Genomic DNA, 67,573 nt, shown 5'->3' with positions numbered 1-67,573 from the left:
GGGGCCAGAGAGCATCCCTGCTTCATAGACCTTTTGACCTCAAAAGAGCCCACAACTCTATCGTTGAATAGGAGCCCTGACTCGCTTCCAACTCCCAGTACACTTACCAGACGACAAAGGTGCGGCCCAAAGCCCAGAGCTTCCATGATGGCTTCTATATATGTCCATGTTATTCTATCATAAGCCTTATTCAGGTCCAACTGTAGTAGTACACACTCTTGCTTTGTGACAGTTGCGTACTCGATGCCCACCATTGTTGCCAAGATGTTATCGTAAATGGACCTTCCTTTGATGAACCCATATTGATGGGGAGAGATGATCTTGTTTAGTAAGGGGGCTAGTCTGAGGGCTACAACTTTAGCAATAATTTTGTAGGCCACCGACATCATCGTTATAGGGCACCAGTGTTTCAGTTGAGAGCAACAGATCTGTTTGGGGATGGGTTTGATAAGCCCTCTCTTTACACTTCTCTCCAACAACCCTTCGACAATGGCTTTATTGGCCAGCCTTGTGAATGGGACCTTGAGATCGTCCCAAAATTCTCTATAGAATTCCACCGTCATCCCATCCCAACCAGGGGACTTTTCCTTGCCTAGGGCTTGCAATGCCAGTGAACATTCGTCTTTAGAAAATGCCCTTTCCAAGAAATTAGCTTCTGAGTGGGGAATCTTCTTCTTGACACTCTGAAGTAAGGACCCTCTGGCTTCTTCCACTTCTTCGGACTGGATCTCTAGCCGTCCAATGATTTGACTAAGATAGCTCAGCATCAGACGAGCCATCTCATCCTGGTTATGAACTGTTGTCCCTTTCTCATCATCGAGCGAGCGGACGTGGCCTCGGTTCTTCTTGATTTTTAAAGCCCTAAAAAAGTGAGCCAAAAAAAAAGCTCAAAATTTTCAAGATTCGCCAAATTGGTGATTTTTATCAAAAAAAAAATACACTGGTAATCGAGGTGATGCCCCTATGGTAAGCACCATCCATAGAATGACTAACACACACAAACACCCGTTGCATGGCCATCGATCTTGTCCTTGCCGTGTACTATGATACAAGGCATGCACACACACACACACACACACACACACACAAACACATGAGTCGTATGGTCTATTTCTTTGCTACTGTTGCACATTGTGACGTAGAGCATGCTCTCACACGATCCGCTCACTCCCTCCCTCTTCTTGATCTACCTGCGAAGGTTGTCATCTCTCTCTCTCTCTCTCTCTCTCTCTCTCTCTCTCTCTCTCTCTCTGTGTGTGTGTGTGTGTGTGTGTGTGTGTGTGTGTGTGTGTGTGTGTGTGTGTGTGTGTGGAACTGAGTCCCCCCGCGTGCCCATCGAGGTCCCATATTTCATATCGAAGCAGACCCATCAAGCTTTTGTTTTTTTTCCAGTGGACTTGGGGGGTTTTTTATTTTTCTTGACGCGCTCGCCGAAAAAAAAAAGCCCGAAGGGCTTTTGGTGGGTTATCAGCTCACCATTCACCGGCTTAAATGTGATCATGTAAAGTGATATTAACACATTGTAATCAGAGGAAATTTCACATGATCACGTTGTCAGGAGTTTTTTGGAGCAAGGGATTGCGCATATGTACATACACATGCATGGTGCATCGAATAAAGGATTGCCCATTTTCCAGAGCCAGGTGGTTATGTGGGGCCCACATGTGTACAAGTAGGACACCATGTACATAGTGCATCGATTTTCACTATTACCAGTACCATTATATTTTCTCTACAATAATGAGGAGTTGGTAGCGTGTAAAACTTCTCGAGGAAGCTATCCGCGGGCCGACGACATGAGGTAAGCAGGTGCGTCAGATGGCATCTAGTGGCGTCAGGAGGGCGAACGGGGTCAATATTTGCACGTGGATGAATACGGACACAACGTGGGTGTTATCTGGTGAAAGTTATGCAGAAAGGTCATCATTAGGACCACTTTTTGGGGCCACTTCACGTGGTGGCGAGATGCATTATTGGAAAAAAGCTGAGTGTCAGGTGTGCGAATGATGCAAAAAGGTGACAACTATGCACTGCGAGGTCAATTTTTGGCCTGTTCGGGGTCCGTTTGAGGTCATCTAAAAGGCCAAGGGTTCCCAACTAATAAAGCTAAGTGTGGGAACTGAAAAAAGAGAGAGAATACCAGAAAAAACGTGGAGAAGAGAGGAGGAACAGCCGCATCTGTGTTTTTGCTCATTTTGGAGCCTGTTTTGGCCGTAAACTGCTCATCCGAGGTCGGATTTGAACACTTTGACATTGTAGACTGGGGTTTTGGGCCGTTCCGGACGCGATGGTGCTGTCCATTTTGCCAAATTCCTCACTCTTTTCCTGCTGTTTTTCTGTGTAAGTTTCTCCTATGAGCAAAGTTTTTGCTCTAGTTTGTGATTGTATCTGGCTTATTTTACCCATATTGTGTGAGCTGTTTGTCCCATTGGTGTTGGCCCAAGCTCAATTGTATCTAAACATCAGAAATTATCCTCTTTTGAGCTGAGTTTTTTTTTGTGTGTGTGTGTGTGTGTCTGTGTGGAGTGGGCAAGTGGATAGTCTCTCTCCTCTCACTCCAGAGGTGTGTTCCCTGTCTCGGCCAGGTGTGTTGTCTAAGCCGAGTGGTGCCCCATAGTGTGTGTGTGTGTGTGTATCTTCCCAAGAGAGTGTGTCGGGTCGTTATAGAGGCGCTGTGTGTGTTTTCATCCCGCTCACATTCTTTTGGCGCCCCCACGGAGGATCTTCTTCGAGTACCTTCTGCTTCGAGCTTCGAGCTTCGGGATTACAGGTTGCAGGTTGCAGATTATAGATTTCAGGTTACAGGTTACAGGTTACAGGGACAGGTATAGGTACAGGTGATTCACACAGGTACAGGTAGCTGGAGTACAGTGATATACTAGCAGTGATGTCACTTGCAGTTGTTGTGGGAATGCATCACTTGGCGCCTATTTGAGCACATTGTCTGCTGGATTGTACGTTACTTGTGGAAACTGCCATTGTACGCATTTGTGGAGCCAAACTTGGTTGTATTTGGCAGTCCCAGCCATTTCTGAGACTTGGTCTGGAAGATAGTCATTTCTGAGACTTGACTATATGCGATTTGCATTAGCCTTCGTGTGAGGGTCGATAGAGTGAGGTTTTTATTGAGCTGAGGGATTCTCAAATGTAGAGATCCTTTCAGTGATACAGGTAGCTGGAGCACCCTTTTTGTGACCTCGCCATAGGCTATGTACTAGTGAGTCCTATTTGATGCTCGGGTTCTATTGTTGGCAGTTTATGCATACAGTTACACTCTATATTTTGGGTTCCTACTGCTCTACTTCTGGGGAAACTCTGTCGAAATTTTCCCAAGTTATGATGGCTGGTTTTTTGGTATTTTGAGCCATTTATGCTGTTATGCTGCTGAAATTTTGGCAAAATCAGAGGTTGAGTCAGGTGTGCCTTCTTGGGAGCTTCATGGTTGGCTTTAATGGATGATCAAAATGGACCTCAATTCACTCCATTTCATTTAACTCAGAGAGTTTAGATAAATGTTCATGTGTCCAGGAAGATTTTTTTCCAGCAGCGCATAGTCTTTATGTTCGGGCCAAGAAGATTGAGAGAGATCCTGGAATGTCCTTTGCCTGTTGTCATTCCGATGATCAACTATGAAAACTCATTTGATGTGCATGTGTTTGTCCTTATCTAAAGCTGAGCTCCATTGAAGTTTCTGGGGATTGGGAAGTGAAAAGTTTTGGGTTCTTGCACGTGTGTTCAAAGGGGTTCTTAAAGCATTAAACTTGGGTAGCCATGGCTTTCTCTTATTCGGAATTCCATGGAAGAAGTGGTGAAGATGCGGAAGACTTTCTGGAGCAAGTCGAGGTGGCATGCATAAGCAACAATATGTGTGATGAGGACAAGATTTTGAGGCTATTTGGATTGCTTTTGAAAGATGAGGCCCGTGTTTGGTTCATGGATTTGGAAGCTAAAGAAGCAGTGGCTTCTTCTTATGGTTTGAGTCTTGACAAGTTTATAGAAGCTTTTTTAGAGCGTTTCCAGGTTTTTGAAGATGCAAATGCAGTATGGAATGAGCTCAATGCTCTTAAGCAAGGTTCTTGTCAAGGTGTTGATGCCTATGTACAAGTTTTTACAGATTTATGGACTCGTTGGTGTGTTTCTCTTAAGGATGAGACCCCCCCTTATTCGTTGAAGAAAAGTTTTTTTGTTGATGGTTTGTCACCTTGGTTGCGGTTCGAGGTTGAGTTGAAGAGGCCCGAGTCTTTTGAAGATGCGGTATGCATTGCAAAGCACAAGGAATGGAAGTTTAAGCGTCTTGAGGAACATGGTATCAGTATATGTATGCATGTGCAAGATAGATTTGACATGGAAAATGAAGTTAAGCCTAAGCAGGTGACAAGTAGCCTATCCTATGATGTTTCTCGTTTCTTCCCAAGGTCTATTGTGAAGCGTAAAGAGGTCTTGCAGGTTGACAGGTTTATGGAAGAGCCTAAAGAGGTGAGTAATGCTTTGGATACAGGATTGAAAAGTCTTGAAGAGGATGCATTGGCTACTTGTGTACCTTGTGATTCTAGGTGTGAGTGTGAGGTTGAGGTTATTGATGATGAGCACGTATCTTTGGATACTAGTTCCTTGGAAATTAGGGAAGAGGGCAAGGTTGAGAGCCATTTTGTGGATTTGTTGGATGTGGAGCCTGTTTTGAAGCCATATTTTGATGTATGTGCAATGATTGAACCGATTTGTGAGCATGATTATGGTTTAGAGCAGGGATCTGTATTCTTGGAGACTGATGAACCCATGCTAGAAGCTATGGATAGTGGTGCTAGCCATGATTATGATGTGGATAAAGTTATGTGTGATGATGAGTATGCTTATGATGATGAGAAGGGGTTTGGCATATATGAGTCCAATCTCAGCTATGTGGATGCCTATGCTAGGGATATGTGTGCTGCGGGGATACTTTTGTGCTTTGGATATCAACAACATTACCTTCACACAATGATTTTAGCTACTTGGGTGCATGATTTGCAGGTTGTTGCTATGGCTGGTGAAGCCAAGATGCCAGGTGATGAGTCACTTGAGTTGTCTTGATTGGTTGGGTTGAATGTGGCGTGCAATATTTATGCTTTTGGAACTCCAGACAGGGCGGATGTGAAGTGGATAGTCTCTCTCCTCTCACTCCAGAGGTGTGTTCCCTGTCTCGGCCAGGTGTGTTGTCTAAGCCGAGTGGTGCCCCATAGTGTGTGTGTGTGTATCTTCCCAAGAGTGTGTGTCGGGTCGTTATAGAGGGGCTGTGTGTGTTTTCATCCCGCTCACAACGTGATTATTTAATCCACGATTGTCATGTACATTGCTTATGCAAACAATTTGAATGGTTGCTTGAACCATTATATTGTCGATATTGGACATTCATTTCAATGCAACAAGATGGGTAACCCAAAAATTACAGTCAATAACGTGGATTGACCTCTTTATTTGCATGCATGTCCTCAAAGCAAGACATCACCAAGTCAACATGAGGCAAGCTTTTTTTTTTCTCGATCTCTTCAAAAAAGACAAACTTTTAGAAATCTCTAAAAAATATCAATATTGGTCTTGAAAAAAACCCTTTAAAAAGATAAAACCAAATATATATATTCAAAAATTAAATTCTTATTAAATAATAAAATATTCACTAAAATGATCCCTTTTTTGTTATGTACATTTAAACAGAAACATTTATTCTATGCAAAGTAGAAAGTCTATTGATTTTACATTTTGAAAAGCCTGTCACTTCTTACAATGTTACCCTTTTCTTTTGCATTTTAAATTTAACTCTTCACTTTTGTTTTGCAAGGTTTTCTCTTAAGTGAAGCAGTGAGTGACACATGGAGGGTCTCTCCTTCCTTGAAAAATTTAAGTTGCTTCATATATAGTATAGATATGCATGGTTTTGTTAGTTTCAATGATATTACCTATCCATTTGTTCATAAATGTCCACCTAAGGTATTTCATAATAGTGATGTATTTTGTTGGTTTATTGCAATGATACTAACTCCCCATTGTGGGAAATATATGAGGCATTGTGAGTTGTTTGGCCAAGTTTGTTTGACACTAGTAAACCAAATATTATGGAGGATGCTAATATGTCCACTACTAGTGAAATTTGATTATTTGTATGAATGGTAGAGATATCTACACTCCTCGCATTAAATGCATTACTTAAAGCCTCTTAATTTGCTCTATTCTCTTGTAGAATTTTTCTGCGACAATGATTTCCATAGCATGCATAGTGCACCACCATAGTCAAAGTACCAAACATTAAAATTCAAAATAATCCACAATGGGCATACATGCATCATGCAATGATGGATTATACGAGGGCTGTATACTAAACAACAAACTATATTCTATACTATTAGAAAGTGATAACCTATAAGAACCATACCAACCACTTTCTTCTTTGGCTCTCATAACAAGACCGGTCCGTATAAGCTACAACTTTTCTATCGTCCTTTCATCCTTGTCACGTTAATCTTCTTGCTTGAACGATTATTGCAAGCTTGGGCTTACCAATAGTTGAAGAGGCTTCTTTACTTCTGCCTTACAAAAGGTAGGTTTGCAAAAACAAGCATAGTGTCTTGCATCAAAACATATACCAAACCCTTACATGAAAGAACATTTGAATATCCTTCATGATAACTAAAAAAGGAGTTTTCTCTCATAACAGTTAATTGACTTTAGATGTTGAATGTCATAATGCTATGAAAATGCTTGTGAACTCTTTATTTTATCAGTGGTCATTTTGAAGTTGCATGTCACAAAATGATTGAAAAATGCCAAGGGCCACATTTGATTTGGACAAGGCATGTTCAAATCAAACTCACTTTACACTTTCAAACTTGTTTGCATTTTGATGTTTGATTGGTGTTTAAAGAAGCTATGGTTCTAGTAACATAACCCTCAACTCTTGAAGGTGGTAACTTTTGAAGCTATAACCTGTAAATGTGCTTTGCTATGTTTGCAAGTTGAACCGCACTTCACTATTCCACATATCGATGCTCTAAGTCAAACCAATCCCCAAGAGGTGGCGGACAATGTATGTGGCCTCTGTACATGTTCACAATCATATTAAGTAGCAAATGTATTATTCCACAGATGGCTCCATATGCTCATCACATGTCTAAGGCTCCAATTAGATAAGAGGGTGTACATACCAAGATACAAAATAAGTTCCAAGGAAGGGTTCGCTCCGATGCTTGGTCATAGGACAAAGACCATACCCAACAACCCTTCCATGGGTCTTTGCACTATGCCATAAGCGTAGAAGAAATTATTCCATGGCACATCATACATACAATGTGTTGGTCCCATTTTTGGAGTGCATCCTTGTGTTCAACCATGGCCATTGACGGCACCTGGTGCGAAAGGAGTCTGGCTGGAGAGTGGAAGCTTGTTGGTTGACACGGAGTAAAACAATTGGGCTGAGGAAGAGCTCAGGATTGCCAGGCCCGCAAATTTTCTACTGGAGCAAATGCAAAAGGCAATCTAGACTCCTATGAACCAACCCTCATGAGGATCAACATCTTGTCTGGTACGTTCATTCTGTTATCAAAGATGCTTACAATGTCAGAACATACAGCAGCTTGTTTGTTTTGCATTTCAAGAATTCAAGGGGTATGGGCCACCCACTGCCTCTTTCTCCTTAGGAGACAACGGCTCCGTGTGTCAGATTCTATAATGGTGTTGAATATAATACACATTTCATAATGGCACAAGATGTACAGATGTGGAGTAGAGCAAGAATCAAAAGATTTTAGAGGAAGGCTTGCGATGCTTCGTGATTGTCACAGGGCTTGCATCAAGCACAAGAAGATATGGCACTATGACACCCGTGGTCGCCAAGTGATAAATTAGTTGCTACTGCCTGCTAGTTAGTTTATCCATATTCACAAAGGAGAGGAGTCGAAAAGGGAGCCAGTGATGCATTACAACTCCCAAGCCCTGCTCAAGTCCCCTGTTTCATTTTCAGAAGTCTCAAAGATCATGTCTAGCCTTGGAGTGTATCCTTGCTCTTTCAGAAGCCTTGACAAACCTCGTGACAGATCCGTGTCCGAAGTAGATTTCTCTCCTACAATGAACTCTTGTATTGAGTCCCCAATCTCAATGCATGCCTTGCCAGGCTTCTTCCATGCACTGGAGCACTTTTTCAATTCTTGCACTTTGCACGCATCCTGGAATAAGTTAAAATCTGCGTACATGTGTGACAACAAAGCATAGATGGCTGCAGCGTCTGGTTCGAGTTGAGCAACTTCATTGAAACACTTCAAGCCAAGATCCACATAGCCATACATCCGACTAGCGGTCAACAGAGACATCCACGTTGTGATGTCTGGAAGAACAGGCATGGACCGCAGCAACTTTTTAGCCTCCGGCATTTGGCCTGCACGACTGAAAAGATCAATGATACAGTTGTAATGTTCCACACCCGGAATAATACCATAGTATGTTTCCATGGCCTTGAACAACCGATGCCCCTCCTTGACTAAAGCTGCTTCACTGCATGCAGCAAGGATACTGCTAAAAGTCCAGCTGTCGGGTTCTATCCTCTGGCACAGCATGTCTCCAAAACATTCAAGGGCCGACCTGCAATAGCCATGCTGAGCTAATCCTGCAATCATTGCATTCCATGACACAACATTCTTGTTACTCAGCTTGTCAAACACATTTAAGGACTCCTCAAGGCTCCTGCATTTTGTATACATATCCAAAAGTGTATTTCCAACCGCAAGATCAGCATCAAGGTTCTGCCTTATGACCTTATCATGCATAATTTTTCCCATCTCAATAGTCCCTGCACTGCCACATGCTTTCAAGACACACAAAATCAGGACTCTGTCTGGTGTTATGCCTTCCTTCTGTGATTGTGTATATAGATGAAGAGCAGGAATTCCCTGATCATCCTGCACACATCCGGATATAATCGTGCTCCATGAAACTACATCTCTACCTGACAGGCTATCAAAAACTTTGCGGGCATCTTTCAGACTCTCACACTTGATATACATATCAATCAAAGCATTACCAACTGTAAAATCCAGTTTACACTCCTGTCTTACGTGCAAATCGTGTACCTGGTGACCACACTCAAGTGCTCCAATTGTTCCACACGCTTTCAGTACAATAGGTAAAATTGTAACACCAGGTGGTATGCCCTCTTCTAGCATTCTCTCAAAGACTTCCAGAGCAGAGAGACCCAGCCCCTGCAAGGTGTAGCCTGAAATCATGGCACTCCATGAGATCTCAGAGCGACTAGGCAAGTTATCAAAAACTTCTCGAGCATCTGTTATACGTCCACACTTCGCATACATGTCAATGAGCGTATTTCCCACCACAACATCAAACTCGAGACCATGTTTCTTAACCTCACCATGTAACATTTGTCCCCTGTCTATCGCTTTCATGTTACCGCAAGCTTTCAGCATAGATGAGAAGAAAAACTTGTCTGGCTTAATGTCATGCATTCGAACTTCCTCAAATAGCTCGAAAGCCAAGGAGTAGCACCCATTATGGACATACCCTGCAATCAATGAACTCCATGATACATCATCTCGAGTTGTGAGTTCATCAAACACCCTACGTGCTTTTTCTGGGATGCCACACTTTGCGTACATATCAATGAGTGAATTTCCAACAGTCCCATTAATGGTTGTTCCACTTTCTAGAAGCATGATATGGATACGTCTCCCCAAACTGGTGGCTTTTACACTGCCACATGCTTTTATGATGCCAAGGTATGTTGCTTTAGTTAGTCCTAAGGCCTCTTGCTGCACTCTCTCAAACAATTCCAGTGTAGCCAAGCCATTTCCGTGTTGGACATATCCTGCCATTAAAGCATTCCACGGGACAATGTTTCTTATGGGCATTCTGTTGAAAATTTCCTGAGCCTCATCAAGGCTTCCATATTTTGAATACATATCCAGAAGGGTGCTTCCCACAGTAACATCTAGCTCAAGATCGGCTCTAATAATATCATCATGCAACAGTCTGCCTTCTTTGATTGCTTCAACACTGCTGCAGGCTTTCAAGAGGCACAAGAAGATGACCCTATCTGGCTTCAAGCCATGCTGCTGCATATATCTATAGAATTCAAGAGCTTGAAAGCCACAACCATGCTGAATATATCCTGTTATCATAACACTGCAAGTTATGACATTGCTATTTCGAACACAGCTAAAAACCTTGCATGCTTCATTTAGATAGCCACAATTCGCATACATATGGATGAGACTACCATGAATGGCGGTAGAAGTGTGGAAGTCCCTTTCAACAATCTCAGCATGAACTTTCCTACCATAGTGTATGGCTCCAAGATTTCCACATGCTTTTAAGACCCAGCTAAAAGCACCTAAATCTGGTTTTACACCCTCTGTAAGCATCTTTTGGAAGCAATCAAGAGCTGCTGCACATTGCCCATGCCGAGCATACTTTGAAATCAACACTCCCATAGATACGATGGTTCTATCAGGTAAGCACTCAAGGGCTTCAGAGGTCAAGCCCATACTTTAAACAATCACTATGAATCTCTTGACGAGAGGGAGTTTCACTTAGAGAATGCAAGTATCATTGAGGATCCAAACTCAAGTCCTCTCCCACACACTGTTGAAGTTTGGAATCCATTTGCATGTTTCGTATCAATCTAAGATGGCACAAAACCAGCAACCATGTAACAAAAAATACATTCTCTGGCTTAAATCACATCCTTCCCAAAAGCTATGACAAAAGAACACCAGAATAGACATCTTCAATTTCTCAATTCGACATTGAAGATATGGCCTTGCCTTGAAATTAAATGGGCAACACACGAAGTTTCCCTTATCTTCCTTTTCATGGAGTTCAGACAATGGTTCATTATGCTTCCAAGACATCCACAGTATCTTCATGCTCATTCCTTCCATCCAGACTAGCTTTTGCTTCACTTTGCGTGAAGTACCAATGACTGTTATTGCTGCCATCTGAGCTCTTTTCTTGACTTGATCAATGGTAGAAATCAGTTCCATTTGCCACCACCAGCTGCATACGACCCAAACACGTTAGCTATGAAAAGTACATTGAAAATATGCTATTAAAACTTTACCTCCAGCAATTCTTGGATACAGTACAATTAAAAATACAGTTATTCAATAAAACTCTCACAACTATTTCAAAAACAAATGAGACAAGACTTTCTTAGAGGACCAAACAACAAATTAACTCATGACTACAAAACGGTGGCACATTTTTAAAAAAAAACAAAAGGGACCACGTGCGCAACCCTCTGGGCACAAATGCCAAATGAAAATAAGAGAGTACGGGGGCTAGCTGCAGAGTATCCAGCATGTATCCAAATTCACCCACAAGAAAAGGGTGTTTCAATAGTGCTGATCTCCCACTTTTATGTAATTCTGTGCACTCTAAGACCTGTATTTCTCTTCAAGTGCTTGAAGTACTTCTTTTGCAAAATTGACTGAATCTGTCTTTGTTGTTATCGAATCTTCATTGTCATGTCCTGCAGGAAGCCGAAGCATTTGGCATGGGTCTTCTTTCCTTACTCTTGTCATTTCCATTGCTTGCAGTTAATTTCTAGTTCTTGAATTTTTTCTTCTTTGACACTGCCCAACTCAGTCTCATCACCAAGTGCCAGCAGACAGAGCTGACCAAGCCGATGATCCCCACATGTAAGTCATGTTTCGAAGGATAGATACCATCAGGCAAGCACAAAAAACTTGACAGAGTTCGATAGTGGATAGACAATATCTTGACCAAAAATTTCGAGAGAAACGCATAAAGCAATAGTCAAAACTATGGCAAGAAAATATGACAGAAATCAAGCAGAGTTTCAACTTAAACACACATTATGTCAGCCAAAAACTATGATAAGAGAGATGCATAAACTTAAATAGAAGAGCAGATAAATTGCAAACAAGCGTCAAGTAGAGCAAGCAACTAGAAAATTGCCAAATGGACTGAAGTAAGCTCCCACAACTTCAATCCACGTCGATCACTGTATGACAGGCATCGACTCACAAGAGAGCAAAAAACTGCCAACAATGCATCAAATCTGCCACAAACTGATCTATGCATAGACAACTCAAACTGGCATCAAGAGAGGTGCATAAAACTGAATTAGATGACCCGTAAGCACACATAGATCGGCACAAACAACTCACAGCCAAAATCGTGCAATGGCATATCTAGGCTCGGCTCGGCCAAACATCATCAAGAGACCATAAATGATAAACCATTCATAATCGCACAAGAAGTCAATGTGCGTAAACCATGTACAAATCAGCTCCAACTGGCTCCAAAGTATGTATCTGATAAGCCGGAAAAATGGCTATGTATCCTGTAATCAATGTGCAATGAGAAATGGCATCACAACTTTTCAAGCACCTTTTATGCTTCCGTGAGAAACACTTTACATACGGCATGCAATCAATTCAACCTACTCTCTATACAAGATCAATGCACAAGTCGCATCAACTGCCATGGCAAATCTTGTGCATATCCCAGCTTACATCTCTGACATCAAATAACACGTATATCACCATCAACAGAGCAATATATGTATTCAAATCCGCAGCCAAGAGAGTCACTACTCTCAAAATGTGCAAATTGTATGCATTCACTGTGTATATTTGAGAGCAATCTGCAGTCTATTAAAAAATCCATCAAGAATTTGTAAAAACTTTGTTCTACAAAATTCTAGACCACATTTGAAACCGGTGCTGGGAAAACAAGCTTCTCACAAAGAGATATTCAGCTGCAGAAAACGAATCTGCAACCTGAAATATGCAAGCAGTTTGTGTAGAATGACTCCAAATCTTTGGAGAACGTTTCTTCTGCGAAAATGTAAGCCACGTCGAAAAGAATCTGCAAAAGAATACACCTGAAATTTTTGCGGCTGAATGCTATCGATGCCGAAACCACTCTCCTCTTTTTGCAATGCTTAAGCTACTACAGTGGCGAAACAGCTCTCCTCCTTTTGCAATGCTTGGCTCTCATACCCGTGCATGGAGAGCAAGAACGAAAAGTCCTGTTCAGGTGGAAGTTGTGCACCCATCTGCTAACATCTACTAACATATTATCTACTAAATAACCTTTTACACGTGTCTCTCTCTGGGAGATGAAGGCTAAATGCCAAGTGAGATGAAGGGGAGCGGAAGAGAAAGAGAGAGAGGCCGCCAAAGGCAGCCGGCAGTACTCGTATCTTCTATTTTGTCTTCCGTTTCAAGGGGGGCAATTTTTCTATTTTTACTTGGTGAGCCCACAGCAGAAGCCACCACATGGCAATAGATTTAAATTTATAAAAAAACATCTTCTATTTTGTCTTCCGTTTCAAGGGGGGCAATTTTTCTATTTTTACTTGGTGAGCCCACAACAGAAGCCACCACGTGGCAGTAGATTAAAATTTTAAAAAAAACATCGCTGCAATGAAAAGCTCTACATTAAAAAAAAACTGCGCGTGAAAAGCTACCAAGTGAGTAAAATATGCGTTGCTCGATTTCTCTCAGAGACACTTTGATTTTCTCCACAAGAGTTCCCCGAAGCAGCTCGGAGCTTTGTCGGCAGGTTTGTCTCTGGCCACTCTTTGAGAGAGAGAGAGAGAGAGAGAGAGAGTAGGCTATGATGAATAGTACGTAGGCGATGATGGCTTTGCTCGCACATGAGCTTAAATGGAACCATCAAACGCAGACCCTACTGCCTTCTCATCCTCTGATCTATGGTGTTGGAAGTGGCAACATCCATCTATGGTGTTGGAGCAACTCCCATCTTTGGTGTTGGAAGTGGAATCGATGGTACTGGCACCTTATACCTGTTCACATGAAAGCGAAGAGCCATGAAGAAAAGCCTACCTCGTTGACATGACGAGAGCATTCTTCAGTAACATAGAGTCTATAGGCCAAGCTCCTCTCAATTCATTCCAGCAGTACAAGGTCGACAATGTCACTGTTTGCCCCATTGGCATATTGGAATCGGCCTTCTTTTGTAGTGAAGCATTAATACCTAATTATAAGCCTACATGCGCCTTCCCCGCATAGCGATCATAGCAGCTTCATGTGCAACAAGACCCAGTGGCCAAGTGAATAGTATGTCCAGCTTATCTCGTTTTTGCAGGTGCAACTAGTTATGGCCAGCATTATGCCACTTCAAGTATAGCTCATGCAGATTCAACAATCCTGTGCCCTCGGCCATCCTTCAATGTTCATGGAAAAGATATGCAGCAGGTCTCCATGCCTAATTCTGATCAAGATTCACACCAATTCTTTTTCACGCAGTTTGCCCATGTAGCAGCAAGCCGGGCAGAACCGGAAAAGAGACCCGGAGACCTTTTCAAACCTTGCTTATATTTCGCAGATCATCAAGTTGGAAGGTACTTCGGATGCTTGCCGACGTGATGAGCACTCTCAAAGGTCAGATATTTTGTAGCGTCAACCCATGGTAGAGGTCTGTTCTAGTGCTACTGAAACAAAAGATATCATATTTCAATCAATGATTAGTTGGCCTAATCTGGAGTCGAATCACCAAAACTCATTGCCTTCACAGGCCCGTTCATCACATTTTTCTGCTGATGCTATGAGATTGTTGGCAATGCAAATGGCAGAAGTTCCTATCCTAATCGAGCCTGAAGAAAATTTCAATGTTGTTGTCCTTGGACCCTGTTACCATATACATGTGGTAGTGATGTGTGTGAACACACTAGGACCGCCGGGGCATTTTTTCCCTCTTTAGGAGGTTTTTTCCCCCATGCATTATATATACGCCCATCACTCTAGGGCTATCTATCTTTCCATTGCACACTAAGTAACACACTCTCTATTGTGTGCCTTGAGCTTCCTTTGTCTTCTCCAGGCTGTGTGCATTTCTCTGCAACCCTAATTCCAACAATTGGTATTAGAGCAGGTTACGTCCTATGATCGGGCTTAGTCGCCAACTGCTCCAGCACACGCCTGCTCACTTTCTCCGATTCCAGTGAGGTTTGGCAAGCGTTCGCAAGTCGACAAAAATTTCGGGTAAGCTTGTAGAGCTTAGTCTGCTCAGATTTTAGATTCGGGCTCATTTCGGCCTTCGTTTCCACTACAGACAGGTTTGCACAGGCTATTTCGTCATTTTGTGCAAAATTTCTGTCAATGTCATTTTCTGCATAATAGGTGTCTTACAAGCTTCTATGGTTTGTGCTATATAGCACGTATTGTTCCCGCTTCATTTCTCCTCTTTTCGAGCAGTTTTCACATCAGGTGCAGCATTTACCATGGCTGACAACAACACAGATGTGTTCAAGATGTTTGCTCCTGAGGACAGGTTGGATGGGGACAATTACCCTATGTGGGCTTACATGATGCAACATGTTCTTGCGGATCAAAGGGCGTTTGGAATATTGTGCAGGACATTGATGTACGTCCTGGTTCTGAGGATGCAGGCGATGTTAAGGATGTTGCAGGTCTTGCTGCAAGGATTGCTGCTATTAGAGTTGTTTTGCCTACGGCAGAACAATCTCGTTGGGATGTAAAGGATACGCAGGTTCATGCATTGATTGCGTTGTCTGTGAAGCGCGCCATTGTTCCTCACATTCGTTCAGCAAAATCTGCAAAACAGGCTTGGGATATATTGGCTGGTCTTTATCCAAGTCGCAATGAAGCTAAAATTGCTTTGCTGCGTAAAGAGCTGGAGTCGAAGATTATGCATGAGGAAGATGATGTGGACACTTTCCTTGCTGGTGTCAAGGATATCAATGAGCAACTTATTTGTGCAGGTGAAGTCATTTCAAACAGTTCCCTTGTGCAGACTATTCTTGATGCCTTACCAGATTCCTACCAAACTTTTGCTAGTACTTGGAGACTGATGACGCAAGGAAATCCTGAAGTTGTCAAGTTTGATGCATTATGCACATTGCTGTTGCAAGAGTCACTTTCAAGAAAAAACAGGAGTAGACAGCGTGCAGTTGAGCAGGCTTTTATTGCTTCTCAAAGAAAGGGTGGTAACAACAATGCAACCACTTCTTATGGTTCTGTTGCAAGTGGCAAAACTTCCGTTCCTAATGCTCCTGCTGGGCAGCAATTCGTCTAGAAATTCCGGTGACAAGGGCAAAAAGAAGATGCGTTGCCATTATTGTAAAGCTAATGATCACTTGATCGAGCAGTGTCCTAAGTAGAAGGCCAAAGAGGCTAAGAAGAAAGAGGGTGGTGAGTCCACTGCAAATGCTGGTTCCACTACAAATGCAACCATTGTTGAGTCTTCTGTGAAAGGAGACTGTAATGCTGGTGTTGATGCAGAATGGGTTTTTAGCGCAGAGTGCACTTACAATCTTGTTGTCCATGATGAATGCTTGTCAATTGCTGCAGATTCACATGTGTGGTATTTTGATAGTGGTGCTACAAAGCACATTACCTCACATATTGAATTGTTCACCTCTATCGAGTCTACCCCTCATAGGAATTCAGTCACTTGTGCCAACAATGCCTCTTATCCGGTCCAGGGAGTTGGAAAGATTGTGCTTACTGTTGCAAATGGCAATTCTTTCACGCTTGTTGATGCACTTTATGTACCTGGGATCAAGAAGAATCTTTTGTCTGTATCTGCACTTGCTAGACTTGGACTTGTAGTCAAATTTGTGGATGACAGATGTACAGTGCATGATCTTAGTTTTGGTGATGAAATTGTTGCATCTAGGCTTTTGTGCCGTGGGCTGTATAAGCTCACTTTGTATGACAAGTGTGGACAAAATTTTGCAAATGCAGTTGCAGATTCAAGGGCTATTTCAGATGCAAACCTTTGGCATGAACGTTCTGGTCATCTGAATTTTGCCAGTTTGCTACGTTTGCAAAAATCTGATATGGTTGCTTCTTTGCCGCCTCTTGAAGCACCTGTCAAACATGTTTGTGAAGGCTGTATTTTGGCTAAGATGCAACATTCTAAGTTTCCAAAGGATGGTTCAGTTCGGGCCACATGCAGGTTGCAGCTTGTGCATAGTGATGTTTGTGGGCCCATGCAAACTCCGTCCTTGGGAAATTACCTTTACTTCATGACTTTCATTGATGATTACTCCAGGCATTCATGAGTATTTCCGCTTAAAGCGAAGTCCCAAGTTTTTATGTGCTTCAAACAATTTCTGGCTATGGCTGAAAATGTCTCGAAATATACTATGGGCACCCTCCGTTTCGATCGAGGGGGGAGCATACGTCTCATGAATTCAATGCATTTCTGGCTAGTGGGATAAAACACCAATGTACAATGCCTTGTACACCTCAGCAAAATGGTGTTGCTGAGAGGAAAAACAGGTCACTTACGGAAATGGCACGATGTATGGTCAAAAGTCAAGCTTTGCCGCATTCTTTTTGGCTTGAGGCCATCATGTGTGCCACTTATGTACTAAGCAGGTGTCCTACGAGAGCTTTGCAGTTTATTACTCCATGTGAAGCATGGCATGATAGAAAGCCTTCTATTGAGCACATGCGTGTTTTTGGCCGTTTGGCATATGCTTTGGTGTCACAAACACATTGTAGAAAATTAGATGATAAGGCTGTCAAATGTATTTTTGTTGGTTATAGTGCTGAAAGCAAAGGTTACATGTTGTATCATCCGCAAACAAAACGAATTCGGGTTTCACGGGATGTAGTGTTTCTGGAAGATTCTGTTCAGCCCTTGTTGTCATGTACTAGAGACAATAATGTAAGCTCACAGGACATTTATGACACATTGTTGCCTCTTTTCAGTGGTGGAAATACGAATGTAAGTTCCAATGAGGCAAATGTACAACCTATGGGGGTTTCTGAAAATGTTACAGATCAACCTATTACTAATGCAGATGTACTTGATGAGGAAAGGGTTGAAAATGAGCAGGCTAGAGGTATGCCAAAATGGCTGGTGCACACTTTGCGTGACAGTAAATTGGATGCACCTTTGTCTAGTTGTACTCGTTCAGGCTCTCACCATGCATCTTATGCATCAGATTGTTATGCTTTGGCTGCATCTAGCTTACATGATGTTGAGGAGCCTTTGTCTTTTGATGAAGCACAGAATTCAAAAAATTGGATAGCTGCCATGTAATCAAAATATGATGAACTTATAGAAAATGACACATGGACTTTATGTGATTTGCCTCCTGGCAAAAAGGCCATTGGTACGAAGTGGGTTTACAAGTTGAAACGCAAGCCGGATGGTGAGATCGATCGCCATAAGGCTCGACTTGTTGCAAAGGGTTATGCACAGCAAAAAGGCATAGATTATGAAGAGACCTTTGCTCCCACTTGTCGTATGACTACTGTGCGTTTTCTATGTGCATTGGCAGCTCATTTTGGTTGGGATGTACATCAATCAAACATTGTTATTGCTTTCTTGAATGGTGACATATTCGAGGAAGTTTATGTAACACAACCTCGCGGTTTTGTCAAGAAAGGACAAGAGGACAAAGTGTGCAAATGTAACAAGGCTTTGTATGGGTTGAAGCAATCTCCTCGTGCTTGGTATAAGAAAGCTGACACTCATTTGGTCAAACAAGGCTTTCGTAACAGTCCAACAGAAAGCACATTGTATGTAAAGCGTGAGGGTGATGTACTTCTCATTGTGGTTCTTTATGTAGATGATTTGCTGATCACTGGACCAAATGAGAGACATATTGCTGAATTTAAGCCTAATTTGAATGCTACTTTCAAGATGAAAGATTTGGGGTTGTTGCATCATTATTTGGGCATACAGTTTAAGCAGTGTGATGGTGGTATTGCCTTATGTCAAAAAAGTTACATAGAGACATTGCTATGTAAGTTTGGACTTGAGGATTGCAAACCTATTGCCACTCCCATGGAAACAGTTTTGAAGTTGAGTCTACATGATGCTGGCGATCCTGCTGATGTCACTCTTTACCAAACTGCTGTTGGGTATCTCATTTATGTATGCAGCACGAGGCCAGATATTCAGTTTGCAGTCTCACAGGTTAGCAGATTTATGCATAGCCCAGGGTCTAAGCATTGGCAGGCTGTCAAGAGGATTTTCCGCTTCCTTAGTGGCACTCTACATCTTGGCTTGTTTCATCCCAAGGAGGGATCATTGCCACCAGATTTACATGCTTTTTTGGATTCAGATTGGGCTGGTTGTTTTGACACGCGAGTGTCCACAAGTGGTTTTTGTTTCATGCTTGGCAATTCATGTATATCATGGTTGAGCAATAAGCAACCTATTGTGGCCACTTCGAGTTGTGAGGTTGAGTACAGGGCAGTCTTCACAGCCATGGATGAGTGTGTATTGCTCAGACGCCTTATGGTTGATTTAGGTGTTGAACAGGACACTACCAACACTATCTACACTAACAGACAGAGGGCATTGGCAGTTGCGAGAAACCCAGTTTTTCATGCTCGCACAAAGCACATTGAGGTGCATTACCACTATGTCAGGGAGAGGCTCTCAACAGGAGAGATTAGCTTGGCTTATGTGCCAACACAGGACAACCTTGCAGATCTTTTCACAAAGGCATTGTGTCGTGAGAAGCTCAAAGCTTTCCGCAAAGCTTTGGGCTTACTCCCCTTTGTGAACTGATCATGTCCTCAGGGCATGTCACTTCCCTTTACTCATGTGCCAGCTCTCATTCACTGCATCACTCCAAGGGGGAATTGTTACCATATACATGTGGTAGTGATGTGTGTGAACACACTAGGACTGCCGGGGCATTTTTTCCCTCTTTAGGAGGTTTTTTCCCCCGTGCATGTTATATACGCCCATCACTCTAAGGCTATCTATCTTTCCATTGCACACTAAGTAACACACTCTCTATTGTGTGCCTTGAGCTTCCTTTTTCTTCTCCAAGTTGTGTGCGTTTCTCTGCAACCCTAATTCCAACAGACCCTACAGAAATGTTGAAGGAGTTGTAGCATTCACGCGTTCTGCTGCTACGCTTCTATTGAAAGATCACAACTCTCCCTTCACTATTGTATGTCAAGGTGATGCCCGTGCAACGAGAAGGGTAGTGGAGAGAGGCGACTATCATGTTGTTCTCGTCTATGGATGAGAAGCCCACCACCTTGTAAGACAAGGGACTAGTGTGGAGGCATACATGATGATGCCCCCTTGCTCCATCACCACTGCGAATTCGCCATAGGAGACCTTGCTGAAGGAAACACTGCCGTTCTCTTGAAGGCTGTCTATGTACTCCAGTCAAAAGCCAACCAAGCACATTGTTGGTCCCACAGTACGAGGAGGTCACGTTCTACCACCCTAACACACATACATGGAAAAATTAAACACAGGGAGATTTCTAGTCGGGGGCTCGAGGGAAAGGCCTCGTTAATCTTCGTTGTGCTTTGGCCGTATGTCAAATCCCCTTGAAGGCATATTGCACTGCCTTGGTTGACATGTATGTCTGAAATGTCATCTCTTGAAATGCATCAATTGCGGGATATGTCCAGCAAGGACTAGGCCACGAAGCTCTGGATCATTGGTTTTAGGATGCAAAGCGAGGGCAATTCTCGCACTACATAGGAGTCCAATACGTCTATGATGTAGAACATAAAGTTAGCCCTGCTTCTCTTTAAGTTTAATCTATATTCTGCATCTTTTCTATTTGTCTTAACGTCTATTTTGTGTCTGGTAGGGAGGACATATATTCACAATAGTGGACATTTCAATTGCACAAGCACGATGTCGACTCGACAACACTAGAAGGTTCGTTATCAGTATCCAGCACCCCATGACTATGCGTTTGCTTGGCGCAACACATAAACGCTACAAAGCAGGGCACGGCTTTCGTTTCTTATAATTTTTGGAGAGACCACAGTGCCAGCTCTCCACCATACTTTTGTATGGCACCTCTACATGGCGTGCACTGTATACTTTGTAGTTTCAGTCTGTGACGTTTCATTGCAAGACGACATGTTTTAACTATTCACATTGCTTTTTTGTAGCTTGACTCAAATATTGTCCGCCGGCTAGCACAATTGGATGACATTCGTACACGATTATCAAGTTGGTAGTGTAGTTCATTTTTTATAGTCTATTAATTGACTATGCTTGATTGAGAATAAGATGGGTGTCTCAAAGATGGTTCCACGATTTAGAGGCTAAATGGTCGATATTACTAGGTTGAATGGTGCAATCTGCAAATAACTACCAAAGTAGGTTAAGTTGCAACCCCTTTTGCTCGATTCAATTACCCTCTTTAGTAGCTCTTTGTCGTATATGGAGCACTATGGAACACAACTTGCTTCTTCCCAATGCTCATTAAGTCACAAGCTGAGCTATTATTGGTGCCTATCAATAGGTTCTACTCATTTTCTTGTGTCACCACAACAAAACCCAAGGTGACAACAATCACAACCACCTAACCAAGTAACCAGCTGCGCTCCAAAATCTATCAGATTATGTACGGCAAAGGCCCACCAAGCAAAACTAGTTATTTGTATGGAATGCTTTGACTTTCCCTTCCTTCGAATTGTCTCCAGATGTTGTGTGAGCATATAGCACACATACCTCCTCTCTCTTCCTCCCCTCTATCTCTCTCTCCAAAGTGCACAGCTCCTTCGTGCAGAGAGTTTTCTGTGTGTGTGCAACCGTAGAGTGCCATCTTCTTGAAACTTCCGTCATTCTCTTTCTTAGGAGGGTGACGCCGTCTCCTCCCTACAAGCCCTTCCCTTTCCTGCCAAATGCAGCTTGCATATTGCAAGGATGGATCACATGAGTCCTCTTGACACTTACAATATCAAAAAATTTGATAGCACGAATTTCTCTATATGGGAAACAACAAATCCAAGACGTGCTGACCCAAAAAGGTAAAATAGAGCCAATCTTTGAGCATGTCGAGCAAGATGGCAATATGGAAGCGCAGAGAAAAATGCTTGATGCAAAATCCAGGTCCATAATTCGGTTACATATAGCCGAGTCAATGTATGATTTCACCATAGTTGGTGAAGCCACTGCTAAATCCTCGTGGGATAAGCTCTGCAACACATACGAGAGCAAAAGTGCAAGTAACAAATTGTACTTGATGACACAGCTTTTCTAGCTTCACATAAAAGAAGATGAAACAGGTTCCAAGCACTTGAATGCATTCAATGTACTTTTCAATCTATTGACATCACAAGGACTGGAATTTGATAATGAAGTGTGGTCCATCTTCTTACTATGCTCGCTACCCTCTTCATGGGATATATTTTGCATCGTGATTAGCAACTTTGCACCTGAGGGCAAGTAAGCCTACGATGTGGCAGTTTCGAGTATACTCAATGAAGAGATACACAGGAAGTCAATGGAACTTGCAAAGCATGGTGATGCATATGTTGTTATTAGCAAAGGTCAAAGAGGTCGCACTCATAATTCGTGCTAAAAGTAAGGATTGCAAGAGTTCTTGAAGCAAATATAGAGGCTCTTTGTGCAATGTCGAGTGCTAGCATTTCCATAAGAAAGGACACTCGAAGAAAGATTGTCTCACATGATAGAGAGAAAAGAAAAAGTCGCAAGATAGCAAGAAGTATAACAATGATAGCAAGGGTAAAGCTAAGATTGAGGAGCTCAATGTGATAGAGTCTCCCAAGATTGTAAATGTGCATGAGATCCATAGTTTCTCAGATGTTCTTGACTTTACAACAAATCTTAGTCTAGATGCTCTTATTGCACAAGATGCTAGCCTTGATAAGAATTGGGTCATAGATTCTAGAGTCGGTTTCCATCTGACACCTCATAGAGAATGGTTCTCTACATATTGACGGGAGCAAAGCGAACCCCGAACCCCGACGGCCTCTAAAACACCGGGGACCGAATGGCGCGCCTCGAGCCTGTCATGGTAAACCAAACATGGGACACCACCTAGCTTCAGCGGCTAGGACGCAAACAACACACCACCATAACAAAGTTTTCATCCAAGAGAGATGGATGCTTGGGAGTAATGATAAAAGGAAAGGGAATGAGATCAAGTGAGAGAGAGACAGAGAGAGAGAGAGAGTGAGGACGGGGGTATAGCGGCTTAGTACTTAGGCATCACAAAAGGATGGCGAATCCGCACACCCTTCACACATACACAAGCTCACCCAAAACACAAGACTAGGTGGCGATTCCGCACACCTCACATGGGCAAAACATTGCAAGAAAACATACTCACAAAACCTCAAGCTTTATTTAGAGAATTAGGCGATGAAATGGGGAGCATAGAGTAGGGGAATGAGAAGGGAGAGAGTGGTAGAGCACATGGCGGATAGGTGGGAGTTGATGGCGAAGACTCGCACGAGGATTATGGCCATCATCCTTCATTTAGTTGCCCTTCCTCTTCCATAGCCAAGGGTGTAGAGGTCATGCTCAAGACAAGCATGGTGATTGCGGTGATGGTGATGGTGTGGCTGTGTGTGTGTGCACTAGACACACACAGTGCATAGTGTGTTCTTTGGTGATGTTGTGTGTTTTTGTGTGATGGTGACCTCTCTTTATATAGGGGAGGAGAGGGGGGAGAAATTCTAGAATTTAGAAATGAAGAAATCATTATCTACATAGGCCATGTGACTGTGGGCCCCACTTGTCTGGCTGTGTGTATATGTGCCAGAACAGCAGTCTCATGAGAGAGAGACTAAGAGAGAGAGATGGGTTGATGAAAAAAAGTGAGAGGTGACATGGAGAATAAAGTAATTACAAGAGGGGAGAGAGAGGAGTGTGTTCAAAGGTGAATCTGTGTACAGATGTGTGTGAACACAAGAAAAATCAGGTAACCACCGAGTGGGGATGGGTCTGTGGGCACCTTTTTTAGTGAAACTGAGTGTGTGTGAGTGTGGGGGAGGTTATTTAGCTACAAGACAAGAGACATGGCGCCCTTTAGAGAGAGGGGGGGGTATTTGGGTCATGGGATATGATAGGAGAGAGAAAGGGGGGGTGGGGTATACTATTTTGGAAGATAGGGTAAGTTGCATGTGAGTTAGGGTGCATTATTGGTGAGTTAGAATGCATTATTGGTGAGAGGCGGGGTAGCTTGAGGGGAGAGAGAAAGGAGAAAGGACAAGGGGAAGAGAGAGGGGGTTGACCTTTTGAGTGGAGGAGAGGAAAAGGGACACACGACGGGGCAACAGTGAAGAAAAAGGAGGCAAGGTGGGGATGTGCTGCCCCGCAGGCATGAGGTGGCCTATTTTACCTTTCTCATATATTTACATAATCATACTTTATTTTTTTCTTACTTTTTCCAATGTCTTTTATCACTCCCTCCCTAAGAGGGGGTTTTCATGGGGTGGGGACGAGAGAAGAGGGGTATGGGAGCTTGGCTTGTGAAAAGCCCCCATCAATATGTACATACTCATGGCAAAGTCAAGCTCGATGATGCCTATGAGCTTGAGATACATGGTGTTGAAGACATCAAGCTAGTCACGGAAAATGACACAAAATTCGTAGTCAAGAATGCTAGACATGTCCCAAGCTAGCAAAAAGTTTGATATCTGCTAGTCAGCTTAACAATTTGGGTTACGCAAAAACCTTTGGGAATGGTTCATGGTCAATTCACAAGAGAGATCTTGTGATTCTCATGGGTCAAAAACATGGAGCACTTTACTCTATGTTTCTTTAGTGTATGAAAGAAGATTATCTATCCATAACCGAGTTGTCGTCTATTGAGTTTTGGCATAGCTGGCTAGGCCTTGTGAGCCAAAAGGGAATGAAAACATTAGCTCATTTTGGTTACTTGCTTGTGTTAAGTTATTTTGAGTTTTCTATCTATGAGCACTGCATTTATGTTGGTAAAAACAAACTAGGACCACCTTATCACCATTGAATAGGAAGCATTTGCAACCACTAGAGCTTGTCCATAGTGATATTTGCGGTCCTATGCCGACCAAGTATTCAGGGGGAGCTAGCTACTTTGCGACTTTCATAGACGATTCCACCAGAAAGGTGTGGGTTTATCCTTTGCAATATAAGGATCACGTCTTCTCTACTTTCTAGAAATTTTTAGCATTGGTAGATAATTAGTCTGACAAAAAGATCAAAAGTTTAAGGATTGATAATGGTGGAGAATACGTCTCCAAGGAGTTCAAGTATAACAAGAGAGGTATTAAGAGGCAACTTATTGCACCTTACACACCTAATCAAAATGGAATTGCAGAAAGGATGAATCGTACAATTCATGAGTGAGTCATAGCCAAGCTTTTGGGCAGAGGCAGCACTGACATCAATACATATTATCGCGTGGTCTCCTATTACACCATTGAATTACTAGATTCCAGAGGTGGTCTAGAAAGAAACCACATTATGATAATTGCATGTCTTTGGATGTGAGGCATATGCACATTGTCCAAGGAGCTTTGAAAAAAGCTAAACCCAAAGTCACACAAGTGTACTTTCCTTGTTATTGGTACAAATAGACAGATGGGATATCATCTCTGGCACTCAAAAACTTGCAAAGTAATTCACAGCTCACATGTTACCTTTAATGAGTCAAAGATGCACAAGAATCCTATCAAAGAGATTGAATATAGAAGAGTCACATTCAAGGACATTCCCTCGGAATCTGTGAAAACTTAGAAGCCTAGTGATGTACCTTCCACTAGGAGTGCTTCAATTGACAAGACAAAGAGCAATAGTTAGGCGTTGAAACGATCTACTAGATCCTTACATCCACCTGAGCAGTTTCAGCCCAGGGTTGTCTTGCCGACTGACTACGATTAGCCATCTTGTGACGAAGAAGCCATACAAATGAATCACAAGGTCAAGTGGGAGCAAGCCATGCAATCTGAGCACAACTTGATTGTTAGTAATGATACATGAAACTTGGTTGAATTTCCAGAAGTCAAGCAAGCCTTATGGAAAATGGGTTTATAAGAAAAAATTTACATCTAATGATCCATAGCCTAAGTGCAAGACTTGATTGGTTGCTAAGGGATTCAAACAGACCTTAGCTTGCAAATGGGTTTACAAGAAAAAGTTAACATCTAATGATCCGCAGCCCAAGTACAAGGCTCGATTGGTTTCTAAGGGATTCAAGTAGCAAAAGGGAGTTCATTTTGATGAAATCTTCTCGCCCATGGTGAAGATGACTACACTGCATATAATGCTTGGCCTAGTCGCCATTGAGGACATGAAGCTTTTCCAAATGGACTTGAAGATAGCTTTTCTTTAGGGGGATCTAGAAGAGGATGCTTACATGAAGCAACATGAAGGTTTTGAATAGCCTAGCAGGGAGGATCTTGTATGCAAACTCAAGAAAGCACTTTATGGCTTAAAGCAGGATTCAAGGTAGTGGTATCAAAAGTTTGACGCTTTTATGCATCCCACGATTTTAGAAGAAGTCAAGAGGATCACTGCTTATACACAAAGATGCTTAGTGATGGTTCTTTGGTCATTCTCATTCTATATGTAGATGACATGCTCATAGCATGGATGTATCCGCGCTAAGTCTGAAGTGTTTTTTGTGCTTCAAACAATTTTTGGCTATGGCTGAAAATGTCTCGAAATATACTATGGACATCCTCCATTCCGATCGAGGGGAGGAGTATATGTCTCATGAATTTAATGCATTTTTTGCTAGTTGTGGGATAAAACACCAATTTACAGGGCCTTTTACGCCTCAACAAAATGGTGTTGCTGAGAGAAAAACAGGTCACTTACGGAAATGGAACGATGTATGGTCAAAAAGTCAAGCTTTTCCACATTCGTTTTGGCTTGAGGCCATCACGTGTGCCACATTAGAAAAATTTTGGACTCAAATTTGGTCCTTTTAGCGCTAGAGAGAGAGAGAGAGTACAATGCGACCAATGGATGGCAGGCTACCGTAATAGTAGCTCGGATTTTCCTTGTTTTTATCTCAAATTTTAGCATTTTCGAAAAAATAATTTTTAGTTGCATAAAAACCTTAACACTAATATACGTTGTGATTTTCTCGAATATTTCTTGTCAAGACCAAATATAGGACAAACGTACCATAACTCATACTCAATGCAGTTGTGCGCACTTTTTTGATAGAAGAGACTTCATAGTATTCCCGCTCATTCTCATTCATTTGTGCTCAACTAACTATTTTGCTCGCATTTGACTGTATAGTGTTTGTGCTCAGAAACACTTCCCCTCTCACATTTGTGATGTGCACCTTGCCATAGAAGAATCACTAATGGAGAACAGAAGACCTCGACGACCATCCGCAAGTATTAAGTCTGTCAAAATTTTCAACAACTTCGATTTGGACAACGGTCGATGGCTTTCTACCACCATTACAATTGGAAGCTGGGTTCTCCTGCAGACGAGGAAGAAAAAGCGCACGAGCAACGAGTTTGTGAACAGTTATAAAGGTAGGGTGAAAAACTTTTGCTTGTCACAAACGAGCAAAACAATCAAAGAGGTTCTCATTGAACATGCATATATGCACTCAGAGTTGCGTCTACAAACAACGTTGATAGGATTTTCAACAAACCGACCAAATTGTAAGTTTTCTTACATCCACAATAGATTTTACTCTTCACTCATGTATTGTGTGTTTAACCTGTCGTTGCAGATATTTTTACTTCCGACAAAGAAGACTGGCAATCAGTGGATTGCATTATTACCATTTTTCATGCATTCCATGCAAATGTTGGAGAGCTACTCTATAACACTAGCACTAGAAGAGTGTTAGCTGAAAAGGGGGTTTTCTTCTTCGACCACTTTTATAATGCTCCGCGTTCTGCGCTTGGCTTCGGCACTCTAGAATATCTTCTGGTTCCTTTGAAGGACAGTCCAGAGTGGCCAGTCCCTTCATCTGAAACCTCTGAGTGTTTCATACTAAAGCTCCATCAAGAAATACAAAAGTGCTTGAGACCAAATATTGCTAGTCGGCTGGTATGTGTTGTAATCTTCATGCCCATGCATGTGTTCATCGACTTTTTCCATGATGAAGAGATTAGGAAGACTGGAACTATGCTACTCTGCAAGACAGAGAAATGCCTCGATTTTCTAGATGAATCTTGGGATGTCCATGATTTTGATGGCATCTTATGCAAGGTAAATAAGAAGTCCATGATTGTGATGGCATCTTATTCATCCATCTTGGCATGTCCATGATCCTGATGGCATTTATGCAAGGTGGAGTTTTTGGATTCTGATGGCATCTTATGCAAGGTAAATAAGAAGTCTTTGTGTGTAAGTACATGATAGCTTCTCAAAATTTCATAGCTTCCTTCCACTACATAAGGTGGCATCGAGTGAATGGTCATTTTGTAGCTTTGGACCAAGATTTAACTGATGACCTTAACAATCCTTTAAGAATGCTTGAGGTATGGTGTGGACCTGATCTGCTAACTGTTCTTAGCATTGGAGGTAATGTCACACTACGACAAGTGCACGGGGATTTGGAGAACACGGTTGATCTCAACTTGCCTCCAAAATTTCTTTTCCAGTGCAACATGCGAAAGGTAGTATGTTTTGTATGTAAACATTAATGTTTCGTTAGTTATTTTCCTGCTGGTTATCATCACAAAATATTGGTCTAATCTAGATGTTTGATTAACTGTCGTACAGGAGCCTTAGAGAAAGGAGAAGAAGACATTGTGCGTAGGGATAAAGGACGACCAACTGTTTCTAGTGCAATGTAACTCTTGATTGAAGAAGGTGGCTCACATAGTATATCACATTGCTCTAAACAGTGAATATAAAAGAAAGCTGTTGATAGCAAGCTTGCAATCTATATTCATGCGAAAATGTATTATTAAGGAATTTCTTGCAATTAAAGTCTGAGAACAATTATCTTTTCAAAATTGACTCAAGTTATCTTTACATTGGGCGCTTTGGAACCTCTAGAGCCGTGTGTATGTCATGCGCGTGGTTGGAGAAGAGATCAATTCCAAGAAGAATTCGATGTCAAAGTAGGATGTCCAAGGAGATAATCGATGTCGAGGATGCACCTCATGAGAGCCAAGCTGCTCTCTCTCACTTTCGGAGTGAAGCATAAGTACAATTCAAGAGACGACAACTGTGTGTGCATGTCTGAGAGAATCTCTCTCTCTCTCTCTCTCTCTCTCTCTCTCTCTCTCTCTCTCTCTCTCTCTCTCTCTCTCTCTCTCTTGTTGGGGTAAAGGTGGCATGTGCCTTGCCTCGAGTATAGACGTCTGATGCCCAACCGCCCACCACTGATTTGTTGGCCACTGACCTTATTCTTTCTACTTAATAAAACAAGGGGTCTCACTCATTGGTAATGAGTAGCTCCACCCATGCTGTGTGTTCTCTCTCTCTCCTTATCTCTCTTTGCACACACACTGCATTTGTGCACCCTTCACTTGGTATTGGAACGTAGGGAATGGTGATGAAAAACTTTACATTGCATCACAAAGAGCATATCAAAAGCAGGAACAAGATTTTTTGTAACTTGTTTATGCCATTTTTGGGCTCCAAAGCATTGTTTTTTGCATATCTCTATCACACAAAGTTGGCTAGATATGATCTAGGAGTTTAGGTTGGGTTTTTGGTACGTTTTAGATGCAACAGAGATATCTATTTTTTGAAATTCGATTTTGAATTACAGCAAGTGTAGCAGCAAGTTTAGTTCTACATTTCCGGGCCAAATAACACTATTTTTGGTATGTCTCTCACACTCAAATTGGAAACTATGTGATCTAAGAGTCTATCCTAGGGTTTCTCAATGTTTCAAATGTATTGACAATATCAAAATTTTGAAATTATGAACGCTAATTTTTTTGCAACAATCTGTAACAATTCCTACATATAGATGCTTTGATGATAGTTTGGACTCTGGATACATAAATCTATATAATGCTCTATAGTTTGTGTCTTTGGGGACGTGTATGTCACACTGTGGTGATATATGAGAGATGATTTACCCTGCATCTGTATATACGAGTGTTTGGTTTGGGATATGGCTTTTGAATTGATCACATTCGGATGCTGTTTTGTGCACATTGAGTATGTGTGGGACTTCAGAGAGGTTGTAGCACTTGATTTAGTACTTCTTGGTTATGTATGTATATGTTAATACTTATTGAGCTAGTTGCAGCTCATTGATGGTAAAAATTCATAGGTGTATAGGTTATGGACAGGGGAGTGAGCTTTGTTGCCATAGTTTTGGCAATTTATGTACATGTGGATTTGCATACGAGATAGTTTTTCTTGGACTGGTTTATGCACTCTACTTCAATTCCCATTTTCTATCTTGATTTCTTTGTAGGTTTTGGAGACCCTTATAATTAGGTTTGGCCACATGTATGATAGCTTTTGGTGAATGAGAGATTGAGTCTCTGTTTATGTGCATACCCAACTTGGCTTCATAGGCTTTGTGTATGCCGGTTTTGGTGAGATTTTTTTTGAGATTTTTCTCAAATTACAAGGAAAACTCTTCCAAATCTTTCCCAAGTTCTCGCCATAGTTTCTATGTATTCAAATTTTACTTTTTGATACTTTAGTGGTCGAGTGTGACTCCCACATTGACAGTGATTGAGTTTGCCTCTTCACTTGGACATGTTTTTTGTCAGTTCGGACACAGATTTAGTGTTCTTGTATCCACTCTTGTAGGAGTGAGTTATAGTGTATGCCCATAGTGGACACAAGTTACATGTTATGCACGGTTTTTTATCAATGGATATTCCAATCGTGAGTCTACTACTTACAGGTTCCAATTAGTCACAAGTTACAGGTTCTATTGGTTCGTTTGGTAGAGCTATGTTGAGCTACAAGCTGCATATGCATTGATCATAGTTATGATTGTGTAGTGGTTGAGGAGATCTCTCACTTTAGCATCTTTGATGCGGTTTATGGTTGAGATCTTTCTTGAGATTTTGCTTAGTTTATAAGGGAGACTCTACCGCATTTCTCCCAGTATTTCTTGCCATATGCCCTTTGATGCATATGCAAATTTTGGTTTCTTGACATTCATTTAGCAAATATGTGTGACGTTTCAAATAATGTAGAGATGACTCATGAGAGACAGAGGTCTCATTCATGCCAATACTTGCATTGTTGTCATTGTTAGGCACGATTGTTTGACATATGAGCAAAAATGGAGATGTATGCATGATGCATGTGAGGTTTTGACAGAGGCCAAAGAGGTAGCCTCCTATGTGAGCGATGGTGATTTCAAGTTTACCTCTAGTGTTCCTCTTGCTTATATGTCTGGAATATGTGTCATTTCTTCTCGTTGGTTACTAGATGAAGATGCAGTCCTCCACATCACACCATATCGTGAGTGGTTTAGTACTTTCTATAGTGGGAGGCTTTGTTGTGAGCACTTGGCCAATGGTTCAACATTTGACATTACACGCAGAGGAGATGTATTCTTCTCATCAATCCCCCAATGATGCATCTTTAACGCTACGACATGTGCGTTATGTCCTTGACATTGTGTAGAGTTTGATCTCAATGGGACAACTTGTGAAGTGAGCATATGCGGTGCGTGTGCAGAGAGCAAGAAGAGAGAGAGAGAGAGAGAGAAAACACACGATGTGGGGTGGAGTAGAGTGGCAAGAAGCAAGGCTCACTCCTAATTCTTCTACGTATAAAGAATAAGTGAGTAAGTTAGTAGAGTCAGTGGATGGTCGAACACCGGACGTCCGACCATGGGCAAAGGCACAACACCTTTACCCCAGCAACCTTCCACATAAAGGAGAACATGCCAAAAGTGGGTGCTACTAGCTAAACTACTAGTATGCACAAGAAACTAGGTGAGAGAATCTCTCAACCTACACCCACTGGCTCACTCAATCGATCTACATGTAGGCATATCGGCTCTAGTGATGGGCGAGCGTGTGTATCCACGCTATAGCCCACATGAAAATCCTGCATACGACTCTGTATGATCTGCAACGCTCCATAATGTGTCACGCTAGTGTCAGTCATCGTACAACTAACAACCCCTACTACAAACGTTTCCATTGCAGTTGTTAGGTTGGACCTCGACCCTGGTAGGCTGTACATGAGATGCCCAAGCACTGACCAAGACATGCAAAAAATCGATTGTACTAGCCCCTTGAGCGCTATCTGTAATCATTGCATCATCACAGCTACTCATCACATATGGATGTGTTATCACCGACACTAGGATGGCTACATTTCTCTCACCCACAGGCAAAACTGTTTGTCCTGGCACCAACTCATTAGCCTCTAGCATGAGCATATCAAAGAACTTCATGTCCGTCGTCTTTGTCTGTGTCTCTAGGGAGCAAAATTGCTCCACCTCTGCCTGCACAAACTTTGACGACACCTTTTGTGTCTCCCTAGAGCACTACCGCTCTACCTATATCTTTATAGAGTATACTAGCACGTCCTGCATAGCTAAATGCTCTATCTCATGAGCATGGCGAAGCTCACCCCGGAAGGAGACATGTCTTGTATCTCACTCAAAGCATGCCAACAACAAAATCGAGACCATGCCATTTTGAACCTCAGATACATACATAGGATATACCAAGCCACTATGGGCTCCTCTGTAAATCACTAATGAACCGCCAATGCATCTTGAAAGACTACTCTCTAAACAATATCTAATACCCACAATATGTTAACTGTCTCATTGACATCAAACTCTATCTCAACTGAGGAACATAGCGCAAATGTCGTAGCGTATATGATGCATGTCACAAAGTGATGACGTGGCGGACAGCAGAAACCCTAATTTCTGCCAGAAACCCTAAAATTCCTGCAAACCCTAATTTTTGCCAAAAACCCTAAATTCCGGAAATCGCGGAGGCGGATTATTTTTTTAAAAAAAATTATTATTTTTTTTTGGAAAATGATGAGCGACGCGCATTTTGCTTTTGCTTTTTTTTTATAAAAAAAAAAGAGAAAAGACTCTCTAAGAGAGAGAGAGAACTGATGCTTTTGATTTTAAAAGCTTTTGGGGCTCTGCTTTTGGGCATCCCTTGTAACCTTTAAATTAGTGGTGAGGGCCTCACTTCCCAGAGCATCTGGACGCAGAGTCTGAGAGTGAAACCCTAACCGCTCTCTTGTACTTTGATGATTGATTAATACAAAAAGAAATACCGAAAGGGGCGCCAGTCTTTGGGGCCAATATCTCTAGGCACGGAACTCCGCCGGGCCAGTGCAAATCTATTGTGATCTGTGAATTGTTTTGAAGTGGTTATTTGGTGCTGTCGCGGTTGATTCTTGACTTGGAGTGTCCAAGTTTGTTACAATGCACCATTGGGCAATGGTGGCAAACAAACATCTCCTGTACCTGCAATAGCAGACGATGAATCATAGGACAAGTGCACACAACCAAAGCTCCCACTAGCGATGGTGCTACACCAGTCACAATGTGCTGTGACATGAAAAATTGCATCCTCACCTAGCAACCAACATGGAGAAGTGTCACCTCTCAAAGACATGTATGCAAGAGGAACATTAAAGGCAAAGGTGACATCATCATCACTGGCATATGAAGCCATCGTTCTAACATGTGTCAAAAATTGTATCTACATTACGTATAGATCCCGCTGTTGTCTCATACGTCTAAAACAATAGTGACTTATGGTGCCATGTGTGACCACAATGCCAACATTGCATGTATTAAAAACTGCAAGACCTTCGTCTCTCTCGAGTCATCACTGTTGACTCTAAACTATCAAACATATGTCAAGAAACTATGGGAGAAAACATGGGAGAAAAATGTTAGAGTCTCCCCTATAAACTGAGTAGAAAACTCAAGCAAAATCTCAACCATAGACCATGCAAAACTGGCAAAAAAGTGGGTGATAACTCGACCACTACACAATTATGAAAAGCATGATCAATTGCATTAAGACCGATGCTCACATATGCATAAAACCAACTCCACAATCTGCTATATGCAAGCACACAATCTGGGACAAACAGATCAATCGAGTGTAAAGCACATAACCATATACGCAAGTAGTGAGAAAACAATGCTCAAAGCACATCCCAAGTAGGAAACTGTCTGTAAAAAATTGCAAAAAACCTGTGGCTACTTGTAATCTGTAGTCATACAAGCATATGCAATCCTCACTCCTGCAAGAGTGGGTACAAGAGCACTAAATTGTGTCCAAGCTGACAAAACCTATCAAAGTGGGAGTCAAAACTCAACCACTAAACCATCAGAGAGTAAAACTGAGTAAAACTGCAGATACACATGAAAAATGGCGAGAATTTGGGAAAAATCCGACAGAGTTTTCCCCAAAAAATGAGTGAAAACTGAAAAAATCTCACCAATACTGCATAAAGCATAGACATGCACTCAGTGTCTCAGTAAACAGATCCACAAATGGTATACATACACTAGCAAAACCCTCGCAAATTGGCTCACTCCTGAAGGAGTAGCTGTATGGACGTGTACCTGTCCAAAAACTCTGTAAACCTAGTGCCTGCGAGCTATACCTAGCTCAAGCTGTATTCGCAAATGCATACAAATTAAATGTACAAAATTGTGTTGAAAACTACTCTCTGAACTGACCCACATAGTCATACATGTGCACAATACCTACCCCGCTTTGCAGTGCAAATGATGTGCAACTTCTAAGCAAACCGCCTAGAAAATGGCGCACACTACCTCGTTGATTGGTAAGCACATCGACTGAAAACCAGACATATAACACAACCAACGGCATGTGGTCGTAAACACTATCCAAGATTCGAGCTCGCTCAAGAGAAAATCGCTCCCAAATGGTCTGTAGGAGCCGCTATGTGCCGGTGTGTGCCATCAAAGTTAGAAACTAAGGAACCGTCAAAGCCAAAACTGCTAGATCGACAGGATACTGGGGGATGTCCGTCAGATCAAATGCGCACTGTAATGGCACATGGGAGGTGAATCGCTAGCAAAGCTACGCTAGAACATAGCCAAATCACTTTCGCTATGTCAAGGCCAAGAAAAAACATGATCGATGTCGTCTTCTGTAGTCGAAAGGAAGCAAATGCCAATGCCGTAGCCATCGATGCCAAGAAAAAATGCGAAAGCCATAGCCATGTTGTTGCCGGAGGAGAGCTGATTTGATGTCCGGGGGAAAATCCGAGTGTACTCACCCGTCTCGCACACGTCTATGTGTGTGCGTGAGCGCATGCCAAGAGCGCACATGCCCTCTCAGCGACCAAGAGAGCTTCCAAGCTTGCTCTCTTTCTCTTTCTCTCTTTCTACTCAAGAAGAGAAATCTTGCTTTCTATCTCTCTCCGAGATACTCAATGGAGGATTTTCTCTTTCTCGTCCTCTCTTGCAAGAAGTGTGTGTGAATGCGCTCTTAGAGAGTCTTAAAGAAAACAATGTTTAATTCTTCCTTTTCTGTGTGGCTCTCTATCGATCTCCCTCCTCCGAGGTGTGTGTGTGTGTTGGAGGGTGGATACACACACAATTGCCTTGCTTCTAATTTCTTAAATGGTCTAGCGTTGTTGATTTCCTTGCATGTTATTGATAATCCAAGCAATACTTGTTATCAGCTGCAGATCAAGCCTTGCAAAGCTTTGCATTCAATTTGTGAGCTCAAGCTCCCCTCAATTGCTTCAAGCTCCCCTCGATTGCTCTGATCTCATCCTCCCAACAATCTCGGCTCGATTTTCTGCACAGTCTCTGCAGATCTTGATTGTGTGAGCTTCAAGCTCATCCCCCTCTCACAACGCTACCCAATAGCATCGATTTCTACTGGTCTACACTTGTTCCAGTTGCACTCCCAATGGAGCTTCTAATGCGCACTCGATTCCCTATTGGGTTCTCAGCAACTCGCCTTGCTTGCTTACTCAAGCTCACACACCACATTAAAAGATGGTGCTCCTACAGTCTTACACTGCTCGGCCTCAATCTGCAGGTTTGCTCAATTTTCACAGAGCTGGCAAATTCTCACCTCCTCCCAAGCCTTTGCTTGCCTTGCCTGCTTTTGAACTGCCAACTAATTCTCAATAGCAATGCTTGATTCTGTGAGTTTGCTAGCCTTGCTTGAAGCAAGCTCACATATCTCGGATCCTCCTGCTTCAAGCTCAAAGATTTTCCATGTGCATCCAAGCATCAAGATGCTCACCTACCTACAAAATCCGTGCAGATCCCCAATTTAGATACCCTTTTGAAATTCTCCAAGCCCGAGAGGGTTCGAGATCTCGCCCCGTCCTTGCCAGGTCCTCATCGAAATGCTCCAATCTGGTTCCACCGTGCCAGATCTCCTACTGCCAACCTCATGTTTGAGCTCCAAGCTCCGCCATAACCAGCAAGCTTTGTCGCTTTTGTGCCGATCACCGTCGTGGCTATGTACCCAGTTGAAGTGCGCATATACTATGCGTGTTCGGAGAGCGAGAAGAGAGAGAGAGAGAGAGAGAGAGAGAGAGAGAGAGAGAGAGAGAGAGAGAGAGAGAACACACGATGTGGGGTGGAGCAGAGTGGCAAGCAGTAGCACTCACTCATTCTTCTATGTATGAAGAATAAGTGAGTAAGTGGGACGTTGGAGAGGGGGAATGGGGGAACACGCCCGGCACAAACACAAGGGCCTCTCTATAGCTCAGGGTATCCACAACACCCCTATCCTCTCGGAAAACACCTTCAAAAACACAATTCACACTAGCAGACCACTGCCTGCTCAATTTCCACTGTTCTCACACTCCACAAACCCACCACACACGCACACCTAATGCCATGGTCTGTCTCCACCCTTACACACGCTCACAGACGCTCAATCTCACTCTCACACCAAACACCGTCGGTCCGGGGGACACACTCTGCACAGCCGGCATCGAGGGGAAACACCAGAGCAGGAGAAAGAGAAGGGGGAAAAGGGGAAACAACAACAAGACGGGGCAACAATGGCTCAATTGCACTTCACCAAACATGTACACATGCTTACACTGCTATCACCATGGCCATTTTCAGGAAAAAGTTACAAAGGGGTTGATGTATCAGAGAACTTTGCTTTGCAGGCTTCAAACGACACCCAAAAAGCACCTAAGTTGACTAAAATTTGATCTTTATAGGGAGGGGCCTTTAATTTTGGAATTTACATTTTAATTGGTCCATTTGGCACCTTGATTTGGCATCTTTTGGAAGGGAAAAACCGCTTTACTTTTTTCCTCTGCTCTCTCTTTCTCTCTTTGCACTTGGGGAGGGGCATTAGCGAGGTCGCTATTGCCCCTAGGCTTTTTTATTATTTTTTATTTTTTTCCTCATTATTTTTACCCCTTTGGGTCTACCCTTTGCACTGCTCCTTTGGCCTAGCTTTGACCCTCTTTGTCCGACTCCCTCCAACCTTCTTTCTCTCCATTTCTCTCTCCTCCTTCACTTTGGTCCCGGCCTTGCCTTTTGCCTTGGCTTGCCCTGGCTCCATTGGCTTTGAAACTATTCGCTTGGTCCCTCTTTTTGATTTCTTCAATTGGGCGCCCGGTCAGCTCCTCATGGCTTTCACCTTTGTTTGACCGGCCTTGAAATGGCCCCCTTTGACTTGCTCCTTGTCCTCCTGGCGGCTTCGGGCCCTCTCTCTCTCTCTCTCTCTCTCTCTCTCTCTCTCTCTCTCTCTCTCTCTCTATATATATATATATATATATATATATATATATTATATATATATATGGGGATTGCCCCCTTGGCATTTGATCTCCTTTATTGGCCTCGGCTGCTTTACTCTGCCGCGGGACCCCTCCCCTCGGCTACCAATAGCGATGTCACTATTTGGGGAGGGGGGAGACGACTCCTCTAAAAAACTGGGCTCCGAGGGCCGCGGGAACGGATCCCGTCTTGGATACTGCCATGTCATCTGACTACCACGTGGGCCACTACTCCTCACGTGGGCACGGCACTGCGCCCCCCGTCCTGGCCAAAACCCCTAGCTGCTTGCGCTCACGTGCCCTCTCTCTCTCTCTCTCTCTCTCTCTCTCTCTCTCTCTCTCTCTCTCTCTCTCTCTCTCTCTCTCTCTCTCTCTCTATATATATATATATATATATATATATATATATATATATTATATATATATGGGGATTGCCCCCTTGGCATTTGATCTCCTTTATTGGCCTCGGCTGCTTTACTCTGCCGCGGGACCCCTCCCCTCGGCTACCAATAGCGATGTCGCTATTTGGGGAGGGGGGAGACGACTCCTCTAAAAACTGGGCTCCGAGGGCCGCGGGAACGGATCCCGTCTTGGATACTGCCATGTCATCTGACTACCACGTGGGCCACTACTCCTCACGTGGGCACGCCACTGCGCCCCCGTCCTGGCCAAAACCCCTAGCTGCTTGCGCTCACGTGCCGCCTCACGCCAGGCACAACACCGAGCACCGCGGACCCCATAGTCAACGAGAGGGGGAGCTCTCTCCCTCCTTGCTTCATACACCAAATGAGGACGCCCTTTGGGTCATATAGCCCACCAAACTTTCTTGCTTTCCCACATACGGGATTAATGGCATCCACGTGGCAGATTTCAATGAACTGCCTCCAAAAACCTGAAACACTAAGTTTTTTCTTCCAAAAAAACATCCCCAAAGCCATTTTCTCTCCCCTTGCTTGCCATGCCTGCCACATTCTGGATCGGGGTGGGATTCTCAAGCCGTAAGGCTCGGCCAAAGCTTTATCATACCGGCCTCAAATCACCAGTACTCGACCGCGTCCCGAGATTATTGGGGTTGCAAACCGAGGCCGTCAAAACCAAAAAAAATCATCTGCAAGCTCACCACCGCCAAATCCTCCCGTTTTCTCCAGGCCGTAACTCGGTGCTCGGGGCTCAGAATCACGAGCCGCGACTTCCTACTGACTTCACTCAGCATACTCTATATGCTTGAACCTTGTCGAGGCCCAGAAAATGCCACATGGCGCATCCTCCAGTACAATCAACTTGGCCCATAACTGGCCCCCAAAAAAATTTTAACTGATCATAACTTGCTAACAAAGCTTCGATCTGCAATTCGAGAAGAAATGCATTCTCCATAATTCATGCTCTATGCATGTATCCACTAAAATCAGCATGGGTCCACCTGTCCCCAGCTGTCCTGCCCGTCGGAGATCTGCTACACCTTTTATCTTTGAACGGCAATATCTTGAGCACCGGGGCTCCGTTTTACGAGCCATCTGGACCGGCTTCTAGAGCACACTGAACACTACATTTCAGAGCACTGACTTGGCATTTTGGGTACCTTCACCAGTCATTCCAATTGAGGTAACTTGGAGCTGTTTTAGCCTAAAAGCTGCATTGGGCATACACTTCCGCTATCCTTTTGCTGCCCAGGATCTTGGCACTTGCCCTAGCCTTCTGCACTGCACTTGCCTGCTACCTTGCCTGGCGTAGACCATTTCCTAGCTTAGACCAACTTTGGTTGTACCATCATTGCCCAGCCCCCTCGTCGAACATTTATGTTCGACCAAAAGCATATGTACAAAACTTTTAAACTGGCACACCAAACTAACGGTTAAAAGCACTTGCAAAACTATAACTGTATGTACAAGCTATGTACAAAAGCTTCATCTCCTTTCTCTCGCACACCGCATGCTTTAGGTGGGTTGCCAATCCCCCTTGACCACAATTTGATGCACCTGGGACACTAGATCCCTCTCGAAATATAGCTTAAGCCACACACCATTCACCCTGTTCCTAAGAAGCTTGCCATTTGCTCTTACCAACTGATAGGTCCCATTCAAAAAGGCTTTTTGCACTTTATACGGACCTGTCCACTTCTTTTTGAACTTCTTTTGGAATGTAAAATCCAGGTAGCTTTCGTACTTCATGACGAGGTCTCCTTCTATCCTCTTGTCTAGCAGACTCTGATTGAATTTGACAATCCGCTTCTCTTTGCTTTACGTAGTAGTCGACCGCTGCCTCTCTATCCATTTGCAAAGCCTCCAAACTGGCTATCCGATCTTGTAGAGCCTCTTGTTTTGAGTGGCATTGACACGCCACATACCCTTCAAAACACCTAGCTACACATGCACCGGCAATATAGCCTCCTTACCATAGACTAGCTCGAATGGAGTGAATTTTGTAGCTACTTTATAGGATGTTCTATACGCCCACAGACACTTCTCTAGATTTGTTTCCCATTAAGTTTCCTGCTTGTACACGTACTTTGTTAACATTTTGACAATTTAACCATTACCACTCTCGACTAGACCATTGCATTGGGGGTGATAAGGTGAGGAAAACCGATGCTGAATCTTTAACTTTTCCAATAATGCACTCATGAGCTTGCTTCTAAACCCCTGACCCTTATCAAAAACTAACACCCATGGAACACCAAAACGGAAACAGATGTTATCAAACACAAACTGAGCCACCATAAGGGGCATTTACTTCCTTCATAGCTTTAGCTTCGACCCACCTGGTAAGGTAGTCAATGGCTACCACCACGTACTTCTTACCGTAGACTTTGGGAGAGGACCTATGGCATCGAGACCCCACTTCTCGAAAGCACTTTGTGCGATGATGGCACCTTGTGACTCCGCTATCAGTCGTCTTTCACCTATAGTCTGACACTCATGGCACGTCTTGCACTAGTAATGCACGTCCTTCACAATGGAAGGCCACTAAAAGCCTGCTCTAATCACTTGAAACAGAACTTGGTCTTTGCCCTGATGTCCACTTTCTTCGTGGCATTGTTTCAGCACCATTCCTATCTCTTCTTTGTACAACATCCTTCTAAGCACTCCGTCATGCCCATACTTCATGAGATCCTCACCTACCAATGTGAATTTGCGGGCCTTTTGCACCACTCGTCTCTTCTGTAACTTGGACAAACCCTCTGAACATTGCCCTGCACTCAAAAACCCTTCAATCTCCTTTAGAGTCTCCCTACCTGCATAAGTGGTTGGGGCCACGTATAGACCTGCAACATGCACCTGTACTTTGCTACTTGCTAACTGATCCGCCTCTTGGTTCTGCTCTCTTCTCATATGCTTGAATTGAACCTCTTCAAAAAGACTTCAGCATTTTCTTGATGGAAAAGAACCAATGCTTCAAAGAATCGAGCTTTACATGCCATTGGCCTAACAGTTGCTTGATGACTAAGAACGCCTTCACTACCAACCTTGAAATGCCGAACTCTACACACTGCTTTAAACCCAAATGCAAAGTGAGATACTCTGCCTCATTATTGGTATGGACATCCTCCAAATCATACGCCTTCAAAAATATAGCTTTATCGTGTGGGTCGTGTATCACCACACCTCCTCCTGCCTTCTATACTACCCTTCGATACGCTCCGTCGGACCACATTGTAAAAGCATCCTCCAAATCCGGCTCCTCCTTAGCTTCATTTCGCACCACTCTTGGATAGGCCGGCAAATCGACGGCCTTGCTGACAAGGATGTCTGCCAAGTGAGACCGACTCATGTGATCTACCTTGAACTCAAACTCGAACTCTTGTAGCTCCAACACCCACTTTATAATCTTCCTTCCTGGCTTCAAATGTAGCACTACTTCTGGCAATAGATTATTAGCTGTCAACACAAAAAACTTGCGCACAATTAAATGCACCTTAAACTTCCTGCAAGCGAAGACCAGAGCCATCACCCATTGCTCTGCCTCGGTGTAGATAGCCTCTCCTGGGCTAATCACCCTGCTTTCAAAATATATCGGCTTGTAGCTTCTCCCTACGTTTTGCAGTAGAACCGCTCCAATAGCAACTGTGCCCGCCGTCATAGACACATAAAAGTCGTCCTCTCGATTGGGAGGACACACTGCTGGCAACTGACACAAAATTTCTTTGACCCTATCAAAAGCTTCCTGAGCTCCCTCATCCCACTCATAATCATGCACTAGTTGAGTCCTCTTTTGAAGAGGATGCACATATTGCGACAACATCCAAAAGAAACGTGATAGATACTTCAACTTATGAACAAACGAAGCTAAACCTTGAGCATCTGATGGTGGCTCCATCAACACCAATGCCTTCACCTTTTCGGGATCAGCCTCTATACAGTTTTGCGACACCACATGACCCAACAGCTGCGCTCGAGGCTGTGCTAGCTTGTACTTCTTGGGGTTTAGCTAACCTCCTTCTTCATCAAGCCTTTGAAAGTAAAACTGCAGATTCGATAGGTGTTCTAATCTTGAACTATAGCAGCCGATATCATCCATGAAGACCCTAATAAATCAGCCCAGGTATGGACCAAATACCCTGTTCATCCAATCTTGGAATGTGGCATATGCATTCATCAATCCGAATGGCATCCTGCGGTAAGCGAAACAACCCCATGGAGATATGAATGTGGTCTTCAAGTGCAATCCCTATCTGAAAGTACCCCGAAAAGCCATCCATAATCGAGTATCTTTCGTGCCCGGCCACCTGGTTTAGGATTTCATCTTGAAATGGCAATGGATAGTGATTCCTCTTGGTCGCCGCATTCAGTGGTTTGTAGTCAACACACACTCTCCATTTCCCATTCTTCTTAGGGGTTATGACCACTAGTGAGACCCACTCTGACTCTTTCACAGGGTAATGATGCCTGCATCCAGCAACTTATCAATCTCCTACCAAAGGGCCTCCTTTTGGATTTCCCCTAGTCTTCTCAGCTTCTGTGCTTTAAGCCTATGTCCCTCCTTAAGAACAATCTTGTGCTCTACCCCTTTTGCACCACGTAATTGCTTGTACTCCATTGCAAGCAGGTTTGGATAGGAATCAAACAGTTCAACATAACCCTCCTTTTCACCCTTGGTCAAATCTCCACTTAACATGCTTGAAACCTCCTCTATGCTTAAACCATGAGCTTGAGGCTATATACCTTCCTCTTTAGGTGGGGAGTCATCTATGGTGACTCCGAATAAGTCTACATCTATCTTCAACATGTCGTCCTTGCTCTCCTCTTCCTCTGTGCTAGTATAGCCTTCATCTAGCTCGTCTGTTTCGTATTCGTAGCTCGTCGTGTCCCCGGGGCAGTCACTTATCAAAAGACCCCTATATCACGTGCGTTCAAGCGGTAATTAATAATACCCCAATATACATACTATACGTACACTGTGAGCCTATTTAAAAAACCCCATCCCCCTCTGTCTGTATACATTTTTATACATTTTGGTCTTTTAATAATCCTCTCCGGTTAACTCACGTGATATCATACACATTCTAAAAAGTGACCGCCCTGGGGTCGTGTCGCCCTCATCTTTAATTGCCATAGGACGATAATTGCTCTTCTTGGTCTTTGAATCAAGCACAATCTGCCTTCCCCTCTCTTTGTCAGGCAAGGTGAACACTTTGCTCTCCCAATCTTGCTTAGCACCTATTGCCAAAAGCCATGGCCTACCCAAAATGATTGGATAAGCATTATCCCTTGCTTTCATCACAAAAAAGCCTATCAAGCACTCTATGCCCATCACCTTGACCTTCACATCTTGAGCCACACCCAGACATCTAGCCTTAGTATGGTTGGCCATCCTCATGCGCACATTCGACTTGACTATTGCCTTGGCTCCTGTCTCTTTCATGGCTACTTCTGTCATGATGCAAACTTGCGCTCCACCGTCTATCTAGGCCTGTACCTCCTCTTTTCTATAACAGCATCCACCAGCGGAAGAACATCAGTGGGGTTACCTACCCTCAAAGCCATGTTTTGCACCGCTTGCACATTTCCCTTAGCTCTCGGTAGCCTGGTGCTAAAACTTGTGGACGACTGCCTCCTTAACTTTGGATTTAAAGCTAACAACTGACCAAAAGTAATGTTTGCTTTTTGATTTTGAACATCACTTACCAGATTGTACTCTGGATAGCCACACCCTAATTGGAAATCTGTCTGTTTGATTTTGTGATGCCTCCTTCTTTTGCTAGGCTCAGGCTGCTCTCTACCTTCATACACCTTCTCTTTGCCTTTGCGAGCTCTGGTTTCCCGCTCTGTTTCTGTCTCTCTCTCAACTCTTGCTCTCTTATTGACCAAAACCTCAACATTTTGCTTATCGACCCCTATGATGTTCACTCTTGGGACCTCGCCTCCGTTTGGCGGAGCTGGCTACACAGGATTCTCCACCACCTGCTCTCTTGGACCATTGAATTGCCCTTGACCTCAACCTCTACCAAAAAGCGGGTAGATGCCTCCTCTTTCTCTTTGTGGTTGAGGACAATCAAGTGTATAGTGCCCCTCTTCTCCGCAATTGTAACATCTACTTGGTAGCGGCCTTGCCCTGCCCCTTGCTCCTCTTGGCTGTCCTCTGTCCATGACACTGAGCCGCAACTCCTGCATTTGCTCAGACAAACCTTGCACCATGCGTACCCAATTTTGTGGCACAACGGCTACACCTTCGTTTCCATGATTTTCTTTGTGCATAGCCTCTCTTGGACTCTGTGGTTGGACCCCGGGGGATTCACTATTAGTAATGGGGGGATGTCACCTGCGTGCATCAATATTAGAGAAACCCCCCTATGTACGGTATCTTACATGCTAACCTACCTCCCTACATACGGACAAGATACGGACGTTCTCGCAATGAGCCATCCCCCCTCACACGGATTTTGTACGGAATGTAATGACCCACTATTTTATGTATACTAGTAACATAACAATTTAGAAGCACATGCTATTGTAAAAATATACGATGAACTACAAATGAACAGCAAGTGTACAGTGTCGTGTCGTGTGTTTTCATTTGCAATAGATGTTAAGAGAACAAACCATGAAAAACAACAAATATAATGAATACTAAATTAAAATAAACCAATCGTTTCAATGTAATTTGTCAAAAAACGATTAGCATTTATCTTGTAAACTGATACAAATCTCAATCTCAAACCATATGATAGTAGCCACCTACTTAGTAGGCTTCCCACATGGGATTTAAGGCACACATATGAAACGGATTGTTCTTTAAATGACAAATAATGCATACTCTTAAACAACCATAAAAAGCTTCACTCATCAAATCAAAACACATTACAAAACAACCCATTAAAAGATTAATCTTTTTGAACAAAAACAATTATATGTAATATGAATGCACGTCTATACTTAAACAAAGTGAAACTTTTAAAAAAGCACAATCTGTATTTAATTTTGAGTTTGTACATAAAATATAAATCTTAAAAATTTTGCCAAAGTTTCCTTTGTACAGAGACCTATTTCTCAAAATAAAAACCAGTACACCCTTTTCTTGGGCTCCCACATGGGATTTTCATCACATAATTTCTTTTTGCAAAAAAATTGTCCACCTCATCTTGGGCTCCCACGTGGGATTTAAGGATTATCTTACACATTAAAATCAAGCACATTTTCAACAAGTCAAAGTAATCTAACTTCAAAGTGGTGGTATGACCTGCATATCATAGTACATAAGAAACCTCCAATCACAAAGTCTAATCACATGATTACCAAAAGGCAATGTCCACATCGATAGGCGATCATGTACAAAATAAACACAAAATGAAAATATAGAAGTAGCCTACCAAATTAACTTAAGAACCCTCAAAATCAAACTATATTCCAACTGTTAGTATGTCATGCTTCTCATACTACACATCAACAAAATGACATGTCCATGTCATATGGCTGCCATGTACATAAAATACATAAATCAAAACATCAAAATGAAATGTCTAAACAGAGTTTCCTAAACGAAGTGCGCATTCCTTAATCAACATTTCACTGGTCCACATGCCATGTCGGACAAACATCTTTCATACCACCCAAAATTGTGAGTATCACTAACTTGCAAGATCTAGGCTAGATTTTGAGCTTGCCTTGAAAAAATTTGACAAAATGTGACAAGATTTAGTGTAACTACCGATAGATGCTTCAAACTATGATCTAAAAGCCGATTTAGTGCATCGGACAGGCAACGAGAGACTCAGGGAGTCAACAGCGTTGATGGTTGCAATGGAAGAAGTCGGGACTCGACGCCAGCTCCAGCAAGTTGGGACATCAAGACTAAGTGTCACTGAATGATCAGCAGGTCAAGACTCGGACGCCATAGCTAAAGCCTAAGGGCATTGAGCAGGCGAAAATAAGTCACGACTAAAGTGAACTGAGAACTCTCTCTGCATCTGGCAATCGCTTCGCTTGCAATGTGCTGGCCTCCCATCGTGAGCGTCAGCACGAACTCCTCCTCGCATCGTCATCATCCTTGCCGAAGAAGTCTGAAAAGAAGAAGCTTAATAAGATGAGGCCCAAGAAAGCCGTTGAGAACGCGAACTTGCTGCGGGAGGCAGAGCTCAAAACTACAAAACAACTACAAAACAAAGGCCTCAAAGCAAGCAATAACAGATTTAACTGATCAATAGAGAAAAGCTAGCTTTTTTATAAGATGTAGCTATAGCAGAAAGAAAAAAACGTCGTTCCAGGTATACAAGACACCATCAACCAGTTCGGTAGGATTAATGGCACAATGTTGAAGACACTGCCACTATAGAAGCTTGCATCATAGTGTATAGACAAACATCTCAAGCATAGAAACAATATACAGTTTACAGATCAACATTAATTGAAGAAAGTTTGTGGCAAAGCCTTGCTAACTTGAAACAAATTTGGAATCCAGCACTGGCTGGGAGTGGTGAGCGTAGATCTAAAGCCAATGTCTACCAAGTGAGAGGGGATACTAGGAAGCTATAGAAGTTAGAACAACAGCGGTGAAAATTTCACTTAAAGAAATCTGACAACCTTCACTGAGGACAGATCTGAATATTGTTTTCAAACCTTCACTGAGGCAAAATCTGAAAATTGTTTTCAAACAAGACGATTACACATGCTAGCTACATTGTCAAATATAAACAAAACTGACAACAAAATCATTATAACAAACATAAATGGAACTGTAACATCGGAGAAATGGCAAAGAAGGCATGACAAAACAACATTTCATATAATAAAATAGAATAAAGAACGATAGAACATAATCAATGAGCTCCGCGCCTTCGGTGTAGTGACCCTTGGCCCAGTTGTTGTTGCCAGCTCCGGACTAGCCAAAGACGAAGTTATAACATCGGAGAAATGGCAAAGAAGGCATGACAAAACAACATTTCATATAATAAAATAGAAAAAGAACGATAGAACATAATCAATGAGCTCCGCGCCTTCGGTGTAGTGACCCTTGGCCCAGTTGTTGTTGCCAGCTCCGGACTAGCCAAAGACGAAGTTATCTGGGCGGAAGATCTACCCATAGGGACCCGTTCGAACACTAACCATAGTACCTAACTCCAGATCCATGAGCACAGCGCGAGGCACGTAGCGCCCGCAGCTTGCCTCGTTGTAGTACACATTCACTCTCTCTAGCTACACGTTAGCATCACCGATGTATGACCATGTGGGATCAATGCCGAGCTCTATGCATACCACCTCCCAAAAGTTGGCGTCGATTTGGCTGCCTTTTGCACCTGTTTGTGCATTCACAACTTCTGTGACAAGGAGGTATCCACCTCATAAACTCGGTCCAAGCAATCAGCCAACTGAAGTCGCTCGATTGCAATCCCCACATTATAGAGCGACTCTTCGCCCCACTGCCTTGTTGGTCGCTATGCGAACATCGTTCATCTGCTGCCTCGCTGCACGGTGTCTAGTAATTTCATCTTAACCAGCATCGGCTAATGTCACGTGACGCATCCAACCCTATGTGTCCGTGGACAAACTACACCATAACAGGGTTTCCGTCAAGTCCAGCCAGTCTAGATTAGAAGTGATCTGGCACTTTTGTGAGTCTATTCGTAGACTCGTGCATGCCCAATCACTTAGTGTAGATGCATATCCTCTAGTTGCACACCGCATAAGCATAAGCATTTCCATCAAATTCCATCAGAGTCAGTTTGGGGATTTTTCCAGTGACTTTATCCTATTTTTCCTATTTTTGACATTTTTCACTTATTAATTTAAGTGACTTCCCAACAAAATAAGGGAAAATTGGGTAAGAAAATATATAAGCAAACCCAAGTTAGCACTCTTATGAGCAAGGAGCACAACAGGCCCCCAGGCAGCAGGTACTCCCCCTCTCTCAACAAGACCCTCTCCAAGCATTCCTTGGCGAGCCCCTCCCCATTCAGCCCAGCGTTTTTGTGGTGCCATCCTCTTTTGTAGCCTGGCGTTTTGTAAGGTGCAGCGGAATAAATGTTGTATTTTCTCAAGATTAGTGATCTTTATTGCTCAAGGTTCCTTTTAGTTCTTAGGGAAAGAGAGAGCTTTCCGTCTGTAGAGTGCTGTGGTCACGAACAAAGTGAGTGGATTGTGCGTGCAAGTGAATGAGACTGAGAGGAGAGAGAAGAGATACGACACCGAGAGGTTGTAAAACCCTCCTCCGAAGGCCCCACTCTCGTCGGCGAGAGTGGTCTACTTGATTGCACAAAAGCGTACAATGCGAATGCAATGGACTAATGCAATGGGACTATGCCGATGACGACGACGGTGAGGACAACGGCGACTTTGGCTGAAATCTGTGACTTTCTTGGTGGCTGAAAATGACTGTTTCTCTCTGTTTTAATGGCTGAAAATGACTGTTTTTGTCGAGGTCGAAAAGGTGATGGAAAACTCTGCTGTCATCTGCTCTTTGGCTGCGTTTTTGGATGGAATTTCCTTGCTGAAAAACGCTGGGACAGCAGAGGGTTTCTTGCTGAAAATTGCAGGTTTTCAAGTGCTTAATAACCCCTTACCCGGCTATGGTGATCTGCTGCAAGTTGCTTGATGAAAACGCTGATTTGGCTGAGGTGTGTCTGGCGTTAGTGGAGGCCAAAAAAGCTGATGTGACCAAGATGAAAAAGGCTAGCCTTCACTACTTGCTGGCGATCTCTGCATGGGAGGAAAACGCTAGGGCAGCCAATAGATTGGGCGATCCCAAGTTGAGGGTGATGCGGGGGAATGGGCCTCACCAAGATGCTTGGAGAGGGTCTTGCTGAGAGAGGGAGGGAACACCTGTTGCTTGGTAGCCTGCTGTGCTCCTTGGCTCATCTGCCAATTTATGCTAACTTGGGTTTGCTTATAAATTAACTTACCCAATTTGCCCTACTGAGTACCCAACAAAAGTCACTTAATAAATAAGTGAAAAATGTTAAATATAGGGAAAAATAGGCTAAAGTATCTGAAAAATCCCCAAACTGACTCTGATGGAATCTGATGGAAATGCTTATGCTTATGCCTATGCAACCAGAGGATATGCATCTACTCTAAGTGACTGGGGATGCATGGTCTACGAATAGACTCACAAAAGTGCCAGATCACTTCTAATCTAACTTGACTGGACTTGACGGAAACCTTGTTATGGTGTAGCTTGTCCACGGACACATAGGGTTGGGATGTGTCACGTGACACGTTTCCACAAGCAACACAGCAGCAGCAGTCCCCAACCTAGCATTTTTGCTATCGTCATCCACCCCCAATCCCTAGCGTTTTGGGATCGCCCTCAAGGGACTACAGCCAACTAGCATTTTCAGCAATAAAGGGCTGCAGATATCAGCATTTTCAGCCAATGTTAGCAACCTACAAAACGCAACCAGAGACCTGCAATTGGGCAACGTTTTCAGCCTTCAGTCGCCGCATCAAACCAGCGTTTTCGGAGTCAAGGACAGCAGTCATTTTCAGCCTTAAAAACGCAGCCAAACCTGCGTTTTCAGTCGCACAAACAGCCCCTAGGTTTTGGCAGATTTCAGCCCTAAAGTCGTCATCTTCGTCACCGACATAGTCACGAGTTGCATCAGTCCATGCATCATCATTGTACACCTTTGTGCAATCAATAAGTAGACCACTCTTGCCGACGAGAGTGGGGCCTTCGGAGGAGGGTTTTACAACGTCTCTGGTGTCGTATCTCTCTTCTCTCTCTCTCTCAGTCTCTCAACCACCCTTTTCATTGCATCGCCCTGTCGTAGTGATCTGGTCTCTACTACCCTGGCTATTTTCATGCACACTCATGTTGCGCTCCCACTCGATGGACAACCCGCTTTGTCGAGGGGGAACGATCGGCCATCCATAGACTGCCCCAACATGCTGTTCCACTCATGCCGACATATCTCACCACACGTCTTAGTTGTTCACTGGTCCCCCCGGCTCAGCCCGATATACCATGATTGTTGTGCATCCCCGACCATTTAATCGTGTTCCCGGCTGCCGGGTATGGTATCGAGTACACTTTACCCGCCTCGCATCCTCTTGTAATCCGCCTCATCGAGGGGGAATCCAACGGCCATATGTGGCCTACTGTCACGTGACACATCCCAACCCTATGTGTCCGGTGACAAGCTACACCATAGCAAGGTTCCCGTCAGTTGAGTCAGTTTAGATTAGCAGTGATCTGGCACTTTTGTGAGTCTATTCGTAGACCGTGTATGTCCAGTCACTTAGCATAGATGCATATCCTCCGGTTGCACACAGCATGATCATCGGAATTCCCATCAGAATCCATTAGCATCAATTAAGGGAATTTTCCAGTGCATTTAGCCTATTTTCCTATTTATTGGTATTTTCACTTACTATTTTTAAGTGACTTTCCAACAAAAGTAGGTAGGGCAATTTTGCTAAGTTAATATATAAAAAAACCCAAGTTAGCACTTTCTGGCAGAAGAGGCAGCAGGAGGTTCCCACTCAATAGGCAACTTCTCAGCAGTACCCCCCAGAACCCCCCAACGTTTTTGGACCTCCTTCGCGGGGATTCCCAGCAGAACCATCGCCTTGAAGTTTCCCTCTTCTAGCGCTTGTTCCCCTTGCAGATCAGCCCCATCCTCGGAGTTTTCCCACGACAGAATCAACCCCAGCTTTAGCATTTTTCTAACGCTAGACCACCACCAGCCCTCAGCATTTTTGTGGCAGATTCTCAGCTTGTATAATTCAGCCCTTCAACGTTTGCTGCAACATATCCAGCAGGTACGGATCAGCCTTCACTAACGCTAGGTAACCACAACAGACCAGCGTTTTCTTTGCTGCCACAGTTCAGCGTTTTTGGACCAGCCATCTCAGCGTTTTTAATCATCAGATTTCAGCCTTGGAGAACCCCAGTTTCCAGCCTAGACTCAGTAGCAGATCAGCCCCCAAGAAGGTTGCAGATGCTCCCCCATTTTCAGCCATCAAAATGCAGCCAAAACAGTCATTTTCAGCCACCGAAACAGTCCTCGAATTCAGCGATTAGAAGCCTACAGATTTCAGCCATCGAGTCGTCGTCGTCATCACCGTCGTCGTCGGCGGCATAGTCCCATTGCATCAATCCATTGCATTCGCATTGTACACCTTTGTGCAATCTCTCAGTCTCATTCACTTGCACGCACAATATCCACTCACTTTGTTCGTGACCACAGCACTCTACAAGACGGAAAGCTCTCTTTCCCTAAAGAACTAAAAGGAACCTTGAGCAATAAAGATCACATATCTTGAGAAAATACAACATTCATTCCACTGCACCTTACACCTACATTCGAACCAACCCCTGCTGATCCATCTCTTCCTTCGCAATTGCTACCTCAGTGGCCCACTTATCCTGCATCATAGCCACCTTCTCAAAAAGCTAGGTTATTCCTTGCTCTTGCCGACGGGGCTCATCCTCCAACATTGCTTTCTTTCCTTCAAGTTCCTTCCTTGTTCTCTTACTTCCCAACCGCATCGAATTTACATCCCTGTGGTAAATCTCCATAGTCCTTGAGCGAGTTTGAGTCAAAGCATGCATAGCATCTTGCACCACATCCCAATCATATTCCGGTTCTTCTCTGCTCCATCCATCATAACGTTCAACTAGACGGTGCATCGCCCTTTCAAAGCATAAGGACACAACTTCCACATTGAACCAAGCCTTTAATGAGGCCATCTCGACAAGCTCTAATACCAAATGTTAGGACCCAAGTGCATACATAGCATCAGAGGGCGCAATACACTGAACACGAGCTCAACAATAGCTCAATAGCAAACTAGGGCCAGGTCTTTAGTGGCCGGCAACACCCATGGATCCAAAAACAATAATCAAGTAGCGAGTGAGGGACTAACTCTCCTCGACTCAATAAGCCAACACGGCTTTACAATACAAATGATGGGGGTTCGGAGCACTGTGGCTCACCCTTCAACTAGCATACAAAACGTGGACTCGAGACCCACTCGAGTGACCCGTTAGAGTTAAGAATGCAGACTTGAGACTTAGAATGTAGAGTGTTAAGAATGCAGACATGAGACTTAGCCCTATTTACAAAACTGTCTTGGGCAAGTTGATATTCAGAGGACTCCATGATATCCACATCTGGAAAACTTTGTCTTGACAATGCATTTCATGTTAACTGATGCGACTATGTAAAATGCAAGTGAGAAACCTCCGTTTCTAGACTAACTCTAGTGATTATTGGAGCTGGGCATTGGCTGCTGTTGCACTGTCGACCAACACCCCCTCTTTAACACACTCCCAAAATCATCTTCAAAAGTGCAAGGGATCATCAACATATTTATAAATTCTTTACCAATTCACATTGACTGACATAATACAAACTCATATCTTATGCAGGTGAGATGTGCATTACTACTACTTGCAGATCATGAATTCTGGCTTCTAGTAAGAATACCTTAAATCTCCGAGTCTGAACTTCTGCTTCTTTACTCTGACAAGACAATAGCTAGAACAATCATTATGTAGATAGAATCAAGACAAACATGGTGAAAAGACTTAGCTGCAGTCTAAAAACTCCGTCAGCCAGCCATTACCTTTCTTGCTACTGCCATGCCAACATACTCCTCATCAGTTTCTGAATGTATGCTCTGTTTAAAATGTTGCTTGAGCTCATGGATAGCAACCAAAGCCTGGTTAACTCGTCCAGCCTTCAAAACACACACACAATGCTCATACAAGTTTCTCTCTCTCTCTCTCTCTCTCTCTCTCTCTCTCTCTCTCTCTCTCTCTCTCACACACACGTTTTGTGCTCTCTTGCCCTGTGTTTGCAAGGGAGGCTTGAAGCTAAGTGGAACACTGTTACATGGTAAAATGCAAACATTCTTTGACTTAATTTTTCTGCTCAGCCCAAGGTTGCTGAAGTCCAGCACCCCCCCTTTCCCCTTCAAGCGAGCCACTTCAGAGACAATTGTAGTCTTGGTTTGCTCCCATCCCTCAAGATCTGCTCACGCCTAATTCTTTCACTTGTCTAGGAGCTATTTTGGCAATTATACATCTATCTGGTGAATTTCCCCAACAACACACATATTGGGAAAATCCCCAGAATGATACCATAGGTAGGGGACGCAGCTAAAGTATCCCTCTTCGATTCTTGGCAGCTTCAAAAATCAGCCTTTGGAAGCACGGGCACCATCTGACGCAGGTGCATAAAAATGGTTCGATGTTGCCACTATCTTTGAAGGCTTGACTAGATGACTTGCGAGTAAGGTCTGGCAAACTTGAAGTCATTACCACACCTGAATCTTAAGCTTCAAAAGCACAAACAAATGAGAAGGAGCCCACAAACCAACTGGCTAGCTGCATCTGACAGAACCGTTCTGTACACGGACAATGCCTTGTAGAAGGATGCTCAGGGCATGTGCCCTGAATGCAAGATGAAGGCAAAGTGTAATGTTCAAAATTGAGTCGATGGATACAAAACTCAGAGCTCAAATGCAGTGTTTTGGCCTGATTCTGACCAGTACGAGGACATTACATCATCCATAAAAGTGAAAGGGTTCAAAGCCGAAAAATCAATGCCGCACGCATCAGAAACGTGCATGGGGCTGTGTGTAATCAGGGAGAGCATAGGGAAATACCTGTGATCCTGGCCACTGAAGGAGATGGAGCAGGGGAGGAGGTGAATCTGGTTAGGGGCAAGGGTGGAGCAAGAGGCCTTGGCGATGCGAATGAGGCCCGTGCTTCCTTCTGGGACTGCCATGGCTCTGCTTTTGGCGGGAGAGCTCTCAAACGTATGACTCTCAACGATCCCTGCTTCTTTGGGGAGGTGGGAAAGGCCCACGTTGGGGCAGTCTGGCCCATCCGATCGCTTTTTGAATTAGGGTAGGGTAAAACCCCCAGTTTTAGAACTTTTAAGCGGGGCATGGTCAATCTTGAGTACGCAAGCATCAATTTCAATTCTCAAGAGCGCTACATATGACGGACCATGGGCGGAAGTTGAAAAACAAAAGCCCACTGTTACGGTAATGCGCAGAGAAAATGCGATAGGCGTTCGTTGATCTCAAGGGTGAAAATGTGTAAAAATTGAATTAGTACAATCAGGGCTCCATTTAAGCCTCGTCGCGGACCATATTTGAACTCAAAACCTGCGAATGGCACGTCTCCACGTCAGTTAACTTAACCATTAAACCCACATCCATTGGTGCTAGAATTGGGGTAAGCTAATTCTATAAAGTGAAACCCACCCCATGACTAGGCTCTTTACCCTAGGTGTGAACTAAATGTGAACATGTGCACCACACTAAGTTTGGTGTGAACTAGATGTGAACTTGGGAGGGTATGTGCACCACACCAAATTTGTTGTGAACTCGATGTTAACTAAGTGTGAACTAAATGTGAACTTATCCACAGAATGCGAACTTATCCGCGGACGATGTGATCTATAAACATGGTGTGTATATGTACATTGTATGTATGTATATATATATTACACACACACACACACATAGTATGTGATCCCCCCCCCCCCAATGCCCCCTCCCTTATGTATACGATATGAGTATGAAATAATGAGGGGCTACCCCTATTGTATATGCTTATGTACAAAATTCAAAAACCCCCCTCTTGTACACTCACGTGGTACCGTACGGAAAAACACAGTGAATCCCCCAGGGGTTGAACAGGGGCCATCGTCTAGTAGCCTAACACACCCTGCCCTATCTTCTTCTTTATCTTTCTGCTCTTTGATCGTGCAATCGCTACCGCACCATCGTAATTCTCTGGGCTTTCGAAATCGACTTTTTCTCTCACCTTAGGGTGAAGACACGCCATAAACATATCTAGCTTGAAGTAGTCTCCATTAGCCAATTGCATGGCCGTCGCTAGTTCTAACCAACACTCTTCAAAATGACCGAAAAACAGATTGAATTCTTCACTTACATCTTGCTTAAGCGCCTTCAGCTTCACATCCATCTCGACTGGGGACGCCTCTTTGCGAAAGTCATGAAGAAACCTCGCCGGTATAGCCGGCCATGCTTGCCTCGGCTTGCCTTCCAACGCTTCATACCATACTTTAGCTTTACCACACATCACTAAAGGAAAAGTCTGCATTTTGCTATCCTCGTTCGGCATATGCAACGATAGTATATACAGCTCAAAATCCGGCATCCACTCGTCTGGGCTCTCTTCGCCTATGAAAATCAATCCATAGCTTATAGCTGCCATGACTTGCAACGCGAAAAACAACTTCTTTTCAATCAACTGGGAGCAATCAACGTGCTCCTCCGTGGGGGACACCAGAAGATGGAGAGGGTGAATGGGGGAACACGCCCGGCACAAACATAAGGGCCTCTCTATAGATCAGGGTATCCACAACACCCTTATCCTCTCGGAAAACACCTTCAAAAACACACTTCACACTAGCAAACCACTGCCTGCTCAATTTCTATTGTTCTCACACTCCACAAACCCACCACACGACGCACACCTAATGCCACGGTCTGTCTCCACCCTTACACATGTTCATAGCCGCTCAATCTCACACCCTCACACCAAACACCGTCGGTCCGGGGGGGCACACACTTCCGCACAGCCGGCATCGAGGGGAAACACCAGAGCAGGAGAAAGAGAAGGGGGGAGGGGGAAACAACAACAAGACGGGGCAACAGTGGCTCAATTGCACTTCACCAAACATGTACACAAGCTTACACTGCCACCCATCACCATGGCCATTTTCAAAAAAAAGTTACAAAGGGGTTGATCTATCAGAGAACTCCGCTTTGCAGGCTTCAAACGGCACCAAAAAAGCCCCTAATTTGACTAAAATTTGATCTTTAGAGGGGGGGGCATTTAATTTTGGAATTTACATTTTAATTGGTCCATTTGGCATCTTTTGGAAGGGGGAAACCGCTTTACTTTTATCCTCTGCTCTCTCTTTCTCTCTTTGCACTTGGGGTGGGGGGGGGGGCATGCATTAGCGATTCGCTATTGCCCCTAGGCTTTTTTATTATTTTTTATTTTTTTCCTCATTATCTTTGGCCTAGCTTTGACCCTCTTTGTCCGAATCCTTCCAGCCTTCTTTCTCTCCATTTCTCTCTCCTCCTTCACTTTGGTCCCGGCCTTGCCTTTTGCCTTGGCTTGCCCTGGCTCGGCTGGCTTTGAAACTATCTGCTTGGTCCCTCTTTTTTATTTCTTCAATTGGGCGCCCGATCAGCTCCTCATGGCTTTCACCTTTGTTTGGTTGGCCTTGATATGGGCCCCTTTGACTTGCTCCTTGTCCTCCTGGCCGCTTCGGGCCCTCTCTCTCTCTCTCTCTCTCTCTCTCTCTCTCTCTCTCTCTCTCTCTCTCTCTCTCTCTATATATATATATATATATATATATATATATATATGGGGATTGCGCCCTTGTCATTTGATCTCCTTTACTGGCCTTAGCTGCTTTACTCCATCGCGGGACCCGTCCCTCGGCTAGCAATAGCGATGTCGCTATTTGGGGGGGTGACTCCTCCTCTAAAAAACTGGGCCCCGAGGGCCGCAGGAACAGGTCCCGTCCCGGATACTGCCACGTCATTTGAGTGCCACGCGGGCCACTACTCCTCATCATGCGGGCGCGCCACCGCGCCGCCCGTCCTGGCCAAAAACCCCAGTTGCTTGCGCCCACAAGCCGCCTCACGCCAGGCACAACGCCGAGCATAGTGGACCCCATATAGTCAACGAGAGGGAGAGCTCTCTCCCTCCTCGCTTCATACACCAAATGAAGGCGCCCTCTTGGTCATATAGCCCGCCAAACTTTCTTGCTTTCCCACATAGGGATTAATGGCATCCACGTGGCAGCTTTCGATGAACTGCCTCCAAAAACCTGAAACACTAAGTTTTTTCTTCCCAAAAAACATCCCGAAAGCCATTTTCTCTCCCCTTACTTGCCATGCCTGCCACATTCTGGATCAGGGTGGGATTCTCAAGCCATAAAGCTCGGCCAAAGCTTTACCATACCAACCTCAAATCACCAGTACTTGGTTGCATCCCGAGATTTTGGGGTTGCAAACGGAGGCCGTCAAAACCAACAAAAATCATCTGCAAGCTCACCACCGCCAAATCCTCCCGTTTTCTTCAGGCCGTAACTCGGTGTTCGGGCCTCAGAATCACGAGCTACGACTTCCCACTTACTTCACTCAGCATGCTCTATATGCTTGAACCCTGTTGAGGCCCAGAAAATGCTAGATGGAGCATCCTCCAGTACGGTCAACTTGGCCCATAACTGGCCCCCGAAAAATCTTCAATTGATCATAACTTGCTAACCAGAGCTCCGATCTGCAATCCAAGAAAACAGGCATGCTCCATAATTTGTGCTCTATGCATGTATCCACTAAAATAAGCTCGGGCCACCTGTCCCCAGCTGCCCTGCCCGTCGGGGATCTACTACACCTTCTATCTTTGAACTGCAATATCTTGAGCACCGGGGCTCCGTTTGACAAGCCGTCTGGACCGGCTTCTAGAGCACAATGAACACTACATTTCAGAGCATCGACTTGGCATTTTGGGTACCTTCACCTGTTATTCCAATTGAGGTAACTTGGAGCTGTTTTAGCCTAAAAAGCTGCATTGGGCATACACTTCTGCTATCGTTTGGCTGCCCAGTATCTTGGCACCTGCCCTAGCCTTCTGCACTGCACTTGCCTACTGCCTTTGCCTGGCGTAGACCATTTCCTAGCTTAGACCAACTTTGGCTGCACCCATGTCCAACCTCGGGCAAAGGCATAACGCTTTTACCCCAACAACGTGCGGTGAATGCAGGAAGAGGAAGAAGGAGAAGGAGTCTAACGTGTGTGGGTGGAGTCAGTCTCAAAATGAGGAGCTCCTTATTCTTGGTATATGTACAAGAATAACGTCATTGTTAGTGGGCGGGTGCCCATAGCCTGGGCGGACGGGCAAGGCATAGAGGCTTTTACCCCAACAACTTGTTTTTTTTTTTTGTCATGTACTACTTTGAAAGCAGTCTTTTCACATGTGTTGTGGATCGCTTGTGATGGTGACATGAGCTAGATATGGATTTATGATCCATTGGATGTATTTGAGGTGGTCCAAGATGGTTTGGCCTTGATTGTGTCATTGACGTGTAGTATGTAAGAGACGAGACACGTCTCATTTGTGAGTGAGCGACAATATGATCAAGTGATAGTGCATGCAGCTTTGTAGGACATGTCACTAGACTTTGCAACGGTAAAGGTGGAGCAAGATTGCTCTAGTGAGAAGAATTTGTGTAGACAGAGGTAGAGCAGCTCGGCTCCGTAGAGAAACACACAGAGATGACAAACATGGAATTACACTCATGCTAGAGGTTGATAAACTGATGTAGGGGCACATGGTTCCAACTATGGATGAGAGGGACATAGCCATCCTTGTGTCGGTGATAAAACATTCAAACGTGATGAGTAGTCTTGATGATGCAATGTATGCAAATAGCGTTGAGGAGGGTCGTACAACCAAGGTTGCATAGATTTCATTAGCATTTGGGCGTCTCATCTATGACCTACTAGTGTCGAGCTCGACCTAGCAACTACAGTGGGAGCATTTGTAGTAAATATTGTTAGTCGTACGATGACTAACACTAGCATGATGTAATTTGAAGCTATACAAACCATGCAAAGATGTCTACAGGATTTTCATGCAAGCTCTAGGGTGGATTTGCACACTCGCCTATCACTAGAGTCGATACGGCTATATGTAGATCAAGTGAGCAAGCCAGTGGGTGTAGGGTGAGAGATTGTCTCACCTATTTCTTGTACATATGAGTAGTTTAGCTAGTAGGATCTACTTATCCCCTACTTATCAACACATCCCCCTTTAAGTGCAAGTATGTTTTGGGTAAAGGTCGCATGTGCCTTGCCTTGAGGCTAGACGCTCGATCCCCGACTGCTCATTGACTTACTAACCATTGACTTTATTATTTCTACATAAAAGAATAAGGGGTCTCACTCATTAGTAGTGAGTAGCTCCACCCACTCTATGTGTTCTTTCTCTCTTTCTCTGTGTGTGTGTGTGTGCGCACACACACACATCACATTCACATACCCTTCATTTTCCAATTTGCCAAAAGGCTGAATGTTGGAGTTCTTATTTATTGTATACTCACAATACATTAGCCTCCTTTGTGTACCTATGCTATACTGTGTTGCTTTTGCAAACTATCAAAATCAATTCAGATTATGATTAATGCTTTTTAGGATGTCGATTGTCTTGAGCTCCGATTTCCACTCCGCAAACCTTAATGTGTAGCTTTGAAAGCTTTTGCAAGCTTTAACAAGCTCACACTGAGATTTCTCACTCTCCTGTAATCAATCGACCTTGCATGTTGTGTTTCCTTCTCTCCAAATTTCCACTCTAGAACCTTAATCCAAAGGTTCCTTAGTGAACCTTAGCCTCCCAATTGAGGCTCATGCACATGCGAGACTTCATTGTCTATCTACTATGGAATTTGATGATGCCATCAATGTGTGAGACCCTACCATTGTTGCAAATCTCTCAATCTTGTCATCCTCCCTGCGATCGGCATGGCTCTGATACCATTTGAAAAGAGTCCGTGCGCGATGCACATGTGTAGAGAGGGAGGAAGGAGAAGAAGGAGAGGAGTGTGTGGGTGGATCCAACCTCATAATGGAATGAGAGAAGCCCCTTACTCCTTGTATATACATAAGAATAAGGTAAGTGTAGGGGGTGGCTAGACACTGTGTTCGACCGCAGGGTGAGGCATACCCAACACAAATTATTTTCCACTATCATGGACAATGCTCTCAATTTTACAATTTCAAAAGGCATACACATTGACACAGTATTTATGGAGAAAGAGCTTTTCAAATAAATTTTTTGACACAAGGCAATACCACCATCACACTTCTTAAATTGTATACCCAAGTAATGATGCAACAACCCCAAATCTTTCACCTTGAAATTAGCATTCAAATCAGCCTTAGGTCCAGCGATCAGAAAATCATCCACATAGAGAACGACAAACAATGAGAAGTACATCACAGTCACGCTTTACATAAAATGTGCTTTTTGTTGGACTGTTACAAAAGCCTTGTTTGACCAAATGAGTGTCAGCCTTCTCATACCAAGCACGAGGAGATTGCTTCAACCCACACAAAGCTTTCTTACATTTGCAAACTTTATCTTCCTGCCCTTTAATGAAAAAACCACAAGGTTGCGTTACATAAACTTCCTCGAATATGTCACCATTCAAGAAAGCATTAACAATGTCTGACTGATGTACAGCCCGACCAAAATGAGCTGCTAATGCAAATAGAAAATGTACAGTAGTCATACGACAAGTGGGAGCAAAAGTCTCTTCATAATCTATGTTTTTTTGCTATGCATAACCTTTTGCAACAAGTCGAGCCTTATAGCAATCAATCTCACCATTTCGCCTGCGTTTCAACTTGTAAACCCACTTCGTACTAATGGCCTTTTTGCCAGGAGGCAAATCACATGAAGTCCATGTGTCATTTTCTATATGTGCATCATATTTTGATTGCATGGTAGTCATCCAATATTTTGAATTTCGTGCTTCATCAAAAGACAGAAGCTCCTCAACATCATGTAAGCTAGACACAGCCAAATCATAACAACCTGATGCATAAGACGCATGGCGAGAACCTGAACAAGTACGACAAAGACAAAGGTGCATCCAATTTATTGTCACCCAAAGTATGCATGAGGCATTTAGGCATATCTCTAGCCTGCTCATTCTCAGCCCTTTCCTCATCAAGTACATCATGTACATCTACGTCAGAAGTAGATTTATCTATAACATTTTTAGAAACCCCCATAGGCCGTACATTTGCCTCATTGGAATTTACATTCGAACTTCCACCACTGAAAGAGGTTGTTTCAAAGTATCATAAATGTCCTATGAGCTTACATTACTGTCTCTAATGCATGACATCAAGGGCCGAACAGAATCTTCCACAAACACAACATCCTATGAGACCAAGATATGCTTTGCTTGCGGATGATACAACCTGTAACCTTTTCTTTCAGCACTTTAACCAGCAAAAATACATTTGACAACGTTATCATCCAATTTTTTGCGTTGTGTTTGTGGCACCAAAGCATATGCCAAACAGCCAAAAACACGCATGTGCTCAATAGAAGGCTTTCTATTATGCCATGCTTCATATGGAGTCAATAGAATGCAAAGCTTTCGTAGGACACCTGTTTAGTACATAAGTGGCACACATGATGGCCTCATAACAAAACGAATGCGGAAAAGCTTGACTCTTGACCATACATTGTGCCATGTCCACCAGAGTCAACTTCAATAAAGGCTACATGCAATTCACGTTAGACCCTTTACAAACAGAATGTGCAGTGTGTGGGCCTACATTTTTTGCAATTATAGGGCTTTCAATTGTGGAAGGCCCTTTAAAAGGTGTGGCATAGTATGGCCCTATGAGACATACCTATTTTGATTTACTTTTGTTCTTCCAAACTACATTGGAGAGTCCTTAATGGTGGAAAGGAAGGTGTTATTCAAAAAAGAGTAACAAGGACACTCAATCCTTGTCCTCAAGGTCACAAAGTAGATCCCTAAAAACGTCACACTTTCGCTTACCTGTAAAACTATCAAGGCTATTGTTTTGTACAAGCTAGCATTAGAAGAAAATATGCATTGGAATATTAAAGAGAGCAATCAGGGGAAGACCATGTAACAGCGGAAGATTATTACATAAGGCATCAAAAATTGCAAAATGTTTGAAAATGGACATAGTTTGTGTCCCTTATGTCGGTCCTATGGCATGGGCTCCTAAAATTATCATCCACAATATTTTTACTTCCTTAAGCTATCGGTATCTATATCTTGCAAGGCATAACACTCAAATGCAATTTAGACAAAAGGTAGAACAAGATAGACTTGAGAAGAAGATTATAGAGAACCTCAACTATTTCCCACGCCTATCTAAATGCTCTACATCATTCTCTTGTTTATATACATCATGTGTGCTTCCATTGTTTCTTGTGATGCAGTATTGTTGCATATTTCAATTGGTGCAAAATATGATTTGAGTACCTTAACTAATTTAGACTACTTGAAACTCTTAAGGATGACTCTTAGATCGTCTTATTCTGACATTGCGTGAGAGAGGCATGAATTTTTCAAGTTTTGGAGCTATTTTCTATTAGACTACATGAAATCTACAATCTAACGTCGACTTGTGAGAATGGAGGATCTCTCTCCTCAATATACAAGGCAATTAACCCATCCATGCCTATTTTTCAATTTTTGTTAAGCGAATGTGTGAAGTAATATAGCTTTTACTCAAGAGTGTAACAAAATACATGAACTTGTGCATCTCTAGCATCCTAGTATGTTTGCTCAATATTAGGCAAAACAAATTTTGCAAAACTACCATAAATTGTACCATTATCACTTGAGGCTATATCCACATAACCTAGTCTTACATCATAACCTTGATCGATATTCTAAATGCCCTTTGCTACAAGAAATTTTGCATCATGTATGTCCATAGTGGTTAGTTGTCTCCATATATTTGCTCTCTAAAACATGCAAAAGACATCATTCTTGTAAGTCATAGCTAGTGATTACACCCATGCAAAACTTGCATGTCAAGAGGAAACATTTTACCAAAGTAGCATGTGCTATATAGCAATACATCTCACAAAAGACTACATAGTGGCTATTTGCAACAATTTGCACTATCAAAAACATGCACAAAGGAGAAAAAATTACATTTGTAGTATTGCTCTAGTAGAGAGCAAAATGAATCAAAAATAAATTCTAGCGCTTGATCTAAATAAGTGGGAGAGTGCAAGGGATGCTACCTAGGATGTTGAAACCTACTCATATAACAATTGTTGGAAATATAGCTGCAAGAATGCACACAAAGATGGAGAAGATGAATGAGAATCTCAAAGGCAAACGACATAGGTAGTATTGGGGTAGTATTATGCTTGTGTGTTGATAAAAGGATAAGGCTTGTTATAGAATGATGGGCATATATACAAGATAGGGTATAAAGAACCTCATAATAAGGGAAAAAAGTGTCTCAGTGGTCCTAAGTGTTTTCACACACATCACTATCATAATATAGTAACATATAGAAGACCAAAATTTTGCCTCACCAAGCTTGGGAGCAACCCAACTAAGAACACCACACATCTGCACTCAACAATGCTACCTTATCCATTCTTTTAAGACCAAGGGAGTCCTCTTTATCTAATCACCTTCTTAGAATATGTGGCATTTATGGTCACCTCCAAAAGACACAAACACACAACAACTAACCAAATCAAAAATAGCACAAGGATGCAAAACTTTAAGCATATTCTAACTTGTGGGTAGAGATTTGGCCCTTAGTGATCGCATTTAACTTCATCCTACTACATACACCTTCTTCAACCATGAACTTTAAGCTCTCATAGCCGTATTATCCTCAACACCTCCATCTCTACCCGTATCTTTGTCATAGTTGTGACATCATCTCAATGTCTTTGTAGAGTTTGGCACTAGCTTCTTTCTAAGCTCTTTGAGTATATGAACAAATGTCCCACATCCAAAGATTCACAAATGATCATATAATGGCTTTCATCCATTTCAAGATTCTTCCAAAATGCCACCATCAAGTGAATTATTTGATGATTTATTAATCAAATGCAGTGTAGTCTTAAGAGTTTCAACCCCAAAATCCATTTGAAAACTGAGAATGAGATAACATGCTAGGATTCTCTCTTGAATCATACGTTTCATTCTCCCAGAAACTTTATTTTCAGTAGGTGTATGAGGAGAAATATGCTCTCTCATAATGCATGTGTAGCACAAAAACATTGGAAGTCATTCAAGACATACTCTCCACCATTATCAGACCGTAAGAACTTAAGCTTTTTTTTCAACTAATTTTGTACAAATCCATCTCTCTGTGATATGAAAGGCATCATCTTTATGCATTAACGGATATGTCCAAACTCCAAGTTACATCCTCTATAAAAGTGATAAATAATGCAACACTAGATCTAGTGATTTGGTAGGAATAGGTCCACACACACACACACACACACACACACACGCATGCGTGCGTGCACGCACGCACACACACACACACTAGATTAGGTTGATCAGGCATGCTTACCATACACACAATACTCACGCAACTCAAAATCTAAAAATTGGAAAACAAGATAGAGCTATAGACTCAAAATCTAAATCATGGACTAAAGGGTAAAGAGTATCATACTTATCTCCTCTAGCCAAGACCAAAAATCCTTGTTCAATCTTCCAAGTACCATTGCTAAAGCATGTATGATGATAATGGAAATCAAAGTCTTGGTGAGAGTATGCATGTGTCTCACATTATTGAGAAAAAATGGATAACCTTGATAATTTTGCAATGTATGCCTCTATCACCAATGATATCACAACCAAAGTTGTTGTCCAGATGGACGCATCCACGTTTGCTATCATCATGGACAAAATATCACTATCTATGAGGTGTAACATAAGATGATGCAATAGATCCAAAATCCAATCTTGTCTTAATGAACCATCTTTGATTATCAAATAGGAGGAGAAAGTAGAACATCCCTATCATCATTAGTAGCAACCTTTATTTTCTCTATCTTGGCTTTGCCCTTGTCCTCTTTCTTGCCATCCTCAAACTTTTTGCTCTTCTTGTCTTCAGTGAACTTATAGCAATTCATCTTGATGTGACCCTTTTCCTTACAGTAAAAATATTAAATATCCTTTTTATCCCAAGATCTACTATGATGTCCATAAGATTTATTGCACTCATGAGACGTTCCCCTAAACTACTTTCTTTCTTTATCAACATTGAGGCCAACCCCTTAATTTCCTTGATCCACATAAATCTTATCTCTAAACATCAAGTTACCAACTACATAGTCAAACTTTAGAGTGTTATTAATTGTTGTAGAATTACTAGCAATAGTATTATATGTAACCCATGAAGAAGGGAATGAGTGTAACATATATATAGCTTTCACTTCCTCATCCAAGTTCAAATTTTGAGTTATAGAGATTTTGAGCCTATAATTGACTAAACTTAATGATGTTAAACTCGTTCAAGTGAATAGCAACAATGTTGTCTTCTTCAACCTCAAATTAAAGATTTTCTTCATAAGGTAAACCTTATTTACATCAGTCCTCATAAGTGCTGCACAGTTTTGTCCATAAGGACTTAGTGGTCTTCTCACTAATCACCATTAGATAAATAGATTCTACCAAGTGTAGGCTAATGGTATGTATGACTTTGCCAATTCAACTATATTGCATCGGATAAAGACCTCTAAAATATCATGTAAGTTCAACGGTGGCACATTTTAAAAAGATCAATTCCAACATGTTTCTATCCAAAAGAAGTAGCTAAAGTCACTTTTTGGCTTGTCATCTAAGTCTGCTACCATGTTTAATGAGGATATTCTTCAAGCATGAGATTATGCAAAAGTCATGAAAATTTTTGGGAGAGTTTCAATAGTAGATGGACATGATCTCAACCAAAAACTACTAGAGAAAATGCATAAATCAATAGTCAAAAATTTGGCAAGAAATTATGATGAACATCTAGCAAAGAGGGCTCTAAGCAAACACTCTCTCAACCCAAAATTGTGATAGAGAGATGCATATTTAAATAGAAAACTATGTCAAATCTCTAGTAGAAATTTAACAATATTTCAATAGCATATTGGTATAAAACTCAAATGATAAAAGACATATACAATGCGCAAAAAATTTCTCCAAAAAATTGGGCATAAAGTAGATTTGATCCATCTGATAACAGCGTCAAGAAAAAATGCTTATCGAGCATCTACTTCACTATATACATGTCTCATGGTGAGTTTGTGATCTTTTTTTTTTTTTGGGAGGGGGGGTGGAAAAAGAAGCAATGCATAGCTCGATAGACAGGGAGAAAAGCACTAGATTATGTGTAGAGAGCCATCAGCAGAGCAGATAAACAAGCGGCACTAGCGGTTGGGTAGAGATTAGCAAAAGAGTAGAGGAAATTGACAATGAGCAATTGGACAAGAGCATGAGGTTGCACATTGCGCGAGCGCAGGGCAGAACAAACTTTCACGAGAGAAAAAAAATTACAACGCGTAACATTTTTGTTTTGGAGTATACTACAATAGTTGAGAATTATTTAAAAGAGCCTTTATGTCACCTAAAAGATCAAAGGGTGGTGTTCGGTCCAAAAAGGGATGAACAATGTTAAGAAAGTGATAATTCCGAGTAGCAGGGAGTTTCGAGTGTGCTTCAGTTGCAAAGGCCAAATCAATGAGCGGCAATTAAAGGGAAGCGTTAACACATAAGAGCAAGGGAAGTTGAAAAGGAACGGGTAGTGCTCATGTTGAGGGAAGAGCAAGGTGAGATAGGGAAGGGTTTGCTCTCAGTCACTCTCTCCTTGTCCAAGGCACCATTTCTCTCTCTTCTGCTCTTGAGTAAGCAAAAGGAAGTAGCACACATAACCTTGGTTGTAGTTATACATTGTATTTAGATTTATAAGTTGTCAGTAATTTAAAAGTCACATTCCAAGTGTTGTTTGTGTCTTTTCTGTCATCTTTTCCCACACCAAGTAGCTCGTTGTTGATCTTGGCTCATTGATTGTTTGCAATTAAATATCCCAATGATGGTAAGGGATGCAAGATTCAACTCCCCTCCAACTCATGCATAGACCTGATGAAGGGTGCAAAGATACTTGGCATTACCGACTATTTGTTGCAACTTAAGAAGCCATCAGGGGTCTCTCTCTCTCTCTCTCTCTCTCTCTCTCTCTCTCTCTCTCTCTCTCACACACACACACAGTGTTGAGTTTGAATTTTTGCTAGGGCATGGCTCCTAGGATACTTGCTAGAAGGCACCATTGAACAATTTAAGGTATGCTTTGTGAGTGCAATTAAGATATACATCAATTGCAGGTACCTTTATGATTCTCCCGGGCTTAGCCACCAGTCGGGCTTAGTCACCAGCCGCTCCAGTACACGTCTGCTCACTTTCTCCAATTTTTGTGAGTTCTGGCGAGTGTTTTTTTTATTTGGGCTCATTTTGGCCTCCGTTTCCACTATAAGCAGTATTGTGTAGGCTAATTCGTCATTTTGTGCATAATTTCTATTAGTGTCATTTTTTGCATAACAGGTCTTGTACAACCTTCTATGGTTTGTGCTATATAACATGTGTGTTCCCACTCTATTCTTTTTGGGTAGTTTTCACACCAGGTGCAACATTTGCCATGGCAGACAACAACACATATGTGTTCAAGATGTTTGTTGCTGCTGTTGAGGATAGGTTAGATGGGGACAATTAGCCTATGTGGGCTTACATGATGCAACATGTCCTTGTGTCAAAGGGAATTTGGAACATTGTTGAGGGCATTGATGTATGTCTTGGTTCTAAGGATGTAGGAGATGTTGAGGATGTTGCACGTTTTGGCGGCAAGGTTGCTGCTGCAAGAGTTGTGTAGCCTATTTAGCCTACGGCTGAACAAGCTTGTTGTTGGGATGTAAAAGATGCCTAGTCTCATGCATTGATTTTGTTTTTTGTGAAGCGCACTATTACTCCTCACATTCATTCAGTAAAAGCTGCAAAACAGGCTTGGGATATTTTAGCTGGTCTTTATGCAAGTCACAATGAGGCAAAAATTGCATTGCTACGTAAAAGCTGGAGTCAAAGATTATGCACGAGGAAGATGACATTGGCACTTTCCTTGCTGGTGTCAAGGATATCAATGAGCAATTTATTTCTGTAAGTGAAGTCATTTTAGAT

The 67,573-nt window shown here is 42.9% G+C and overlaps 1 protein-coding gene and 1 pseudogene across 2 annotated transcripts; both read right to left on the bottom strand.

Annotated features, from left to right (window-relative positions):
* Positions 1-6,948: 6,948 nt before the first annotated feature.
* LOC147454300 (pentatricopeptide repeat-containing protein At2g33680-like) lies at positions 6,949-53,652 on the bottom strand. Of its 2 annotated transcripts, none has more exons than XM_086516314.1 (4): positions 53,427-53,652; positions 52,383-52,496; positions 52,244-52,294; positions 6,949-11,031 (listed from the first exon to the last, which is right to left on the bottom strand). In XM_086516314.1, the coding sequence occupies exon 4, from the start codon at positions 10,518-10,520 to the stop codon at positions 7,947-7,949; it is 2,574 nt and encodes an 857-aa protein (XP_086372440.1). In that variant the 5' UTR covers positions 10,521-11,031; positions 52,244-52,294; positions 52,383-52,496; positions 53,427-53,652; the 3' UTR covers positions 6,949-7,946. The 2 variants fall into 2 exon arrangements, with proteins under 2 accessions (XP_086372440.1, XP_086372439.1); XM_086516313.1 differs by having other exon boundaries at positions 52,244-52,279.
* Positions 49,548-52,136, bottom strand: LOC147454301 (uncharacterized; annotated as a pseudogene).
* Positions 53,653-67,573: the final 13,921 nt, after the last annotated feature.

This window comes from Adiantum capillus-veneris, chromosome 7 (assembly GCF_014529385.1).
Source record: "Adiantum capillus-veneris isolate H3 chromosome 7, ASM1452938v2, whole genome shotgun sequence".
Lineage (NCBI taxonomy): Eukaryota > Viridiplantae > Streptophyta > Polypodiopsida > Polypodiales > Pteridaceae > Adiantum > Adiantum capillus-veneris.
Note: the sequence above shows the minus strand (reverse complement) of the source record. Positions and strands in the feature narration are given on the sequence as shown.

Excerpts from the sequence above, each read along its gene's own strand:
- LOC147454300 (XM_086516314.1), bottom strand. The coding sequence starts at position 10,520 with ATGGGCTTGACCTCTGAAGCCCTTGAGTGCTTACCTGATAGAACCATC.